This window comes from Lolium perenne, chromosome 4 (genome assembly GCF_019359855.2).
Source record: "Lolium perenne isolate Kyuss_39 chromosome 4, Kyuss_2.0, whole genome shotgun sequence".
Taxonomy (NCBI): Eukaryota; Viridiplantae; Streptophyta; class Magnoliopsida; order Poales; family Poaceae; genus Lolium; species Lolium perenne.
In genome coordinates this window covers 366,810,820-366,882,908 of record NC_067247.2, presented here as the reverse complement: position 1 = coordinate 366,882,908, position 72,089 = coordinate 366,810,820, and the positions used below count along the sequence as shown (strand labels likewise).

The 72,089-nt window shown below is 45.2% G+C and overlaps 3 protein-coding genes across 3 annotated transcripts; all 3 read left to right on the top strand.

The window, feature by feature from the left end:
* Positions 1-23,464: 23,464 nt before the first annotated feature.
* Positions 23,465-25,208, top strand: LOC139830715 (xyloglucan galactosyltransferase KATAMARI1 homolog). Its single transcript, XM_071819480.1, has one exon. The coding sequence runs from the start codon at positions 23,808-23,810 to the stop codon at positions 25,191-25,193; it is 1,386 nt and encodes a 461-aa protein (XP_071675581.1). The 5' UTR covers positions 23,465-23,807; the 3' UTR covers positions 25,194-25,208.
* Positions 25,209-35,430: 10,222 nt separating this feature from the next.
* Positions 35,431-37,136, top strand: LOC127296674 (xyloglucan galactosyltransferase KATAMARI1 homolog). Its single transcript, XM_051326855.2, has one exon. It carries the CDS (start codon positions 35,745-35,747, stop codon positions 37,119-37,121), a length of 1,377 nt encoding a protein of 458 aa, XP_051182815.2. The 5' UTR covers positions 35,431-35,744; the 3' UTR covers positions 37,122-37,136.
* Positions 37,137-47,373: 10,237 nt separating this feature from the next.
* LOC127296673 (xyloglucan galactosyltransferase KATAMARI1 homolog) lies at positions 47,374-49,783 on the top strand. Its single transcript, XM_051326854.2, has one exon. The coding sequence runs from the start codon at positions 47,673-47,675 to the stop codon at positions 49,434-49,436; it is 1,764 nt and encodes a 587-aa protein (XP_051182814.1). The 5' UTR covers positions 47,374-47,672; the 3' UTR covers positions 49,437-49,783.
* Positions 49,784-72,089: the final 22,306 nt, after the last annotated feature.

The following is a 72,089-nucleotide window of genomic DNA, read 5'->3' as shown; positions in this document are numbered from 1 at the left end:
AAATTTTGTTGCAATGTAAAAAAATATAATTTCTCAAAATAAATTATAAGATCGAAGGGAAAGAAATAGATAAAAAGGAAAGAAAACAAAATGTACTAGAAAATAAAAACTGATAAAAGAAAAATCCTAAAGAAAAAATCCGCTTAATGGACCAGAAAATTAGCCGCACCGCTGCGGGCGAGGCATATGATTTGGGGAGAAAGTTGGGTGCGTCCCTATAGATCGCTCGTGTGCGTACAAGTAGGGGTGTAAACGGATATGTCGAAGTCATCCCCGGATCTATTTTAAAGCATCCATATCTGATTTTAAAGTTTCCGATGGATATGGATATCCGACTCCAAAGTGGTGCTCGGCATACAGTACACGATATGGTATAGCAAATATCATGCGGATATGAATTATCCGTAATTAAATTAGGATAATCCAAAAAAAACAATAAACCAGATAATCTGATTTTTGAGTCAAAAGCCAACCCCTATCTCACAAGATTAATAGTTATAGATTCACCAAATTCATTTGACGAGAATGTTATCGGTGGTTGAGTTTTAGCGTATTGTCTCTTTTCTGTTAACTATATAACACTAAATGTTTAAATTTCTCTCAAGATTTGCAGGAACTATATCTACCGATGAGAGCATATATCTGACTATTTTTGTTTTCGTTCCGAGTCCGCCACATTTCCGATTTGAATCTGCACTCCGGTATATCCGCATTCGAATCCTACACCGGTCAATCTCCGCTCCGATCTGAATCCGAGAAAAATATATGATACGATAGGAGAAAAATCCGATCCTATCTGATCCCTTTACATCAATACATACGAGAGTAGTGCACACACAGAGGCCTCCCTCTGCCCCGCAGCAGCTTTCCTGGTGGGACGGCCAATGTGAGGTTTCCCCTCCCAGTTTTTCTCCATATTTAATATTTTGGTTTTTTTTATTTGAAAACTTCAAACATTTAAGAAAAAAATTGTTTAGATCGAGAAATGCTCAGATTTGGTAAATGTTCAAAACTGAAAATTTGCTAAAACTTTAAAATGTTCAATACTAAGAAATGTTCCATAAAATAATTTAGGAAAAAGTTCAAAAAATTATTCAAACTTAATTTTTTACAAATTAGAAAAAATACAAACTAAAAAATGTTTAAAAATATTCATGTAGCCATTCTTTTCTAAAATTTTCAATCAAAAGAGTAAAGAAAAGAGACAGGAAAAGGAAAAGGAAAAACAAAAAAAATGCCGAAGAACCAGCAAATAACAGAAGAAAACTAACAAAAACACGAGAACCATGTTAAATGGGCCGCAGGTTAAATGGCCACGCCGTACGCCTGGGCGTGGGGCGTATTGCCGAATGTATGCGGGCCTGGCGGCCGGCTCGGGTGCTTGAGACCTGGGATTCAACCGAAATCCTAAACTTGCCGGGCCTACTAATGGGGAGTGCTGTACACCGACCTGGTCGGTGTGTACGGGCCACCGCACACCCCACCGACCATGCCGGTTGGTTGGGCCGCGGCCCATTAGTAGTAGGTACGTTTTTTTTATTTTTTTTTGCTGTTTCTTTTTTGTTAATATTTTCTTTTTCAATATCTAATTTTTTTTAAAAAATATTTTGGAGAATAAAATTTCAAAATATGTTCAGATTCGAAATTTTGGAAATTAAAAATGTTCAGATTTTGATTTTTTTTCGAAATTTGAACATTTTCGGATATGTATATAATTTAAATTTGAAAATTTAAAAAAGTTTGTAAAATTTATTTTTTTCCAAAAATTAACATTCTTAGTTATGAGCATTTTTTCGAGTTTGAACACTTTCCCAAATTTGAACGCTTTATATATTTGAACGGATTTCAAATTTGAACGCTTTTATAATTTGAACATTTTTCAAATTTGAACGGATTTCAAAATTGAACATTTTTTGTATTTGAACATTTTTAAAATTTGAACGGATTTCAAATTTGAACATTTTTGTATTTAAACGGTTTTAAAATTTGAACATTTTTTAAATTTTGAACAGTTTTGAATTTTGAAATTTTTCTGAATTTGAAATATTTTCAAATTTGAACAAAAATAAAAATAAACAAAAAAGAAACAAAACAAAAAAAAGAAACAAAAAGGAACAGAAAATAAAAAAGGAAAAGAAAAGAAAAGAAAAGAAAAAAAGAAAAGAAAGAAAGAGAAACAGAGGCGACTGGGCCGACCAGGCCGGCCCATACCGCGCGCGGGGGTGTGCGGCGCGCGGTAGCAGCCGACCTGTAGGATTTGCCCCTACTAATGGCCTTGAACGTGCTGTCTAGCGATTTTACATGGATCAAAGAGACAAGGCCCACGGACATATTGAGCCTGTTGGGTAGATGGACGATGCTGCCACCTTACCATTCCTGAAGCATTTCTTTTCTCCTGTATATACTGCCCTATTGGCGTACAAAACGTGGTGGTGCCGCAGCGTACAGATGCGTGTGTACCACAAGTAATGCACGTATGCTTCGCCAAAAATTAACAAAGAAAAGTGCATCAGGTCTTTTTTTTTTTTTTGAACAGGGTAAGGGGTCTCGAAGGACCCCGAAAGCTGCATTAAATCAACAACAGTGGGTACAAATTACATACAGGACCTGAAAAGATGAAAAATACAGTACAATCCCGGAAAATAACATATAGGACCCTAGAACAAAAGATAAAAACGCAATCAAGTCCATAGTCCTCTCCACCGAGACTGTGACTCCATCGCCAGCCATCTTGACTCCGTCGGGGACAAACCACTTGACGACGAAAAGATGTATGCCTCCGGCGAGAATCACCAGCAAGGGCCTCCAGAACGGAGGTTGAACAGCCATTATCTTGTGGTTGGGGACGGTCGCCCTTCGGCCTGAATAAGCAGAGGCAAGATGGCTCCAGCCGTCGCGAGTCCACTGCTAAGGATCTCCAGAGAAAAGCTGCAGCTAGATAACTCAGCAACGCAGATCGAAGAGGAGCAGAGAAGTCTTCTTCCTGGCATCCACCATGACCTCCATGAGCGCACCAAGAATACAAGCATCCCCAAATCCTCAGATCTGAGCCACCACCGAGCTTATTTGTAGGGGCAGCAGAGGAGCCACCAAAGTCCACCACTGGCTCCACCCGCTGGAGCGCCATGGTCAGCAGGAGCACCACCACGAGCCACCGGCGACCGCTCGCAAGTGCCGGCGACCAAACCCCTATCGTCATGACGCCAGACGCCACACGGGACAAACCTAGACCAAACCTACAACTAAACCTACCACTAGGAGGCCGGCATCCTAACCCATCTCCACTGCCTCCAGCGAGGAAGCCGGCGGCGAGATGGATTGGACCCGGGCGGCTGTGGCCGACTAAGGTGTGGAGACTTCGAGAGGGGATGAGGTTCCGTAGTGCTTTCTACCCTACTACCATATCACTGTTAGATACCGTGCATCAGGTCACGGTGTTAATAATCGGAGGCAATCCTTCAGAATCAGAAAGGTAAGATGAAGTGTCGTTTCGGCGGCATCGATCGATCCCAACTCTCGATCTCGATCCTTCTATCCGTGGCAGGAGAAGGCGATCTGATCGATATATAGCGCGAGGATATTGTCAGTATCTGAGTGAACTAGCAGCAGTAGCATCGACGTGGCGACAAGCAGCTAGCTAGCATGGGAATATCGAGTCTCGATCAGCAGCGCTTGGGGCGGCGATATGCGTGGCGGTGATCGGTCGTGGACCCAAGCAACAGACGTCGTCGCACATGTAGCTTAGAGCCTGGATCTTGCATGTGATGCCAATTATTTCTCTGTACACCTCCTTTCATCTTCATCTCCCCAGTTGATGGGGTCGACGTGTGGCGGCTCGTCGTGCATCCGAGACTAGTTTCGTCATATACGCAGTACGTGAGACCCACTCATGAAGACGACGACGTCGAGGGCGCCACGTACGTGCTACCATCCGAGGAAATGATGGTGATCACTGGTGGAAAAACAGGCTTCGGGTGAGCCCCATAAGTCGCGATGCTGCAGGATCCGCGACAAATGGTACCTTTAGTCGCGGTTCGGGAGGAGAACCGCGACCAAAGGCCTGGGCCCAGGGCGCTCGGTGGCCAGCCGGTGCACGTGGGGGGTCTTTAGTCGCGGTTGGCCAGGCCAACCCCGAATAAAGGTGCCCGAAGGCCTTTAGTCGCGGTTGGCCAGGCCAACCGGGACTAAAGCCCCTCCCCTATATATACCCATCCAGCAGCCAACACTTAGCCATTTGGTGCCATTCTCTTCACAAGCTCACAAGTGGGTGTTAGGTTTGCTTTTGGTTCCTCTTATGCACATAAGGTGTTTGATGAAATGCCCCAAGAGCATGAAACAAACATGATATGAAGTGTTGGAGCCACACTTGAGCTTTCTCATTTATTTTTTCCTCCTCGATCGCGGTTAGCAACTTGAACCTTTGATGTGTCGTTGATAAAATGTGCATGTGTGTGTAGTTCATTGTTTAATTTATATTGTTTGTAGCTAGTTAGTTTAACAAATGCATGATGGTTAATTATATATTTTATATTATAATAATGCAGATGAATCGACAATGGATGTACGGTAACCGACTCTCCGGCGAGTTCAGTGCGGGTTTGAAAGATTTCCTCGTAGTGGCTAATGCGAACAAGCAGGAGGGTTTTGTTATCTGTCCATGTGTTAAATGTAAGAATCAGAAGGGTTACTCTTCCTCAAGAGATGTTCACATGCACCTGCTTCGGCACGGTTTCATGCCAAGCTATAATTGTTGGACCAAGCATGGAGAAAGAGGGGTTATAATGGAAGAAGATGAAGAAGGGGATGATTTCATCGATGAAAGCTATCTTGCTCATTTCGGTGATACTTTCATGGAGGATGCCGAAGGTGAAGGGGAAGGTGAAGGGGAAGGTGAAGAAGAGGCACGTGATGATCCCGTTGATGATCTTGGTCGGACCATTGCTGATGCACGGAGACGCTGCGAAACTGAAAAAGAGAGGGAGAATTTGGATCGCATGTTAGAGGATCACAGAAGGCGCTGTACCCCGGATGCGATGATGGTCCGAAAAAGCTGGCTGCACACTGGATTTGCTGAGATGGAAGGCACAGCAGGTGTAGCTGACTCGGCATTTGAAAACTTGCTGAAAATGTTGAAGAATATGTTTCCAAAGAATAACGAGTTGCCCGCCACTACGTACGAAGCAAAGAAGGTTGTCTGCCCTCTAGGTTTAGAGGTTCGAAGATACATGCATGCATCAACGACCGCATCCTCTACCGCGGTGAATACGAGAATTTGAATGAATGCCCAGTATGCACCGCATTGCGTTATAAGATCGAGGCGATGACCCTGGTGACGATGTTGAGGGCCGAAACCCGTGAAGAGGGTTCCCGCCAAGGTGATGTGGTATGCTCCTATAATACCACGGTTGAAACGTCTGCTCAGAACAAAGAGCATGCCAAGTTGTTGCGATGGCACAAAGAGGACCGTAAGTCGGACGGGGAGTTGAGACACCCCGCAGATGGAACGCAATGGAGAAAGATCGACAGAGAGTTCAAAGATTTTGCAGCCGACGCAAGGAACATAAGATTTGGTCTAAGTACGGATGGCATGAATCCTTTTGGCGAGCGAGCTCCAGCCATAGTACCTGCCCGTGACTCTATGCATCTACAACCTTCCTCCTTGGTTGTGCATGAAGCGGAAGTTCATTATGATGCCGTTGCTCATCCAAGGTCCGAAGCAACCCGGCAACGACATCGATGTGTACCTAAGGCCATTAGTTGATGAACTTTTACAGCTGTGGGGCAGACCTGGTGTCCGTGTGTGGGATGAGCACAAAGAAGAGGAATTTGACCTACGAGCGTTGCTTTTCGTAACCATCAACGATTGGCCTGCTCTTAGTAACCTTTCGGGACTGTCAAATAAGGGATACAATGCATGCACGCACTGCTTACATGAGACTGAAAGTGTACATTTGCCAAATTGTAAGAAGAACGTGTACCTTGGGCATCGTCGATTTCTTCCGAAAGGTCATCCAAAGAAGAAAGAAAGGCAAGCATTACAACGGCAAGGCAGATCACGGCCGAAGCCTGCGAACACACCGGTGCTGAGGTATTTGATATGGTCAAGGGTTTGAAAGTCATCTTTGGAAAGGGTCCTGGCGGACAATCGATTCGAAGGGAGCCGACGGGCACGTAGCCATGTGGAAGAAGAAATCTATATTCGGGAGCTAGAATATTGGAAAGTCCTAGAAGTCCGCTCTGCAATCGACGTGATGCACGTTACGAAGAATATTTGCGTGAACATCCTAAGCTTCTTGGGCGTGTATGGGAAGTCAAATGATACAAAGGAAGCACGGCAGACCAGCAAAGTTTGAAAGACCACGATGACCGGCATCCGGAACGGTTTCAAGGTCGTGCCGCCTACGCTACGACCAAAGAAGAGAAGGTCATCTTTTTTGAATGCCCGAGCGTATGAAGGTCCCGTCAGATTCTCGTCCAATATAAAGGGAATAATAAACATGGCGGAGAAAAAGTTCCAAAACCTGAAGTCTCACGATCGCCACGTGATTATGACGCAATTGCTTCCGATTGCTTTGAGGGGGCTCTGCCGGAAAATGTTCGATCGCCCATTGTGAAGCTATGTGCATTCCTCAATGCAATCTCTCGAGAAGGTAATCAATCCGTAAGTTCTACCACGATTCTGAACGATGTGATCCAATGTCTTGTCGAGTTTCGAGTTGGTGTTCCCGCCATCCTTCTTCAATATTATGACGCACCTCCTGGTTCACCTAGTCGATGAGATTTCCATTCTCGGTCCCGTATTTCTACACAATATGTTCCCCTTCGAGAGGTTCATGGGAGTATTAAAGAAATATGTTCGTAACCGTGCTAGGCCGTAAGGAAGCATCGCCAAGGGCTATGGAAATGAGGAGGTAATTGAGTTTTGTGTTGACTTTGTTCCCGACCTTAAGCCGATTGGTCTTCCTCAATCGCGGCACGAGGGGAGACTAAGTGGAAAAGGCACGATCGGAAGGAAATCAATGATATGTATGGACGGCCATTCTCTCGATCAAGCACACCACACGCTTCGACCAATTCCAGCTTGGTTGCTCCGTACTTTGAGAAACACAAGAATATTTTACGCTCGGACAACCCTGGGAAGCCCGAATCCTGGATTAGGAAGGCCCACATGGAGACTTTCGGCGGTTGGTTGAGAAAACATTTAATGAGTGACAATAAGGTTGTAGATCAGCTGTACATGTTGGCCAAGACACCATCTTCGACTATAACGACTTTCCAAGGGTACGAGATAAATGGGAATACATTTTACACGATCGCCCAAGATAAAAAGAGCACCAACCAAAACAGTGGTGTCCGCTTTGATGCAGCAACCGAGAATGGGCAAAAGGTCACATATTATGGTTACATAGAGGAGATATGGGAACTTGACTATGGACCCTCCTTTAGGGTCCCTTTGTTCCTGTGCAAATGGTTCAAGCTAACAGGAGGTGGGGTAAAGGTGGACCAGCAATACGGAATGACAATGGTGGATTTCAACAATCTTGGTTATCTTGACGAACCATTCGTCCTAGCGAAAGATGTCGCTCAGGTTTTCTATGTGAAGGACATGAGTAGCAAATCGAGGAAACGGAAAGATAAGAAAACGATCAGTAGTTCATGCGATGTTTCAAAGCGACAAATTGTTCTTTCAGGGAAAAGATACATCGTGGGAGTGGATGACAAGACAGACATGTTATAAGTTTATAATATGTTTGCTGAAATTCCGCCCTTCAAAGTGAACACCGACCCAAGCATTAAGTTAAATGATGAGGATGCTCCATGGATACGGCACAATCGTAAGCAAGCAGTGGACACAAGGGAAGAAATGATGTGTAATAATTTATTGTACCAAACTTTGTTGAATGAATCATGTGAATTATATTACCCGTGATGTGTTTGGTGTCCATTTTCGAATGATTCAATTGACTCGAGATAGCACCGATGATACATGAAATTTGGAGTGACTAAGTCATACTCCTGCATGCATACATGAAATTTGGAGTGACTAAGTCATACTCCTTCATACAGGAAATTTGGAGTGACTAAGTCATACTCCCGCATACATGAAATTTGGAGTGATTTAGTCATACTCCTGCCTAGGCGTATAATATGCATACTCGTAGTCTTCATAGCCGCCGCCGTTGTACCGGTAGTCGTCGCCTTCTAAGTTGCCGCATCGTCGTCGCTTGTCGTCGGCTGCGTCGGGCGGCGCTCGTGGCTCGAATCGAGGGTAGCGCAGCGGGGATATCGCCGGCCATGATGTAGTCCATGACGCTCTGCAGAGTCCGGCCGTACCACCATAGCCGACGGCCGGCCTCGTGGAAGTTTCCGGGAGGCGCACCGTCCTCCTCATACTCGGCGAGCGCCCTCTCACGCCGATTGATGAAGAAGGCGTCCCAAGTATGCTGGTTATCGGGATGCCAGCGGGGATTCATCCGCTGCTCCGGCGTGAGGTCGAGGTAGTAGTGGTTCGTGATGGCCTCCAGGCGCGCAGTACCCTGAGGGACGGGAGGGAACGGCACGCCGCCGGCGCTTAGGCTCCCGGCCAGGACGCGGTAGCCACGAGGGCAAGGGTAGTTCGAGGCGCAAAGCTCCTCCACCCGCCGGTAGGTTAGAGTGGGTGCGGTGGAAGCCATGAGAGAGTGATGAGAGATTGTAGAGATGTGATAATGCGGCCAAGCCGGGCTACCTATATGTAGTGACAAATGGCGGGAAAAATGGGAGCGGGAAGACAGAGGCGGGAAGAAAGAGGCGGGGAGAAAGTGGCGGGAAGAAATTGGCGGGAAAAAATTGGCGGGAAGAAAGAGGCCGAAAGAAATTGGCGGGAAACAATTGGCGGGAAGAAAGAGGCGGGAAGACAGGGAAGAAATGGCGGGAAGACGAGGAGGGAAGAGGGGGTCGGCGGAAAGAGGCGGGAAGAGGGGGCCAACGAACTTTTGAATTGAATTAGTTTTATTTTTATGAATTTTTGATAATTTGTATTTTTAAAATTTTGAATTGAATTAGTTTTCTTTTTATGAATTTTTTGATATATTATATGTATTTTAAACATTTTGAAATGAATTAGTTTTATTTTTCTGATTTTTTTGATACATTATTTGTATTTTTGAGATTTTGAAATGAATTAGTTTTATTTTTCTGAATTTTTTGATATATTATTTGTATTTTTAAGATTTAGAAATGAATTAGTTTTATTTTTCTGAATTTTTTGATATATTATTTGTATTTTTCAGATTTTGAAATGAATTAGTTTTATTTTTCTGAATTTTTTGATATATTATTTGTATTTTTAAGATTTTGAAATGAATTAGTTTTATTTTTCTGAATTTTTTGATATATTATTTGTATTTTTAAGATTTTGAAATGAATTAATTTTATTTTTCTGAATTTTTTGATATATTATTTGTATTTTTAAGATTTTGAAATGAATTAGTTTTATTTTTCTGAATTTTTTTATATATTATTTGTATTTTTTAGATTTTGAAATGAATTAGTTTTATTTTTCTCAATTTTTTGATATATTATTTGTATTTTTAAGATTTTGAAATGAAAAGAATTTTGAAAAAGGCCTTTAGTCGCGGTTGGGGTCACCAACCGCGACTAAAGGTCATTTTCGCGGAACCACAAAAGGGCGAAAAAAGGCTTTAGTCGCGGTTGGGGTCACCAACCGCGACTAAAGGCCACCCTTTAGTCGCGGTTGGTGACCCCAACCGCGACTAAAGCCCTCTCGCTATAAATATCGCGCGGCCCGAACGGCCGCGCCGGTTCTTCTTCCTCCGCCATTACGTGACGTCTGCCGCGCCTCGGACGACGCCGACGCCTCCTCGACGCTGACGCCCCGCACGCGCCGCCGCCTCCCGCGAAGACCACGCCGCCCCGCCCCGTATGTCGTCGACGTCTCTCCGCGCCGGCCGCGCGCGCGACCTCCGTCTCCCGCCGCCGCGGCTGCCTAGCTCACCTGCGCCGCCGCACACCAGACGCCGCCACACACCACACGCGCGCGCCACCGCACACCTCCGCCGCCGCGCGCCCACACCCTTCCGCCGGCGCCGCCCACGTCCCCTAACCGCGCCGCCACACCCGTACAAGGCGCATGAGCGAGCGAGAGAGAGCGGGGCGCGCCACGGGCGCCCTGCCTCTCTTGTTTTTTTGTTTTTTTGTTTTTGTTAATAAAAATTGTAAACTATAATTGACTTAAAAAGATTGTGTAAAAAATTAAAATGTGACTTAAAAAAGATTGTGTAAAAAAACTAAAATGTGACTTAAAAAAGATTGTGTTAAAAAACTAAAATTTGACTTTAAAAAACTAAAATATGACTTAAAAATTATGTCTCAAAAAAAGTAAAACTTGATGTGAGCTAACACCACCGCCACCGCCACCGCCCCCCTATCTTGACGGAATCGAAAAAAAAATCGGAAACCCCGGAAACGAATATGGAAACGAAAATTTTGACAACACCACCGCCACCGCCCCCCTTTCGCCACCGCCCTTTCGCCACCGACCCCGCGTGTATACGGAGGGGGCGGCGAGGCCTCGTCGCCCCCTCCGTATACGCGCGCGGGGTATTTTTGTCACCGCCACCGCCCTTTCGCCACCGCCACCGCCACCGCTAATACGCGTCCCCCTCTCGCCTCCCTCGTCGCCCTCTCTCTTTATATGTAGAAGAGATGTGATAATGCTGGCATATACACAATTAATTTGTTTTGACTACATGTTTTCGGGATCGACATATGGCGGACGATAGAGCTGACCCGATTACGGACAACTATGATCCGGACGCTCGAAGACCATATGTTCGGCATCATAAAAGGCGATATTCCATTTGTGCCGACCTGAGAAGAAGAAGATGATATCTCTTCTTATCCTAACCTTGAGGGTGAAGATGAAGGGCATGGTCAAGAAGATGGTGCCGAAGGAACGTCGATAAACGACGATCTTCAATTGGAAGTAGCAACCACCTCCGGCGCCGAGGTATATATATATACATATTGAGCGTACGGTGATACAACTAACTGATTTGAATAAATGTGTGTGTACTAACGCGCGCGACTCTCTTTCTTATTTTAGCCCTCGGCCGGATCGTCGAAAAATCGAGTACGTCGTCAAAGCGTGGCGCAACCAAGACGATGAAAGCAGGAGAAACATGCACCATCGATGTTGTCGACGAAGAAACCGGCAAGCAGCCGGAGCCCAGAAGAACGCCACCAAGTTTGTCGGCCAATGCGGAGCCGTTGTTAGAGACAACGTCTCGATCACCCGCCAGAGTGGAATGAGCCAAAGAAGGCACGTGTTGGTTTCACTTTTGTCGATAAGAGAGAAAAAAGATTGCTTCAACAAGCTTATGGAACATTTCGTTCTACCTCCGGAATACCGCAAATACGATGAGGAGGGTAACAAGATTGCGGAAAACAAGGAGAGGCGCAAGCTAGTCAAACGATTCGCTCTTTCTAGGATGCCCAACGCATTCCGGAAATACAAGCAAAATCTAGCCCATGACTTTGTCAACCAGGGCAAGACTCCGGATTTCATAGGACAATATGAGAAACTGCAACATGATTGGCCAGAATTTGTGAAGCAAAAGAAATCGGAGCAGTTCCTTGAACTATCGAAAAAAATAAGGAAAATGCGGCCAAGAAGGAGTACAATCATAAAATGGGGCCAGGAGGGTATCGCTTTTGGCAGCCTAAGTGGGAGAAGATGGAGAACGAGCCGAGGGCGCGAGGAATCCGTCCAGTACGGAGGGATGGGACCCAAGGGCCAAAAGCTGGTGGTACGGGCATGGGGGATCGCTGAACCCGGAGACAGGGAGTGTGTTTATCGGGGCAAAATAATTACACCCACCCAAAAGCTTATTGAGGCAATGAGGGAGGCTCAAGAGGGGAGGATCAGGTTCAACGGAGAGAACGACGCCCGACAAAAGCCCTCGGGAATCCCGAACACGGAGGACGTATACGAGGCATGGGGCCCATTCCGTGGAAAATAGGGTTCCCGGAACGATGACCCGTACGGTTACGTGAAGCCGTAAGAGAAAGATGGATCGGGATGCGGATGTTGTGGCGAAGTTGGTAACGGAAATGGATGTGATGAAGAAAACCGTGAGTGTACTAGTCGCCGAAAGAGATGCAGCTCGGGCGCAGATGTCAAGATCATCCAATGGATCTCGGAAGCCAGCGAGAGAAGAAGCAGCGTGGCTTCCACGGAGGCCTCACCGGCTGGTGCACCGACGATAGAAATTAGCACCGAGCCTCCGGTGGTCGAAATTACTGCACCGGAGCCTCCTCGCTACCCCGTGGACGATATAAAGGAGATGAAAGCATGTCATCTGTATTATCCTATCGGGAACATGTCCATGAAGGTAGCCATCGGCAGTGCTTTACCACTGGAGCACTCCACCACAACAACCCCATTCAAGATGGCTATGCTCGTGTGACGGTGGAGGAGATAGTCCAAGGGTTTGAGAACCTGGACATTGACATTGCTACACCTGAAGGGGTGAAAAGACTTGGAGATGTCAAGCGCCGAGTTCATTCTATGGCGGAAGAAATTTATCAAGTTTCCGGGCGAGGCGCCAACAAGTCCACCCCGTACGGTGGTGGTGGTGGCGGTGGCGGTGACGGTGGCGGTGGCGGTGGCGGTGACGGTGGCGGTGGCGGTGACGGTGGCGGTGGTGCTTCACCTAATACACCTCATTCACGTCAGCCCACGCCGCCGCCCCCGGTCCTCGTCCGGCGGGTGATCGGACACCGGTACCGCCCCAATCCACCTCCGGCGAAGAAGCGTATAGTCCTGGGTTATTAACCCGGACCCTTACGTACCTAAGAAAACAAAGGTACCGGAGGTATCATCGAAGCCTCTCCCCACGAGGCCTTGGGAAAGTAGTGCCGAGGAAGTCGAGGCGGGCGCGGCTGCTGATTTAGAGAAATGGAAGGCGAGCGTCAAGAGGAAAATAGAGGGCGAGCCCAAGCCGGTATATTCGACAAGGAAAAGCAGTGGGCTAAGTCATTTTTGAACACACCGTCCCAAGCCGCGAAGAATCGCACGACGACTATTTACGTGAACTTCGTAGGCAAGCACTCGCGTTCAAGAACAGAAAGAGTTGGCGGAGAAGAAAGCCGTGAAGGACGAGGCCGAGTCAAAATTAGAAAGGGGGAAAGAAGTTGCCCAGCTCGGGGAACAAAGTAAACAATCGATCGCCCCGCTCATAGTGCAAGCCGCCGATCCGGATGCCCCCGATATCATAGCAGCTGCGGCAGACATGGATTGACCGTAACGAGTGCCGGAGAACAAGCGGCCGAGTTAGGTATCACTCTTCGTGCAATCGCTAGGCCTTGATGAGGCGCCAATGAAGGACGTAGTATTTACATATGTGAAGAATGGCCCTCTCGTCGAGCCTGCGCAGAAGGGGATCTACCTCGACAAATGCTAGGTCTGCTAAATTGGTACAAGGGTTACATAAAACATAAAAACGCCAAAGACTATATCTATGCGGAAGTTAGATATGAGCATCACTTCAAACATTACCGGGTACAAATTCCTCTGAGTGAATTGTTCCAGCTGTTCAATCTGCGCGACCTCGACAAATCTATCATCGGTTGCTACGTTACGTAAGTGATTTATTAATTTCTACCCCATCTCGTTCATTGCCTCGCCTTGTCCTAACTATCTTGTTGTGTACGCTATTATGCGAGAATGAAGAAGCGGGAAATGCGAATAAGGAACATCCATGATGTTGGGTTCATTGACCCACACATCGTTAATTCACATGTGTTAGAACACCACCCCGCCGACGTGGAGGATGACCTGTGGCGGTTTATTAGAAAACAGCAACGAGAAAAGTGATATTCTATTTCCTTACCATTTTGGGTGAGTGTTTCTGTCTTGAGCACATTCTCTTTTGTTTACTCCATGCATGGTATGTGGCTAATCGATGAGTTATGCATGATCGTGCATGTATCGTGTCCGCAGGTTCCACTGGATTCTTATGGTAATTAAAGTTCGGACCTCCTCGGTTCTCGTCCACGACTCTCTGAATATGGATCCGGCGCTTTGGGGCGACATGAGAAAAATGTTGCAAAAGTAATTATTTTCATTCATTTGCGCTCTATATCGATCGGCCTATTTCGTTCATCATTTCCTAATATCAAGTAACTAATTAATAACTCTCTTGCTTATTTAATTTTCTTTGCCTCGTAGGGTTTGGAGACGGTTCGTAGATACCAAGGTCGGTGAATTCAAAAAAGAGCTATCTTTTAAAATGGCGAGTGCGGACGGCGGGGATACTCAGCCACCGGGGACCAATCTATGTGGATACTATGTTTGTGAGAGGATCCGGAGATACTGCAATGAGCGGGACCAGACGTGTGAGAACAACATCCTGAGGAATAACCTCCGGAAGACGCTTAGTCCAGAAGCTCGCTTCCGACCACTTCAAGAGGAACTAGCTGGATGGTTGGCGAGGGAAGTCATCGATCCTAGAGGAGAACACTATTACGATGACGTAGAACTTTATATGCACCAGAATTTGTAACTAACTTGTTCAAAATTGTATATGGTCATCCGATATTGAATATATATTGTATATGGTGATCCGATATTGAATATATATTGTATATTCCTCTTGAATTCTTTTTGGTTCTAATTTCAAATTTGTTTGAAATTGTACATTCATATGCATGTATGTATACGATCGTAGAATATGTGAAACTCCTTCAAAATTAAAACCCAAAAGAAATAAAACAATACAAATTAAAAAGAAACCAGATTTAGGGGAGGGGGCTAAAACCCTAAACCTCATGCGGAGGCCTTTAGTCGCGGTTGGCCAGAAGAACCGCGACTAAAGGTCCTCCGCCCTGGCGCTCGCCTGCGGCCCACGTGGACGGGCCTTTAGTCGCGGTTCGTAAGGAACCGCGACTAAAGGGGGGGGCCTTTAGTCGCGCTGCTTTGGTCGCGGTTGGGCCACCGCGACTAATGGCAGTTGCCAACCGCGACCAAAGCCCTTTTTTCCACCAGTGGATGTTGCTTCGGGGTGAGAGGGGAACCGGCTGGGGGGTGGGAGATGATGATGGGTGGATTAATAGGACCCGTCGACACAGACGGGCAACTTGGCATCAAACAAGCACGTACGTCCTAATCATTTGGACCTTTCTTTGCTTAAATCGCATCCTTCCCCAAATAAGTATGGAGAACTTAATCTTGATACAGATACAGATGTATCCACGCACTTATTTTCTACGCACTTATTTTGAGACAGGTAGAATACTCTTCCCTCCGACTTTTAATACTTGTCGTAGGTTTAATGAGCTTAGACACATTTTGGCATGTATTTTAACTAAATCTGCGATAAGTATTATTGGCCTAAATAAGTAGTAGTATTTTGCTTTTTATGTCTCCTGCTGAGTCTTTGGTTAATCAGTTTCACCATCTAGCTTGTTTCTGTATACTACAACTTCTTTCTGGTTCTAAGAGCATTTTCGACCCGTGTGTTCAAAATAGGCGCAAGCAGCAAGTCGGCACAACATTTTTCGAGGTGCCGGCACAACCCTCCTTAATATAGGGTGGGGTTCCACACACCGACGATCCTAATAGCCTAACCCCAACTGAAATTCTAGCCCAAAATAAATCAAAACTCACAAAGCGGGATAAAAATTCTTAGTCCACTTTTTAGAAAAAAAATTCAAAGTCTAGCTCGCCAATCACCGATGGTTCCTCAGTCATCGGTGGCTCCTCCATCAGTGGTGGTGTTGCCACCGCCATGGCCGTCGATGCTTGGGCAAAAATCACCTCCTTGCCGATGCATTCACGATACATCTTGTGCCATGCCCTCGCCAATGGATCCATGGCCGACAAGTTCACCATCAAGATCTTTGATTCTTGCCTCATCTTTGACAATACAATGTGTGATGCTTATTTCATGGCCTTTCATCATGTCGGCTTGGGCTTCCATCATGTTCTCGTCATTCCAATCCTCCTTATTCATGGTCACTGGCTTCTCCTTTAACGAAGCCTCGCGCGGCTTCGTTCGTGTCATCGTCTTCTTTTCTGGAGGCATGTCGAAAGCGGCGGCGAGGGGGAAGGGGGGAGGGGACGTGCTCTGTGCAAGAACTGGAGAGGCGGGCGTGAACTGGACTGCCAGATGGGAAGGGATACATTTGGGGAATAGTTGTAGGGTTTGGACCATATAGCAGCCAGTCGGATCCCACCGGCGAAATCCGATGCAGCGTAGAGCGTTGGCACCCCTGCTCCATGTTGTCTGTAGGGGGCGGCACGGAAGTGTCGACTATTCTACTGGGCTCTAAAAGCAGTTGTTGCTTTTGAGCCGCGCCAGTGTAAGCTGAAAAACGGCGCCAAACTCAATCTATGGGGTCACTATTGCTTATTGGGATATGGTGTTTTGACTCATAGGTCCAAATGCACCTATTAAGAAAAGTGCAATTTAAATATATTTCAATATGTCAAAAAAATTGGAAATAAATCCTGGGTATACATCGAGACATACTATATTCGCACGCAAAAATTTGTTGGGAAAAGACATTTTTTCTATGTGAGAGTCTCATTTCCCCGTTGGTCAACGGTTTTATTATATACTCCATCCGTCCACAAATAAGTATACTTCTAGCTTTTGTATTAAGTTAAACATTTTATGTTTTGACCAACCGTGAAAAAAAAGTAGAAACATATATAATGAGATTTCGGTATAATTTGATACTACATTTCAAAACGAATCTCGGGATACTAAATTAGTGTCATAAATTCTACTACTTTTCCCTATATATTTGGTCAAAGTTTAAAGAGTTTAACTAAACACAAAATCTAGATATACACTTATTCGTGGACGGAGGAAGTACACTGTTCACTCACCTAGGTTGCATATGACACGAGACCAATGGGGCTGGGATATGCGCAAGATTGTTTACCCGAGCTCCGAGACCCTTGTCCTTGTCCGTCATCGACCGCTCTTTTTTTCCTATACTACATTTTTTTTGCTTCGGGTGTGAGGCCGGTCCAGCACCACATGAGCGTGACCGGTGCGGCAGCCGGCTGCACGTCACCGCCGCCTGCACACTGGCTTTGACCGGCTAAACCACGATGTCGTTGGAACGCGCATGTTTGGCCGCATGGCCGCATAGTTTGTAAATTCCCGCCACCCGGGGATTGCCCTCCGTGTTTCAAACGAGGAAAAAGGTTCAAATTTTGATATGCTTATCTTCTCTACTGGATGTGGGAGAGAAGCAACACATGTAGAGTTCTGACTAAGCAATTCCGGGGATTGCCCTCCGTGTTTCAAACAAGGAAAAATGTTCAAATTTTGATATGCTCGTCTCCTCTAGTGGATGTGGGAGAGAAGCAGCACATGTAGAGTTCTGGCTAAGCAATTCCATTGGATTCAACTTTTGTAGTAGTACTCAAAAAGTCATGAATAAATGAATAATGCGTCCATCTCATTTATTTGATTGACTTTGAAAAATCTATTTTAATCCACGTACGACCTAAAAGGCCAAGTACAGTTATACACCCGGTCATGATAGTACGCACAAGACATAATTTATACTCGCGTTAACACGGGTCATGACATATGTAAAATCTTCACAATTCCTACTAATAAGCCTTCACCAAAGTTTCCCCCACCCCCTCCCCCCATCAAACCATTGATATTTTTCTTCTGCGGCATGTCTCTGAGTCCCATCTTGATTCCACCATTGTTGCACCCCACCGAGGATGTATCAGCGTTGATGCAACAGGGTCTGACGAAGCCTAAAACTATGAATCAGGTATGTGTTGGTGGAGTGGTGCTCTGTCTATTGTCCCACCATGGCGACATGGAGAAGGGTAGCGGGAAGCCACCACATACCTGCCCAAGTGCTATGCGCGGGACGAGCCACCTCACATTCTTGATCCTCGATTCTAGGCTTTTATAGTAGTGTGATTAAGGGTCCTATCTAAGGCATTACTACCTCCGTCCCAAGGAATAAGGCGCACGCGTATTCCATGACAAACTTTGACCATAAAAATTAAACAACAATTTTTTTGTTATATTATATGTAATTAGTATCGTTGGATTCGTATTGAAAATCACTTTCTAATGATGTTAATTTCATACGAACAATCATTATATATTCGAAGTAATTTCTAGTCAAACGAAAAGCACGTAAAACAAGGACACCTTATTCCTTGAATCGGAGGTAGTATTCACGATTGACTAAAGTTAACATACTCTAGGGCTTAAGAGTATGATAACATACTCGACATGAAAATATACGTGATGTCATTTTACACCATTTGTTTCATATTATTCCGTACTCAAAGTCAAACTTCACGGTGTTTGAGCAAGTATGTAGAAAACACCAACAACTGAGGGTTTAGAGTAACAAAATATACTTTATCTTTGGTATTGTAAATATTGATTTTTTTACCTATAAATCTAGTCGACCATTAAAAGTTGACGTTAGCCAGACCTAATATATGTGGAGTAATTTTTTTTTGCAGGGATATATGTGGAGTAATATGAAAGGCCGGATTAGTACTTGGCGTTCGGGTCACGACAACTTAACTTGGGACTATGTGAGACGCATAATAGGAGAAAAAATCATTTTTGTGAGCCATGAGACAGACGGGACAGGGGCGCCTGGAGCGGCTATATGCACGCCGGTGATCGTGGACCCAACAAACGTCACTTGCATATCGCCCAGTGTGCATGCCAATTAATATCTTTTCGTTCCTTAACCTCTCCGTTTGGAGCTATGTTTAGGCGGTTGACATGTGGCGGCTCGTCGTGCGCCCGGCGACTTTTCTTTGACGCATGCACGTAGGAGTACCTCCAAGACAACATAGCGCTCGTGAGGCCCACTAACTGCTCATGACGACGAAGCAACGTACGTACGGTCCTGGAAATGATGATGCTTTGCTCTTGAGTAGAGAGGGACGTACCGATTTAGGAGTGCAGAAGTGAAGAGTAATACGTAGTAGAAAATGTGGTACCACACGATGTACTACTAATCATTAGGGACTTAATTTCGTCAAATTGCACTCGTGTATCACCTTAGTCTCTAATTATCTCCAATTATAAAATGGCATGTCTTGGTGGCCAAATATAAGTCCTTCAAAACGTCTTATAATATGGAGTAGGTTACTAATTTTTTAATGGGCGTGACTAATTTTTTAGTCTATTGAGAACTAGCATAATTTGTAGTTAGATAACGTTATTAAAAGTCAATTTCAACCTTCACCATTGCACGAATTACGAAGCAAATCCAACGGTTTAGAAAGATTTTTTTATAGCCGCAACGTTAGTTGCAATTGAAAAACTTCAGTCGTAACCGAACTTGCTACTCAAATACATGAATCACAATATAAATATAATAATATAGAATTTGACCGAGAACTAAAATATGTAGCTAACCCAAATTTTAATTGTTGTTGGTATGGCGGCGAGTCTTTGGTTACTTCGTTTTACCTCACCATGGAGGCATGGAGATCCCTCGTATTTTCTACTGTGCTGCCAAAGGATATTATAACCAAATCATGGGAGCACGCATGTCACATCGACGTTCTGCCCATCAGCAGAAACCGATGATTATTCTATCGCTAGGCTGCCAGGACCAACGTGATATGCGCAAGATTTTCCGAGCTCCAAGACTCCGACCCTTGTCGATCGACCGCTCTAGCTGCCGCGGCAGCAGATTCGGCGAAAACCGGTGTCGGCAGCAACATGAGACCTTCGTTTCGGATCTGAGCCAGACACGGCGCCGCGGCCAGCGTGAGCTTGACGGGCGCACAACAGCTGGCCGGCACACCGCCTGCACAATGGCTTTGACCGCATGCCGACGATCATAGTTAGTTTATGCATGCAGTTTGCGCTGCCAAGCTACTCTATTTCTAGCATTTGGCAGGCAGATCTTAAAAGCAGTTTAACCTCACTTAGAGCTTCAATGCAATAAGGGGTTTTAGCAGGGGAAAAATTAAAATCCTGGACCCATTTGGGGTTGCCTCCAAATTTGCCAATGCATGTGTCTCTTCTCACACTCTAATGTCTAATGGCCAAGACGTGGCCATCACTTCGGTGGATGCACGTCTAACTTGAGTATCCTCTATTAGATGCAGGGGAAAAAAAAAACATCACCAACCAAGCCAATCTAGAGCCTTCGATTTTTTTTTTAAGAATTCCTTTGATTCTTTGCTATGTTGACATCCAACCAATCGAAAATATATAGGTAGCACTACAACCAAGATGGTTGAGCATAATATTTGACTTTGCAGCTTTTTGTATTGCCTATTTCCTTTGACTTACTTGATGTCACGATCAAGGCAATTTTGAAAAGTCTATACTTGGTGATAGATAAACCACTCATTCTTCTTTTCTTTTTTGCTTGCTCAGCAGATATTTCATAAATTTCTAGGCTATATGGATAATTACAAGTGATCAATTCTCAAATGAATTGCTAAGGTTCATGTAAGTCCAACGTTGGTTCCTTTAGATGTGTTAATTGTGACTCGGGTGTATATCCTGACTCTGAAAACCTTCCCATCAACCCTCCAAGACCTAGAGGACTCACTTTTCACTCATGGGGGTGTCAATCAACTTTTTGTCAATAACTAACCACCTGTCAACATATCGTCTATTAGGTGCCGGGAAAAAACACCATTAACCACCTGCCAATCTAGAGCTATCGATTTTACTTTTCTTTTTAAACTTTTCTTTGATTCTTTGCTACGTTGACATTCAACCAATCGAAAATATATAGGTAGCTCTACAATCAGGATGGTTAAGCATAGCATTTGACTTTATTGCTTTTAGTATTACTTATTTCCTTTGACTTTCTTGATGTCAGGATCAACACAATGTAGTCCATTTTGAAGAAAAAAAAACCTTTTCTTGATGATAGATAAACCGCCCGTCTCCTTCTTTTTTTTTGCTTGCACAATAGATAGTGCATAAATCTCTAGTCTATTTGAATGGTCAGAAGTGATCAATTCTCGCATAATTCCTAAGGGTTCCTATAGTTCATTGGTTCCTTCGGAAGTGTTAATTGTGACTCAAACGTATATCCCCGCTCTAAAAATCTCCTCATCAACCCTTCAATTCCTAAAGGACTTACCTTTCACCCATGGACTACTTGTGTCAATCGCCTTTGTTGTCAATAACTCAAGATATCAATTATATGGCAAAAAGGTATCGTAAGTAGTTATTAATAAATTGAACTCAGAGTTACCAAAGTTTGGCGAGTCAGGTGTCGGTGCATGGATACTTTTGAATAATTTTAAAAAATGCATCTTGTAAATGACCAAGAGCTAGTCCAAATTTCTCATGTTATAGATTGAACAAATTTGTCTATTTCCCAAGTGGTTCGTATCATCATACTCACACTAGTGACCGACTAATGTGAATATTTTTTACAGAGATACGAAGATATGCACAATTAGCGCGTTTCATTTGAGGTCAATGTATATTTAGAGTCCTCTCATTATCCACTACATTTAGTGGAAATAAAGCCTCGTCTCATTTCATACCAACTTACATAAAGCTAGGCAATGATACACTTTTGCATGAAAAACATAATTGAAAACTACCCTGATTGTTTTGTAGCTTTATCTTTCTCATTTCCATCAACACACGTGTGTATCATTTCTTTGAACCAAATAGATGAATACATCACTATTGTTATTCCTATTTCCATGTTTTCCTCCACTTTTTATAGGACATTTATGCAATTTAGGATGACAAACAAAATTCAAAGTTAATGAAATATGATGAAGGCCCTGTGTTTGTCTTTCTTTATTATTATTTTCCCTTGGTTCATTGTCACATTTACATACAACCAATGGAACATAGTTAACACTACAAACAAGATGGTTGAGCATAGTATTTGACTTTGCATTTTGTATGACTAAATTTCTTTAACTTACTTGATGTCGTGATCAACATGCAACAAATCCATTCGGAAAAATATCTACTTGGTGATAGATAAACTGCATGTATGTTTTTATTCTCAATAGATTATCATGAGAGTGTTCATTTCTCTCATAAACTGCTAAGGATGCCGTAAGCCCATCATTGTTTCCATCAATCTTGTCAATGGGACACATTAATACTTTCATAGTGAGCAACTTCGGAACCTAAGAAACTCACTTTTCGCCAGTTAACAATTTGTGCCAACAGATTTGTATGGTCAATAACTAACTTGAGATAACAATTATGTAAAAAGGCCTCGTAAGTAGTTAGTAATAAAATAAAAGTTAAAGTTAGAGTTACCAATGTTTGGGGAGTCAGTGTTGACACGTGAATACTCCACGCATCGTTTTTTTTATCATGTCGCAAACAACCAAGCGATGGGCCGAACTTATCTTGTAACATGTCTACAACCGGACGAATAAGTTTATTTTCCAAGTGGTCATATCATCATTTCGTACTCACATCAATGGCTGACTCGTGTGCAAATAGTTTTACACATCTCTGAAAATCTACACGATTAGTGCTTGTCATTGTCATTTTGCGCGCATGTATATTTTGTGGTGTCCTCTTATTATACATAAGATTTACCGGATATGTATCCTTTCAGTAAAGCCTAGTGGCGAAGGACAAAAAACCAAGGTAGGGCAAACTTAATAGAATGATTCAATTAAATAACAGTCCTAAAACATTGATGCTATATATTGTTCTAACACTACCACTCAGTAAAATAGAAATAGAAACATATTTGAATATAATTAGAACCTAAAATGGTACCAATAATTAACCTTTAATGACGTATAGAAGTCCTAGACGATAACAAAGCTCTAGGTTTTTTTTGTTTTGGAAATCTTCAATAATTTTATCAGTTAATACTTTTGAATATCACGTGCTTGATGCAATACATCATCAACTCGTCAAGAAGGCATTATAGATGTAACTCGGTCTTGATAATCTTTGCCACTGCGAAAGTCCTTTCAATTATTGTTGCCACCACTGCTCGCCCCTGTCTCGTTCCAACCCCCCGAAAGGAATTGATACACTTTTAAAAGAAAAACTAAAAACGACCCCGTTCATTCTTGTAGCATCATGTTTCTCCTTCCCACCGACAAGCCCCTACACCAAATCATGTACCACTTCTGTCTGTAAAAGGATATCAAAAGCTTGTCTAAACATCGAATTTTGACAAATCTTCGATACCTTTTATTTTTGACCAATGACATCCTTTTTAGATCATTTTTTGAACCAAATGGATTGACATTCCGCTATTTTTTTCTCCCTACTTATATATATATATATAAATATATAAATATCCTTAATTCGCCTTACCACAACAATTCGATTGATCATGAAAAACAAAATTTGATGTCCAAAAACGCCCTCAGATTATTCCTAGCTTCCCCCTTTCGTCCTCCCTACCGACACACTCCTTCCCATGATCCCATGTCTGCCCATTCCGCCAAAAAATAAGACGCACCCACAAATCGAAGAAAATCCCACACCGGCCGGCCGCGACCAAAATCTTGGCGACGATTCCCAATAATAAGCCTCTCCCTCCTTCCTCCACTCCCCCAAAATCAAAATCAAAATCAAAACCAAAACCAAAACCTCCACTCCACCCGTCCGCACGGCCCGCCGATCCGTTTCTTCCGCGCCGTGCTCCGCTCCGGATTCCCATCTCCGCGCGCCGCTGGAGGTGTTCCCGGCGCTGATGCGGCGGGGCCCTGACCGCTGACGGCGCTGGCCTGCGATTGCGGATCGGGTGTCGGTACGGCGGCGGCTGCTGGGTCGGCGGCCGCGCGAGCGCGAGGGCGGGCATCTAAAATGAGGCGGCGCTCCGTGCTGCCGTCCCACCACGACGACGCGGACAAGGGCGGCGGGAAGGCGCCGCAGTCGCGCCTCTGCTTCCTCGCCACGCTCTGCGTCATCTTCTGGGTCCTCATCTTCTACTTCCACTTCTCCGTCCTCGCCACCGACCCCGACGGCCCGCCCGTCGCCGTCGCCACCCAGGCCCGCATTGCGCGCCGCCACGACCTCCCGGACCACCGCGTCCCCAACCCCGCCGCTCTCGCCTCGGACCCACCCCCTGCCACTGCCACCCTCCCCAAGGAGCAGGAGCAGGAGCAGGAGCCCTCGGCCGTCGTCCAGGCCCCCCCGAAGGAGTACCCGTTCCAGCGCGCGCTCAGGACGGCGGAGAACGCGAGCGACCCGTGCGGGGGCCGGTACATCTACGTGCACGAGCTGCCGCCGCGCTTCAACGACGACATGCTGCGCGAGTGCCAGCGCCTCAGCCTCTGGACCAACATGTGCAAGTTCATGAGCAACGACGGGCTCGGCCCGCCGCTCGACAACCAAGACGGGGTCTTCTCCAACACCGGCTGGCACGCCACCAACCAGTTCGCCGTCGACGTCATCTTCGGCAACCGCATGAAGCAGTACCAGTGCCTCACCAACGACTCCTCCCGAGCCGCCGCCGTCTTCGTGCCCTTCTACGCCGGCTTCGACGTCGCCAGGTACCTCTGGGGGTACAACATCTCCATGAGGGACGCCGCGTCGCACGATCTGGTGGACTGGCTGAGGAAGAGGCCCGAGTGGGATGTCATGGGTGGGCGCGACCATTTCCTGGTTGGGGGAAGGATTGCATGGGATTTCAGGCGGTTGACCGACCAAGAGTCTGATTGGGGCAACAAGCTGCTCTTCATGCCGGCCGCCAAGAACATGTCCATGCTGGTTGTGGAGTCAAGCCCATGGAGTGCAAATGACTTTGCGGTGCCGTATCCGACATACTTCCACCCTGCCAAAGACGCCGATGTCTTCGCTTGGCAAGATAGAATGAGGAGCCTGGAGAGGCCCTGGTTGTTCTCGTTCGCGGGGGCTCCTCGTCCTGGTGATCCAATGTCCATTCGAGGGAAGCTCATCGAGCAGTGCAGGACATCGAATTTCTGTAAATTGCTGGAGTGTGACCTTGGAGAGAGCAAGTGCCATTCGCCAAGCGCAATCATGAAGATGTTCCAGAGCTCTTTGTTCTGCTTGCAGCCCCAGGGCGATTCCTTCACTAGGAGATCTGCCTTCGACTCCATGTTGGCTGGCTGCATACCCGTTTTCTTCCATCCTGGTTCAGCGTATGTCCAGTATACATGGCACCTTCCGAAAAACTACACGAGGTACTCTGTCTTCATTCCAGAAGCTGGCGTTCGTAACGGAAAATAACATATAGGACCCTAGAACAAAAGATAAAAACGCAATCAAGTCCATAGTCCTCTCCACCGAGACTGTGACTCCATCGCCAGCCATCTTGACTCCGTCGGGGACAAACCACTTGACGACGAAAAGATGTATGCCTCCGGCGAGAATCACCAGCAAGGGCCTCCAGAACGGAGGTTGAACAGCCATTATCTTGTGGTTGGGGACGGTCGCCCTTCGGCCTGAATAAGCAGAGGCAAGATGGCTCCAGCCGTCGCGAGTCCACTGCTAAGGATCTCCAGAGAAAAGCTGCAGCTAGATAACTCAGCAACGCAGATCGAAGAGGAGCAGAGAAGTCTTCTTCCTGGCATCCACCATGACCTCCATGAGCGCACCAAGAATACAAGCATCCCCAAATCCTCAGATCTGAGCCACCACCGAGCTTATTTGTAGGGGCAGCAGAGGAGCCACCAAAGTCCACCACTGGCTCCACCCGCTGGAGCGCCATGGTCAGCAGGAGCACCACCACGAGCCACCGGCGACCGCTCGCAAGTGCCGGCGACCAAACCCCTATCGGCATGACGCCAGACGCCACACGGGACAAACCTAGACCAAACCTACAACTAAACCTACCACTAGGAGGCCGGCATCCTAACCCATCTCCACTGCCTCCAGCGAGGAAGCCGGCGGCGAGATGGATTGGACCCGGGCGGCTGTGGCCGACTAAGGGGGTGTTTGTTTGGGCTTTTGGTGGCTTTCCAGTTTAAAAAGCTACCTAAACTAACCAAACGGATGTGCTGCGCTGTGGGCTTCGCCGAAGCCAGGGAAGGGAATAGGCATACAAGCAAAAGCACCTACGGAGGTGCTTCGTGCGGCTTCCCGCAACTTTGTCACTGAAAGCTGAACCGGTATAACCCTTTGCCCTTGTTAGTTTGCTTATTTACTGAAACTGCCATCGAGACATCCCAGCTCGGGTCGTACTCGCGTACGTGCGCCGCGCTGACCGGCCCACCTCCAACGCTCCAGTCGCGCACATCCACAAGCAGCAACCAAACTGTTGTTGCGTGCTATTGCTACTAGTATTCTGCTGCCATGTGCGATGGAATATTTTTCTTCTCACTTGTGTTTCTTTTGAGCAAAAGATTCTTAGAGAGATAAAAATTGATACATGGATTTTTTTGACCTTAAATACTTATTGCGGATTTTAGTAAAATATTATTTATAACATATAAATCGATAATTATACATGTTTTTGGAACTCTGGGGTATTTCAGACAATTCACCTGTTCACAGCTAGACAGCCAGCTAAGTTGCCAAACAGTGAAAGTTGGAGCAATGACTTTTTATGCAAAGCGACTTTGGTAGACGAAATTTTCCTCTACAAACCATGACCCAAACAAACAGGCCCTAAGGTGTGGAGACTTCGAGAGGGGATGAGGTTCCGTAGTGCTTTCTACCCTACTACCATATCACTGTTAGATACCGTGCATCAGGTCACGGTGTTAATAATCGGAGGCAATCCTTCAGAATCAGAAAGGTAAGATGAAGTGTCGTTTCGGCGGCATCGATCGATCCCAACTCTCGATCTCGATCCTTCTATCCGTGGCAGGAGAAGGCGATCTGATCGATATATAGCGCGAGGATATTGTCAGTATCTGAGTGAACTAGCAGCAGTAGCATCGACGTGGCGACAAGCAGCTAGCTAGCATGGGAATATCGAGTCTCGATCAGCAGCGCTTGGGGCGGCGATATGCGTGGCGGTGATCGGTCGTGGACCCAAGCAACAGACGTCGTCGCACATGTAGCTTAGAGCCTGGATCTTGCATGTGATGCCAATTATTTCTCTGTACACCTCCTTTCATCTTCATCTCCCCAGTTGATGGGGTCGACGTGTGGCGGCTCGTCGTGCATCCGAGACTAGTTTCGTCATATACGCAGTACGTGAGACCCACTCATGAAGACGACGACGTCGAGGGCGCCACGTACGTGCTACCGTCCGAGGAAATGATGGTGATGTTGCTTCGGGGTGAGAGGGGAACCGGCTGGGGGGTGGGAGATGATGATGGGTGGATTAATAGGACCCGTCGACACAGACGGGCAACTTGGCATCAAACAAGCACGTACGTCCTAATCATTTGGACCTTTCTTTGCTTAAATCGCATCCTTCCCCAAATAAGTATGGAGAACTTAATCTTGATACAGATACAGATGTATCCACGCACTTATTTTCTACGCACTTATTTTGAGACAGGTAGAATACTCTTCCCTCCGACTTTTAATACTTGTCGTAGGTTTAATGAGCTTAGACACATTTTGGCATGTATTTTAACTAAATCTGCGATAAGTATTATTGGCCTAAATAAGTAGTAGTATTTTGCTTTTTATGTCTCCTGCTGAGTCTTTGGTTAATCAGTTTCACCATCTAGCTTGTTTCTGTATACTACAACTTCTTTCTGGTTCTAAGAGCATTTTCGACCCGTGTGTTCAAAATAGGCGCAAGCAGCAAGTCGGCACAACATTTTTCGAGGTGCCGGCACAACCCTCCTTAATATAGGGTGGGGTTCCACACACCGACGATCCTAATAGCCTAACCCCAACTGAAATTCTAGCCCAAAATAAATCAAAACTCACAAAGCGGGATAAAAATTCTTAGTCCACTTTTTAGAAAAAAAATTCAAAGTCTAGCTCGCCAATCACCGATGGTTCCTCAGTCATCGGTGGCTCCTCCATCAGTGGTGGTGTTGCCACCGCCATGGCCGTCGATGCTTGGGCAAAAATCACCTCCTTGCCGATGCATTCACGATACATCTTGTGCCATGCCCTCGCCAATGGATCCATGGCCGACAAGTTCACCATCAAGATCTTTGATTCTTGCCTCATCTTTGACAATACAATGTGTGATGCTTATTTCATGGCCTTTCATCATGTCGGCTTGGGCTTCCATCATGTTCTCGTCATTCCAATCCTCCTTATTCATGGTCACTGGCTTCTCCTTTAACGAAGCCTCGCGCGGCTTCGTTCGTGTCATCGTCTTCTTTTCTGGAGGCATGTCGAAAGCGGCGGCGAGGGGGAAGGGGGGAGGGGACGTGCTCTGTGCAAGAACTGGAGAGGCGGGCGTGAACTGGACTGCCAGATGGGAAGGGATACATTTGGGGAATAGTTGTAGGGTTTGGACCATATAGCAGCCAGTCGGATCCCACCGGCGAAATCCGATGCAGCGTAGAGCGTTGGCACCCCTGCTCCATGTTGTCTGTAGGGGGCGGCACGGAAGTGTCGACTATTCTATTGGGCTCTAAAAGCAGTTGTTGCTTTTGAGCCGCGCCAGTGTAAGCTGAAAAACGGCGCCAAACTCAATCTATGGGGTCACTATTGCTTATTGGGATATGGTGTTTTGACTCATAGGTCCAAATGCACCTATTAAGAAAAGTGCAATTTAAATATATTTCAATATGTCAAAAAAATTGGAAATAAATCCTGGGTATACATCGAGACATACTATATTCGCACGCAAAAATTTGTTGGGAAAAGACATTTTTTCTATGTGAGAGTCTCATTTCCCCGTTGGTCAACGGTTTTATTATATACTCCATCCGTCCACAAATAAGTATACTTCTAGCTTTTGTATTAAGTTAAACATTTTATGTTTTGACCAACCGTGAAAAAAAATAGAAACATATATAATGAGATTTCGGTATAATTTGATACTACATTTCAAAACGAATCTCGGGATACTAAATTAGTGTCATAAATTCTACTACTTTTCCCTATATATTTGGTCAAAGTTTAAAGAGTTTAACTAAACACAAAATCTAGATATACACTTATTCGTGGACGGAGGAAGTACACTGTTCACTCACCTAGGTTGCATATGACACGAGACCAATGGGGCTGGGATATGCGCAAGATTGTTTACCCGAGCTCCGAGACCCTTGTCCTTGTCCGTCATCGACCGCTCTTTTTTTCCTATACTACATTTTTTTTGCTTCGGGTGTGAGGCCGGTCCAGCACCACATGAGCGTGACCGGTGCGGCAGCCGGCTGCACGTCACCGCCGCCTGCACACTGGCTTTGACCGGCTAAACCACGATGTCGTTGGAACGCGCATGTTTGGCCGCATGGCCGCATAGTTTGTAAATTCCCGCCACCCGGGGATTGCCCTCCGTGTTTCAAACAAGGAAAAAGGTTCAAATTTTGATATGCTTATCTTCTCTACTGGATGTGGGAGAGAAGCAACACATGTAGAGTTCTGGCTAAGCAATTCCGGGGATTGCCCTCCGTGTTTCAAACAAGGAAAAATGTTCAAATTTTGATATGCTCGTCTCCTCTAGTGGATGTGGGAGAGAAGCAGCACATGTAGAGTTCTGGCTAAGCAATTCCATTGGATTCAACTTTTGTAGTAGTACTCAAAAAGTCATGAATAAATGAATAATGCGTCCATCTCATTTATTTGATTGACTTTGAAAAATCTATTTTAATCCACGTACGACCTAAAAGGCCAAGTACAGTTATACACCCGGTCATGATAGTACGCACAAGACATAATTTATACTCGCGTTAACACGGGTCATGACATATGTAAAATCTTCACAATTCCTACTAATAAGCCTTCACCAAAGTTTCCCCCACCCCCTCCCCCCCATCAAACCATTGATATTTTTCTTCTGCGGCATGTCTCTGAGTCCCATCTTGATTCCACCATTGTTGCACCCACCGAGGATGTATCAGCGTTGATGCAACAGGGTCTGACGAAGCCTAAAACTATGAATCAGGTATGTGTTGGTGGAGTGGTGCTCTGTCTATTGTCCCACCATGGCGACATGGAGAAGGGTAGCGGGAAGCCACCACATACCTGCCCAAGTGCTATGCGCGGGACGAGCCACCTCACATTCTTGATCCACGATTCTAGGCTTTTATAGTAGTGTGATTAAGGGTCCTATCTAAGGCATTACTACCTCCGTCCCAAGGAATAAGGCGCACGCGTATTCCATGACAAACTTTGACCATAAAATTAAACAACAAATTTTTTGTTATATTATATGTAATTAGTATCGTTGGATTCGTATTGAAAATCACTTTCTAATGATGTTAATTTCATACGAACAATCTTTATATATTCGAAGTAATTCTTAGTCAAACGAAAAGCACGTAAAACAAGGACACATTATTCCTTGAATTGGAGGTAGTATTCACGATTGACTAAAGTTAACATACTCTAGGGCTTAAGAGTATGATAACATACTCGACATGAAAATATACGTGATGTCATTTTACACCATTTGTTTCATATTATTCCGTACTCAAAGTCAAACTTCACGGTGTTTGAGCAAGTATGTAGAAAACACCGACAACTGAGGGTTTAGGGTAACTAAATATACTTTATCTTTGGTATTGTAAATATTGATTTTTTAACCTATAAATCTAGTCGACCATTAAAAGTTGACTTTAGCCAGACCTAATATATGTGGAGTAATTTTTTTTTGCAGGGATATATGTGGAGTAATATGAAAGGCCGGATTAGTACTTGGCGTTCGGGTCACGACAACTTAACTTGGGACTATGTGAGACGCATAATAGGAGAAAAAATCATTTTTGTGAGCCATGAGACAGACGGGACAGGGGCGCCTGGAGCGGCTATATGCACGCCGGTGATCGTGGACCCAACAAACGTCACTTGCATATCGCCCAGTGTGCATGCCAATTAATATCTTTTCGTTCCTTAACCTCTCCGTTTGGAGCTATGTTTAGGCGGTTGACATGTGGCGGCTCGTCGTGCGCCCGGCGACTTTTCTTTGACGCATGCACGTAGGAGTACCTCCAAGACAACATAGCGCTCGTGAGGCCCACTAACTGCTCATGACGACGAAGCAACGTACGTACGGTCCTGGAAATGATGATGCTTTGCTCTTGAGTAGAGAGGGACGTACCGATTTAGGAGTGCAGAAGTGAAGAGTAATACGTAGTAGAAAATGTGGTACCACACGATGTACTACTAATCATTAGGGACTTAATTTCGTCAAATTGCACTCGTGTATCACCTTAGTCTCTAATTATCTCCAATTATAAAATGGCATGTCTTGGTGGCCAAATATAAGTCCTTCAAAACGTCTTATAATATGGAGTAGGTTACTAATTTTTTAATGGGCGTGACTAATTTTTTAGTCTATTGAGAACTAGCATAATTTGTAGTTAGATAACGTTATTAAAAGTCAATTTCAACCTTCACCATTGCACGAATTACGAAGCAAATCCAACGGTTTAGAAAGATTTTTTTATAGCCGCAACGTTAGTTGCAATTGAAAAACTTCAGTCGTAACCGAACTTGCTACTCAAATACATGAATCACAATATAAATATAATAATATAGAATTTGACCGAGAACTAAAATATGTAGCTAACCCAAATTTTAATTGTTGTTGGTATGGCGGCGAGTCTTTGGTTACTTCGTTTTACCTCACCATGGAGGCATGGAGATCCCTCGTATTTTCTACTGTGCTGCCAAAGGATATTATAACCAAATCATGGGAGCACGCATGTCACATCGACGTTCTGCCCATCAGCAGAAACCGATGATTATTCTATCGCTAGGCTGCCAGGACCAACGTGATATGCGCAAGATTTTCCGAGCTCCAAGACTCCGACCCTTGTCGATCGACCGCTCTAGCTGCCGCGGCAGCAGATTCGGCGAAAACCGGTGTCGGCAGCAACATGAGACCTTCGTTTCGGATCTGAGCCAGACACGGCGCCGCGGCCAGCGTGAGCTTGACGGGCGCACAACAGCTGGCCGGCACAGCGCCTGCACAATGGCTTTGACCGCATGCCGACGATTTCATAGTTAGTTTATGCATGCAGTTTGCGCTGCCAAGCTCCTCTATTTCTAGCATTTGGCAGGCAGATCTTAAAAGCAGTTTAACCTCACTTAGAGCTTCAATGCAGTTTAAAATCCTGGACCCATTTGGGTTTGCCTCCAAATTTGCCAATGCATGTGTCTCTTCTCACACTCTAATGTCTAATGGCCAAGACGTGGCCATCACTTCGGTGGATGCACGTCTAACTTGAGTATCCTCTATTAGATGCAGGGAAAAACATCACCAACCACCTGCCAATTTAGAGCCTTCGATTTCTTTTTACAATAATTCCTTTGATTCTTTGATACAATGATACGTTGACATCCAACCAATCGAAAATATATAGGCCGCACTACAATCAGGATGGTTGAGCATAGTAGTTGACTTTCCTGCCTTTTGTATTACTACTTATTTCCTCTGACTTACTTGATGTCACGATCAAGGCAATGTAGTCCATTTCCAAAAATCTATACTTGGTGATAGAAAAACTACTCATTCTCCTTTTCTTTTTTTGCTTGCTCAGCAGATATGTCATAAATTTCTAGGCTATTTGGATCATTACAAGTGATCAATTCTCAAATGAATTGCTAAGGTTAATGTAAGTCCAACATTGGTTCCTTGAGATGTGTTAATTGCGACTCAGGTGTATATCCCGGCTCTGAAAACCTTCCCATCAACCCTCCAAGACCTAAAGGACTCACCTTTCACTTATGGGGTGTCAATCGACCTTTTTGTCAACAACTAACCTCCTGTCAACATATCTTCTATTAGATGCCCAGGCAAAACATCACTAACCACCTGCCAATCTAGAGCTATCGATTTTACTTTTTTTTTAAAAAAATCTTTGATTATTTGCTACGTTGACATCCAACCATAGGCAGCTCTACAATCGGGATGGTTGAGCATGATATTTGACTTTATTGCTTTTAGTATTACTTATTTCCTTTGACTTGCTTGATGTCACGATCAATGCAATGTAGTCCATTTTGAAGAAAAAAAAAACCTATTCTTGGTGATAGATAAACAACCCGTTTCCTTTTTTTTTGCTTGCACAATAGATATTCCATAAATATATAGTCTATGTGAATAGTCAGAAGTGATCAATTCTCCCATAAATTCCTAAGGTTCCTATAGTTCATTGGTTCCTTTAGATGTATTAATTGTGACTCATACGTATATCCCCGCTCTAAAAATCTCCTCATCAACCCTTCAAGACCTAAAGGACTTACCTTTCCCCCATGGACTATTTGTGTCAATAGTCTTTTGTTGTCAATAACTTAGGATATCAACTATATGGCAAAAAGGTATGGTAAGTAGTTATTAATAAATTAATAAATTGAACTCAGAGTTACCAAAGTTTGACGAGTCAGGTGTCGGTGCATGGATACTTTTGAATAGTTTTAAAAAATGCATCTTGTAAACGACCAAGAGCTAGTCCAAATTTCTCTTGTTATAGATTGAACAAATTTGTCTATTTCCCAAGTGGTTCGTATCATCATACTCACACTAGTGACCGACTCATGTGAATATTTTTTTGTAGAGATACGAGGATATGCACAACTAGCGTGTTTCATTTGAGGTCAATGTATATTTAGAGTCCTCTCATTATCCACTACATTTAGCGGATTTAAAGCCTCGTCTCATTTCATACCAACTTACATAAAGCTAGGCAATGATACACTTTTACATGAAAAACAAAAATTGAAAAGGACCCTGATTGTTTTGTAGCTTTCTCTTTCTCCTTTCCATCAAGACACGTGTGTATCATTTCGTTGAACCAAACATATGAATACATCACTATTTTTATTCCTATTTCCATGTTTTCCTCCACTTTTTCTAGCACATTTATGCGATTTAGGATGACAAACAAAATTCAAAGTTAACGAAATATTATGAAGGCCCTGTGTTTGTCTTTCTTTATTATTATTTTCCCTTGGTTCATTGTCACATTTACATACAACCAATGGAACATAGTCAACACTACAAGCAAGATGGTTGAGCATAGTATTTGACTTTACAATTTGTATGGCTAATTTTCTTTAACTTACTTGATGTCGCGATCAACATGCAACAAATCCATTCTGAAAAATATCTACTTGGTGATAGATAAACTGCATGTATGTTTTTTATTGTCAATAGATTATCATGAGAGTGTTCATTTCTCTCATGAATTGCTAAGGATGCAGTAAGCCCATCATTGGTTCCACCAATCTTGTCAATGGGACAAATTAATACTTTCACAGAGCAACTTCGGAACCTAAGAAACTCACTTTTCGCCCGTTAACAATTTCTGCCAATGGATTTGTATGATCAATAACTTCAGATAACAGTTATGTGAAAAGGCCTCGTAAGTAGTTACTAATAAAATAAAGTTAAAGTTAGAGTTACCAATGTTTGGGGAGTCAGTGTTGACACGTGAATACTCCACACATAGTTTTTTTTATCATGTCGCAAACAACCAAGCGCTAGGCCGAACTTATCTTGTAACATGTCTACAACCGGACGAATAAGTTTATTTTCCAAGTGGTCATATCATCATTTCGTACTCACATCAATGGCTGACTCGTGTGCAAATAGTTTTACACATCTCTAAAAATCTACACGATTAGTGCTTGTCATTGTCATTTTGAGCGCATGTATATTTTGTGGTGTCCTCTTATTATACACAAGATTTACCGGATATGTATCCTTTGAGTAACGCCTAGTGGCAAAGGACAAAAAACCGAGGTAGGGCAAACTTAATAGAATGATTCAATTAAAAAATAGTCCTAAAACATTAATGCTATATATGATTTTAGCACTACCACTCAGTAAATAGAAATAGAAACATATTTGAATATAATTAGAACCTAAAATGGTACCAATAATTAACCTTTAATGATGTATAGAAGTCCTAGACGAAAGGAATTCCAACCCCCCGAAAGGAATTGATACACTTTTAAAAGAAAAACAAAAAACGACCCCGTTCATTCTTGTAGCATCATGTTTCTCTTTCCCACCGACAAGCCCCTACATCAAATCATGTACCACTTCTGTCTGTAAAAGGATATCAAAAGCTTGTCTAAACATCGAATTTTGACAAATCTTCGATATCTTTTATTTTTGACCAATGGCATCCTTTTTTAGATCATTTTTTGAACCAAATGGATTGACATTCCACTATTTTTTCTACCTTACCACAACAATTCGATTGATCATGAAAAACAAAATTTGATGTCCAAAAACGCCCTCAGATTATTCCTAGCTTCCCCCTTTCGTCCTCCCTACCGACACACTCCTTCCCATGATGCCATGCCCCCCGCATCAGAGGACGGCCTCGTTGCCGGGCGCCACGTCTCCCCACATTTATTCCTCCCATGTCTGCCCATTCCGCCAAAAAATAAGACGCACCCACAAATCGAAGAAAATCCCACACCGGCCGGCCGCGACCAAAATCTTGTTGGCGACGATTCCCAATAATAAGCCTCTCCCTCCTTCCTCCACTCCCCCAAAATCAAAACCAAAACCAAAACCAAAACCTCCACTCCACCCGTCCGCACGGCCCGCCGATCCGTTTCTTCCGCGCCGTGCTCCGCTCCGGATTCCCATCTCCGCGCGCCGCTGGAGGTGTTCCCGGCGCTGATGCGGCGGGGCCCTGACCGGTGACGGCGCTGGCCTGCGATTGCGGATCGGGTGTCGGTGCGGCGGCGGCTGCTGGGTCGGCGGCGGCACGAGCGCGAGGGCGGGCATCTAAAATGAGGCGGCGCTCCGTGCTGCCGTCCCACCACGACGACGCGGACAAGGGCGGCGGGAAGGCGCCGCAGTCGCGCCTCTGCTTCCTCGCCACGCTCTGCGTCGTCTTCTGGGTCCTCATCTTCTACTTCCACTTCTCCGTCCTCGCCACCGACCCCGACGGCCCGCCCGTCGCCGTCGCCACCCAGGCACGCATTGCGCGCCACCACGACCTCCCGGACCACCGCGTCTCCAACCCCGCACCCTCCGTCGCCTCGGACCCACCCCCTGCCACTGCCACCCTCCCCAAGGACGAGCAGCCCTCGGCCGTCGTCCAGGCCCCCCCGAAGGAGTACCCGTTCCAGCGCGCGCTCAGGACGGCGGAGAACGCGAGCGACCCGTGCGGGGGCCGGTACATCTACGTGCACGAGCTGCCGCCGCGCTTCAACGACGACATGCTGCGCGAGTGCCAGCGCCTCAGCCTCTGGACCAACATGTGCAAGTTCATGAGCAACGACGGGCTCGGCCCGCCGCTCGACAACCAAGACGGGGTCTTCTCCAACACCGGCTGGCACGCCACCAACCAGTTCGCCGTCGACGTCATCTTCGGCAACCGCATGAAGCAGTACCAGTGCCTCACCAACGACTCCTCCCGAGCCGCCGCCGTCTTCGTGCCCTTCTACGCCGGCTTCGACGTCGCCAGGTACCTCTGGGGGTACAACATCTCCATGAGGGACGCCGCGTCGCACGATCTGGTGGACTGGCTGAGGAAGAGGCCCGAGTGGGATGTCATGGGTGGGCGCGACCATTTCCTGGTTGGGGGAAGGATTGCATGGGATTTCAGGCGGTTGACCGACCAAGAGTCTGATTGGGGCAACAAGCTGCTCTTCATGCCGGCCGCCAAGAACATGTCCATGCTGGTTGTGGAGTCAAGCCCATGGAGTGCAAATGACTTTGCGGTGCCGTATCCGACATACTTCCACCCTGCCAAAGACGCCGATGTCTTCGCTTGGCAAGATAGAATGAGGAGCCTGGAGAGGCCCTGGTTGTTCTCGTTCGCGGGGGCTCCTCGTCCTGGTGATCCAATGTCCATTCGAGGGAAGCTCATCGAGCAGTGCAGGACATCGAATTTCTGTAAATTGCTGGAGTGTGACCTTGGAGAGAGCAAGTGCCATTCGCCAAGCGCAATCATGAAGATGTTCCAGAGCTCTTTGTTCTGCTTGCAGCCCCAGGGCGATTCCTTCACTAGGAGATCTGCCTTCGACTCCATGTTGGCTGGCTGCATACCCGTTTTCTTCCATCCTGGTTCAGCGTATGTCCAGTATACATGGCACCTTCCGAAAAACTACACGAGGTACTCTGTCTTCATTCCAGAAGCTGGCGTTCGTAACGGAAAATAACATATAGGACCCTAGAACAAAAGATAAAAACGCAATCAAGTCCATAGTCCTCTCCACCGAGACTGTGACTCCATCGCCAGCCATCTTGACTCCGTCGGGGACAAACCACTTGACGACGAAAAGATGTATGCCTCCGGCGAGAATCACCAGCAAGGGCCTCGTAACGGAGGTTGAACAGCCATTATCTTGTGGTTGGGGACGGTCGCCCTTCGGCCTGAATAAGCAGAGGCAAGATGGCTCCAGCCGTCGCGAGTCCACTGCTAAGGATCTCCAGAGAAAAGCTGCAGCTAGATAACTCAGCAACGCAGATCGAAGAGGAGCAGAGAAGTCTTCTTCTGGCATCCACCATGACCTCCATGAGCGCACCAAGAATACAAGCATCCCCAAATCCTCGAGATCCGAGCCACCACCGAGCTTATTTGTAGGGGCAGCGGAGGAGCCACCAAAGTCCACCACCGGCTCCACCCGGCCGGAGCGCCATGGTCAGCAGGAGCACCACCACGAGCCACCGGCGACCGCTCGCAAGTGCCGGCGACCAAACCCCTATCGTCATGACGCCAGACGCCACACGGGACAAACCTAGACCAAACCTACAACTAAACCTACCACTAGGAGGCCGGCATCCTAACCCATCTCCACTGCCTCCAGCGAGGAAGCCGGCGGCGAGATGGATTGGACCCGGGCGGCTGTGGCCGACTAAGGGGGTGTTTGTTTGGGCTTTTGGTGGCTTTCCAGTTTAAAAAGCTACCTAAACTAACCAAACGGATGTGCTGCGCTGTGGGCTTCGCCGAAGCCAGGGAAGGGAATAGGCATACAAGCAAAAGCACCTACGGAGGTGCTTCGTGCGGCTTCCCGCAACTTTGTCACTGAAAGCTGAACCGGTATAACCCTTTGCCCTTGTTAGTTTGCTTATTTACTGAAACTGCCATCGAGACATCCCAGCTCGGGTCGTACTCGCGTACGTGCGCCGCGCTGACCGGCCCACCTCCAACGCTCCAGTCGCGCACATCCACAAGCAGCAACCAAACTGTTGTTGCGTGCTATTGCTACTAGTATTCTGCTGCCATGTGCGATGGAATATTTTTCTTCTCACTTGTGTTTCTTTTGAGCAAAAGATTCTTAGAGAGATAAAAATTGATACATGGATTTTTTTGACCTTAAATACTTATTGCGGATTTTAGTAAAATATTATTTATAACATATAAATCGATAATTATACATGTTTTTGGAACTCTGGGGTATTTCAGACAATTCACCTGTTCACAGCTAGACAGCCAGCTAAGTTGCCAAACAGTGAAAGTTGGAACAGCAGCTTTTTATGCACAGCAGCTTTGACTGGACAGCAGCTTTCCCTACACAGCCAGCCAGCCACAGCCCAAACAAACAGGCCCTAAGGTGTGGAGACTTCGAGAGGGGATGAGGTTCCGTAGTGCTTTCTACCCTACTACCATATCACTGTTAGATACCGTGCATCAGGTCACGGTGTTAATAATCGGAGGCAATCCTTCAGAATCAGAAAGGTAAGATGAAGTGTCGTTTCGGCGGCATCGATCGATCCCAACTCTCGATCTCGATCCTTCTATCCGTGGCAGGAGAAGGCGATCTGATCGATATATAGCGCGAGGATATTGTCGATTCGAGTGAACTAGCGACGATAGCATCGACGTGGCGACAAGCAGCTAGCTAGCATGGGAATATCGAGTCTCGATCAGCAGCGCTTGGGGCGGCGATATGCGTGGCGGTGATCGGTCGTGGACCCAAGCAACAGACGTCGTCGCACATGTAGCTTAGAGCCTGGATCTTGCATGTGATGCCAATTATTTCTCTGTACACCTCCTTTCATCTTCATCTCCCCAGTTGATGGGGTCGACGTGTGGCGGCTCGTCGTGCATCCGAGACTAGTTTCGTCATATACGCAGTACGTGAGACCCACTCATGAAGACGACGACGTCGAGGGCGCCACGTACGTGCTACCGTCCGAGGAAATGATGGTGATGTTGCTTCGGGGTGAGAGGGGAACCGGCTGGGGGGTGGGAGATGATGATGGGTGGATTAATAGGACCCGTCGACACAGACGGGCAACTTGGCATCAAACAAGCACGTACGTCCTAATCATTTGGACCTTTCTTTGCTTAAATCGCATCCTTCCCCAAATAAGTATGGAGAACTTAATCTTGATACAGATACAGATGTATCCACGCACTTATTTTCTACGCACTTATTTTGAGACAGGTAGAATACTCTTCCCTCCGACTTTTAATACTTGTCGTAGGTTTAATGAGCTTAGACACATTTTGGCATGTATTTTAACTAAATCTGCGATAAGTATTATTGGCCTAAATAAGTAGTAGTATTTTGCTTTTTATGTCTCCTGCTGAGTCTTTGGTTAATCAGTTTCACCATCTAGCTTGTTTCTGTATACTACAACTTCTTTCTGGTTCTAAGAGCATTTTCGACCCGTGTGTTCAAAATAGGCGCAAGCAGCAAGTCGGCACAACATTTTTCGAGGTGCCGGCACAACCCTCCTTAATATAGGGTGGGGTTCCACACACCGACGATCCTAATAGCCTAACCCCAACTGAAATTCTAGCCCAAAATAAATCAAAACTCACAAAGCGGGATAAAAATTCTTAGTCCACTTTTTAGAAAAAAAATTCAAAGTCTAGCTCGCCAATCACCGATGGTTCCTCAGTCATCGGTGGCTCCTCCATCAGTGGTGGTGTTGCCACCGCCATGGCCGTCGATGCTTGGGCAAAAATCACCTCCTTGCCGATGCATTCACGATACATCTTGTGCCATGCCCTCGCCAATGGATCCATGGCCGACAAGTTCACCATCAAGATCTTTGATTCTTGCCTCATCTTTGACAATACAATGTGTGATGCTTATTTCATGGCCTTTCATCATGTCGGCTTGGGCTTCCATCATGTTCTCGTCATTCCAATCCTCCTTATTCATGGTCACTGGCTTCTCCTTTAACGAAGCCTCGCGCGGCTTCGTTCGTGTCATCGTCTTCTTTTCTGGAGGCATGTCGAAAGCGGCGGCGAGGGGGAAGGGGGGAGGGGACGTGCTCTGTGCAAGAACTGGAGAGGCGGGCGTGAACTGGACTGCCAGATGGGAAGGGATACATTTGGGGAATAGTTGTAGGGTTTGGACCATATAGCAGCCAGTCGGATCCCACCGGCGAAATCCGATGCAGCGTAGAGCGTTGGCACCCCTGCTCCATGTTGTCTGTAGGGGGCGGCACGGAAGTGTCGACTATTCTATTGGGCTCTAAAAGCAGTTGTTGCTTTTGAGCCGCGCCAGTGTAAGCTGAAAAACGGCGCCAAACTCAATCTATGGGGTCACTATTGCTTATTGGGATATGGTGTTTTGACTCATAGGTCCAAATGCACCTATTAAGAAAAGTGCAATTTAAATATATTTCAATATGTCAAAAAAATTGGAAATAAATCCTGGGTATACATCGAGACATACTATATTCGCACGCAAAAATTTGTTGGGAAAAGACATTTTTTCTATGTGAGAGTCTCATTTCCCCGTTGGTCAACGGTTTTATTATATACTCCATCCGTCCACAAATAAGTATACTTCTAGCTTTTGTATTAAGTTAAACATTTTATGTTTTGACCAACCGTGAAAAAAATAGAAACATATATAATGAGATTTCGGTATAATTTGATACTACATTTCAAAACGAATCTCGGGATACTAAATTAGTGTCATAAATTCTACTACTTTTCCCTATATATTTGGTCAAAGTTTAAAGAGTTTAACTAAACACAAAATCTAGATATACACTTATTCGTGGACGGAGGAAGTACACTGTTCACTCACCTAGGTTGCATATGACACGAGACCAATGGGGCTGGGATATGCGCAAGATTGTTTACCCGAGCTCCGAGACCCTTGTCCTTGTCCGTCATCGACCGCTCTTTTTTCCTATACTACATTTTTTTTTGCTTCGGGTGTGAGGCCGGTCCAGCACCACATGAGCGTGACCGGTGCGGCAGCCGGCTGCACGTCACCGCCGCCTGCACACTGGCTTTGACCGGCTAAACCACGATGTCGTTGGAACGCGCATGTTTGGCCGCATGGCCGCATAGTTTGTAAATTCCCGCCACCCGGGGATTGCCCTCCGTGTTTCAAACAAGGAAAAAGGTTCAAATTTTGATATGCTTATCTTCTCTACTGGATGTGGGAGAGAAGCAACACATGTAGAGTTCTGACTAAGCAATTCCGGGGATTGCCCTCCGTGTTTCAAACAAGGAAAAATGTTCAAATTTTGATATGCTCGTCTCCTCTAGTGGATGTGGGAGAGAAGCAGCACATGTAGAGTTCTGGCTAAGCAATTCCATTGGATTCAACTTTTGTAGTAGTACTCAAAAAGTCATGAATAAATGAATAATGCGTCCATCTCATTTATTTGATTGACTTTGAAAAATCTATTTTAATCCACGTACGACCTAAAAGGCCAAGTACAGTTATACACCCGGTCATGATAGTACGCACAAGACATAATTTATACTCGCGTTAACACGGGTCATGACATATGTAAAATCTTCACAATTCCTACTAATAAGCCTTCACCAAAGTTTCCCCACCCCCTCCCCCCATCAAACCATTGATATTTTTCTTCTGCGGCATGTCTCTGAGTCCCATCTTGATTCCACCATTGTTGCACCCACCGAGGATGTATCAGCGTTGATGCAACAGGGTGCAGACGAAGCCTAAAACTATGAATCAGGTATGTGTTGGTGGAGTGGTGCTCTGTCTATTGTCCCACCATGGCGACATGGAGAAGGGTAGCGGGAAGCCACCACATACCTGCCCAAGTGCTATGCGCGGGACGAGCCACCTCACATTCTTGATCCACGATTCTAGGCTTTTATAGTAGTGTGATTAAGGGTCCTATCTAAGGCATTACTACCTCCGTCCCAAGGAATAAGGCGCACGCGTATTCCATGACAAACTTTGACCATAAAATTAAACAACAAATTTTTTGTTATATTATATGTAATTAGTATCGTTGGATTCGTATTGAAAATCACTTTCTAATGATGTTAATTTCATACGAACAATCTTTATATATTCGAAGTAATTCTTAGTCAAACGAAAAGCACGTAAAACAAGGACACATTATTCCTTGAATTGGAGGTAGTATTCACGATTGACTAAAGTTAACATACTCTAGGGCTTAAGAGTATGATAACATACTCGACATGAAAATATACGTGATGTCATTTTACACCATTTGTTTCATATTATTCCGTACTCAAAGTCAAACTTCACGGTGTTTGAGCAAGTATGTAGAAAACACCGACAACTGAGGGTTTAGGGTAACTAAATATACTTTATCTTTGGTATTGTAAATATTGATTTTTTAACCTATAAATCTAGTCGACCATTAAAAGTTGACTTTAGCCAGACCTAATATATGTGGAGTAATTTTTTTTTGCAGGGATATATGTGGAGTAATATGAAAGGCCGGATTAGTACTTGGCGTTCGGGTCACGACAACTTAACTTGGGACTATGTGAGACGCATAATAGGAGAAAAAATCATTTTTGTGAGCCATGAGACAGACGGGACAGGGGCGCCTGGAGCGGCTATATGCACGCCGGTGATCGTGGACCCAACAAACGTCACTTGCATATCGCCCAGTGTGCATGCCAATTAATATCTTTTCGTTCCTTAACCTCTCCGTTTGGAGCTATGTTTAGGCGGTTGACATGTGGCGGCTCGTCGTGCGCCCGGCGACTTTTCTTTGACGCATGCACGTAGGAGTACCTCCAAGACAACATAGCGCTCGTGAGGCCCACTAACTGCTCATGACGACGAAGCAACGTACGTACGGTCCTGGAAATGATGATGCTTTGCTCTTGAGTAGAGAGGGACGTACCGATTTAGGAGTGCAGAAGTGAAGAGTAATACGTAGTAGAAAATGTGGTACCACACGATGTACTACTAATCATTAGGGACTTAATTTCGTCAAATTGCACTCGTGTATCACCTTAGTCTCTAATTATCTCCAATTATAAAATGGCATGTCTTGGTGGCCAAATATAAGTCCTTCAAAACGTCTTATAATATGGAGTAGGTTACTAATTTTTTAATGGGCGTGACTAATTTTTTAGTCTATTGAGAACTAGCATAATTTGTAGTTAGATAACGTTATTAAAAGTCAATTTCAACCTTCACCATTGCACGAATTACGAAGCAAATCCAACGGTTTAGAAAGATTTTTTTATAGCCGCAACGTTAGTTGCAATTGAAAAACTTCAGTCGTAACCGAACTTGCTACTCAAATACATGAATCACAATATAAATATAATAATATAGAATTTGACCGAGAACTAAAATATGTAGCTAACCCAAATTTTAATTGTTGTTGGTATGGCGGCGAGTCTTTGGTTACTTCGTTTTACCTCACCATGGAGGCATGGAGATCCCTCGTATTTTCTACTGTGCTGCCAAAGGATATTATAACCAAATCATGGGAGCACGCATGTCACATCGACGTTCTGCCCATCAGCGAAACCGATGATTATTCTATCGCTAGGCTGCCAGGACCAACGTGATATGCGCAAGATTTTCCGAGCTCCAAGACTCCGACCCTTGTCGATCGACCGCTCTAGCTGCCGCGGCAGCAGATTCGGCGAAAACCGGTGTCGGCAGCAACATGAGACCTTCGTTTCGGATCTGAGCCAGACACGGCGCCGCGGCCAGCGTGAGCTTGACGGGCGCACAACAGCTGGCCGGCACAGCGCCTGCACAATGGCTTTGACCGCATGCCGACGATTTCATAGTTAGTTTATGCATGCAGTTTGCGCTGCCAAGCTCCTCTATTTCTAGCATTTGGCAGGCAGATCTTAAAAGCAGTTTAACCTCACTTAGAGCTTCAATGCAGTTTAAAATCCTGGACCCATTTGGGTTTGCCTCCAAATTTGCCAATGCATGTGTCTCTTCTCACACTCTAATGTCTAATGGCCAAGACGTGGCCATCACTTCGGTGGATGCACGTCTAACTTGAGTATCCTCTATTAGATGCAGGGAAAAACATCACCAACCACCTGCCAATTTAGAGCCTTCGATTTCTTTTTACAATAATTCCTTTGATTCTTTGATACAATGATACGTTGACATCCAACCAATCGAAAATATATAGGCCGCACTACAATCAGGATGGTTGAGCATAGTAGTTGACTTTCCTGCCTTTTGTATTACTACTTATTTCCTCTGACTTACTTGATGTCACGATCAAGGCAATGTAGTCCATTTCCAAAAATCTATACTTGGTGATAGAAAAACTACTCATTCTCCTTTTCTTTTTTTGCTTGCTCAGCAGATATGTCATAAATTTCTAGGCTATTTGGATCATTACAAGTGATCAATTCTCAAATGAATTGCTAAGGTTAATGTAAGTCCAACATTGGTTCCTTGAGATGTGTTAATTGCGACTCAGGTGTATATCCCGGCTCTGAAAACCTTCCCATCAACCCTCCAAGACCTAAAGGACTCACCTTTCACTTATGGGGTGTCAATCGACCTTTTTGTCAACAACTAACCTCCTGTCAACATATCTTCTATTAGATGCCCAGGCAAAACATCACTAACCACCTGCCAATCTAGAGCTATCGATTTTACTTTTTTTTTAAAAAAATCTTTGATTATTTGCTACGTTGACATCCAACCATAGGCAGCTCTACAATCGGGATGGTTGAGCATGATATTTGACTTTATTGCTTTTAGTATTACTTATTTCCTTTGACTTGCTTGATGTCACGATCAATGCAATGTAGTCCATTTTGAAGAAAAAAAAAACCTATTCTTGGTGATAGATAAACAACCCGTTTCCTTTTTTTTTGCTTGCACAATAGATATTCCATAAATATATAGTCTATGTGAATAGTCAGAAGTGATCAATTCTCCCATAAATTCCTAAGGTTCCTATAGTTCATTGGTTCCTTTAGATGTATTAATTGTGACTCATACGTATATCCCCGCTCTAAAAATCTCCTCATCAACCCTTCAAGACCTAAAGGACTTACCTTTCCCCCATGGACTATTTGTGTCAATAGTCTTTTGTTGTCAATAACTTAGGATATCAACTATATGGCAAAAAGGTATGGTAAGTAGTTATTAATAAATTAATAAATTGAACTCAGAGTTACCAAAGTTTGACGAGTCAGGTGTCGGTGCATGGATACTTTTGAATAGTTTTAAAAAATGCATCTTGTAAACGACCAAGAGCTAGTCCAAATTTCTCTTGTTATAGATTGAACAAATTTGTCTATTTCCCAAGTGGTTCGTATCATCATACTCACACTAGTGACCGACTCATGTGAATATTTTTTTGTAGAGATACGAGGATATGCACAACTAGCGTGTTTCATTTGAGGTCAATGTATATTTAGAGTCCTCTCATTATCCACTACATTTAGCGGATTTAAAGCCTCGTCTCATTTCATACCAACTTACATAAAGCTAGGCAATGATACACTTTTACATGAAAAACAAAAATTGAAAAGGACCCTGATTGTTTTGTAGCTTTCTCTTTCTCCTTTCCATCAAGACACGTGTGTATCATTTCGTTGAACCAAACATATGAATACATCACTATTTTTATTCCTATTTCCATGTTTTCCTCCACTTTTTCTAGCACATTTATGCGATTTAGGATGACAAACAAAATTCAAAGTTAACGAAATATTATGAAGGCCCTGTGTTTGTCTTTCTTTATTATTATTTTCCCTTGGTTCATTGTCACATTTACATACAACCAATGGAACATAGTCAACACTACAAGCAAGATGGTTGAGCATAGTATTTGACTTTACAATTTGTATGGCTAATTTTCTTTAACTTACTTGATGTCGCGATCAACATGCAACAAATCCATTCTGAAAAATATCTACTTGGTGATAGATAAACTGCATGTATGTTTTTTATTGTCAATAGATTATCATGAGAGTGTTCATTTCTCTCATGAATTGCTAAGGATGCAGTAAGCCCATCATTGGTTCCACCAATCTTGTCAATGGGACAAATTAATACTTTCACGAGCAACTTGAACCTAAGAAACTCACTTTTCGCCCGTTAACAATTTCTGCCAATGGATTTGTATGATCAATAACTTCAGATAACAGTTATGTGAAAAGGCCTCGTAAGTAGTTACTAATAAAATAAAGTTAAAGTTAGAGTTACCAATGTTTGGGGAGTCGGTGTTGACACGTGAATACTCCACACATAGTTTTTTATCATGTCGCAAACAACCAAGCGCTAGGCCGAACTTATCTTGTAACATGTCTACAACCGGACGAATAAGTTTATTTTCCAAGTGGTCATATCATCATTTCGTACTCACATCAATGGCTGACTCGTGTGCAAATAGTTTTACACATCTCTAAAAATCTACACGATTAGTGCTTGTCATTGTCATTTTGAGCGCATGTATATTTTGTGGTGTCCTCTTATTATACACAAGATTTACCGGATATGTATCCTTTGAGTAACGCCTAGTGGCAAAGGACAAAAAACCGAGGTAGGGCAAACTTAATAGAATGATTCAATTAAAAAATAGTCCTAAAACATTAATGCTATATATGATTTTAGCACTACCACTCAGTAAATAGAAATAGAAACATATTTGAATATAATTAGAACCTAAAATGGTACCAATAATTAACCTTTAATGATGTATAGAAGTCCTAGACGAAAGGAATTCCAACCCCCCGAAAGGAATTGATACACTTTTAAAAGAAAAACAAAAAACGACCCCGTTCATTCTTGTAGCATCATGTTTCTCTTTCCCACCGACAAGCCCCTACATCAAATCATGTACCACTTCTGTCTGTAAAAGGATATCAAAAGCTTGTCTAAACATCGAATTTTGACAAATCTTCGATATCTTTTATTTTTGACCAATGGCATCCTTTTTTAGATCATTTTTTGAACCAAATGGATTGACATTCCACTATTTTTTCTACCTTACCACAACAATTCGATTGATCATGAAAAACAAAATTTGATGTCCAAAAACGCCCTCAGATTATTCCTAGCTTCCCCCTTTCGTCCTCCCTACCGACACACTCCTTCCCATGATGCCATGCCCCCCGCATCAGAGGACGGCCTCGTTGCCGGGCGCCACGTCTCCCCACATTTATTCCTCCCATGTCTGCCCATTCCGCCAAAAAATAAGACGCACCCACAAATCGAAGAAAATCCCACACCGGCCGGCCGCGACCAAAATCTTGTTGGCGACGATTCCCAATAATAAGCCTCTCCCTCCTTCCTCCACTCCCCCAAAATCAAAACCAAAACCAAAACCAAAACCTCCACTCCACCCGTCCGCACGGCCCGCCGATCCGTTTCTTCCGCGCCGTGCTCCGCTCCGGATTCCCATCTCCGCGCGCCGCTGGAGGTGTTCCCGGCGCTGATGCGGCGGGGCCCTGACCGGTGACGGCGCTGGCCTGCGATTGCGGATCGGGTGTCGGTGCGGCGGCGGCTGCTGGGTCGGCGGCGGCACGAGCGCGAGGGCGGGCATCTAAAATGAGGCGGCGCTCCGTGCTGCCGTCCCACCACGACGACGCGGACAAGGGCGGCGGGAAGGCGCCGCAGTCGCGCCTCTGCTTCCTCGCCACGCTCTGCGTCGTCTTCTGGGTCCTCATCTTCTACTTCCACTTCTCCGTCCTCGCCACCGACCCCGACGGCCCGCCCGTCGCCGTCGCCACCCAGGCACGCATTGCGCGCCACCACGACCTCCCGGACCACCGCGTCTCCAACCCCGCACCCTCCGTCGCCTCGGACCCACCCCCTGCCACTGCCACCCTCCCCAAGGACGAGCAGCCCTCGGCCGTCGTCCAGGCCCCCCCGAAGGAGTACCCGTTCCAGCGCGCGCTCAGGACGGCGGAGAACGCGAGCGACCCGTGCGGGGGCCGGTACATCTACGTGCACGAGCTGCCGCCGCGCTTCAACGACGACATGCTGCGCGAGTGCCAGCGCCTCAGCCTCTGGACCAACATGTGCAAGTTCATGAGCAACGACGGGCTCGGCCCGCCGCTCGACAACCAAGACGGGGTCTTCTCCAACACCGGCTGGCACGCCACCAACCAGTTCGCCGTCGACGTCATCTTCGGCAACCGCATGAAGCAGTACCAGTGCCTCACCAACGACTCCTCCCGAGCCGCCGCCGTCTTCGTGCCCTTCTACGCCGGCTTCGACGTCGCCAGGTACCTCTGGGGGTACAACATCTCCATGAGGGACGCCGCGTCGCACGACCTGGTCGACTGGTTGAGGAAGAGGCCCGAGTGGGATGTCATGGGCGGGCGCGACCATTTCCTGGTTGGGGGAAGGATTGCATGGGATTTCAGGCGGTTGACCGACGAAGAGTCTGATTGGGGCAACAAGCTGCTCTTCATGCCGGCCGCCAAGAACATGTCCATGCTGGTTGTGGAGTCAAGCCCATGGAGTGCAAATGACTTTGCGGTGCCGTATCCGACATACTTCCACCCTGCCAAAGACGCCGATGTCTTCGCTTGGCAAGATAGAATGAGGAGCCTGGAGAGGCCCTGGTTGTTCTCGTTCGCGGGGGCTCCTCGTCCTGGTGATCCAATGTCCATTCGAGGGAAGCTCATCGAGCAGTGCAGGACATCGAATTTCTGTAAATTGCTGGAGTGTGACCTTGGAGAGAGCAAGTGCCATTCGCCAAGCGCAATCATGAAGATGTTCCAGAGCTCTTTGTTCTGCTTGCAGCCCCAGGGCGATTCCTTCACTAGGAGATCTGCCTTCGACTCCATGTTGGCTGGCTGCATACCCGTTTTCTTCCATCCTGGTTCAGCGTATGTCCAGTATACATGGCACCTTCCGAAAAACTACACGAGGTACTCTGTCTTCATTCCAGAAGCTGGCGTTCGTAACGGAAATGTCAGCATTGAGGAGATACTAAAAAGTATCCATCAAGACGTTGTCAGGCAGATGAGGGAAGAGGTTATCAATCTCATACCGAGGGTTATATACGCTGATCCAAGGTCGAAGCTGGAAACCCTCAAGGATGCATTTGATGTTTCGGTAGGGGCGATCATTAACAAAGTGACGCAGATGAGAAGAGATATCATCTCCAACAGCGAAGATAAAGATTTTGTTGAAGAGAACAGCTGGAAGTATGCTCTGTTAGAAGAAGGGCAGCGAACAATCGGAGCTCATGAATGGGATCCATTCTTCTCCAAGCCCAAGGACAAAGGTGCGGATTCTAGCGATTCATCTGCTGAAGCAGCCAAGAATTCTTGGAAAATCGAACGAGGAGGTCAGAGTTAGACCGTACAACTAGCTGCTCTTAGAGATGAGATGAGATGTGATGAAGGGAGCAAAAGAGCTGTCCTCGCTGAGGGTTCTCTGATGCAAATACGTTGTTAAAAGTTCCCTAGACGCTGTAGTTTTGGTGATCGTGTATGTTCTTGATGATCCAGCCCCTACAGTTGTAAGAATCGGTGCCACCAAAAGTGCCTTTGAGAGAAAAAAAAATGACACATAGCCGTTGCTTTGTCTCTATAGATATACTTCTCATACTAGAATTTTTGTTTGTTTTGTTGGCCCAATAATGCTCTGTAAATCCTTGCAAGATTTAGAGGTATATCAGTTTTGTTGCTCTGGTATTTTCTGTATTTGGTTTGTTTGACTCTAGCTGCATGACTTGGAATTCATGTGGGCTATCTTTTGATATGATCAATTAGCTAATACTCAAGCTGTGACCTGTAGGGATGCCTGTTTCTTCATGCAAGATATTGCTATTTCCTGATTGCCATGTTAAATGGACAAACAGTATAGTTGACTGGTAACTGGTTCAGGAGCACTGAGGTAAGATGCTGTTGTGTGAATTAACTATTCGTTAATGTTGCTTTTGCTTGGAAGGGAAACACAGAACCTTGTTCCATCACTTGTGAATGAGTCTGTGTTCATGGTGATGTGGCCTGTCTGCCTGAACCATGTGAGAAGTTAATATGGCCATGTGGGGATACCTTTCAGCAGTTCACAGAATGCTGATACACTCTCCTGTTTCCTCACATTGTGGTTTCATCGATCAGGTAGCGGAATCAAGGCCGTGAGACAATTGTAATAAAGGCTGCGAGTTAATTCCACCAAGACAATATTTCAGAGGAGTAGTATACTTTGTTCATGGCAGTGTCTTCCTGAAACAGGTTGAGCACATCAAGGTCTTTCTGAAGTCTGAAGAATGGAGAGGGAGATGATTTCGAGCCCCGAATCCCAGGTACGTGCTCTCTGAAGCTAGCTCCTCTTTACTAAAAAGCTTACATTTGGGGAATGCAGCAAAGCGCTTTTGAATGCAGTATTCGCTCTTCGTTTCTTAAAGCTGTGGTGGATCCACCCCTTGTCTGTTCACCTGATTTCTGCATATGTATTTTGTCCCTGTGAGCAGACAATGCTCCTTGCTGACATAAATCTGACAGGAGGTTAGTATCGTAGTGCTATTAAGTTAATCATACCTTGTAGTACCACCGCCAGGAAATTCGGGTGTTCTTCTATTTGGAGAGGAAATTAAGGTCTATTGTCGAAACACCATGTTGCTGTCGAGTCAAGAAAGGGCAGCCAAGTCGCATCGCCAACAGCAATGGAATGCAAACAGTAGTAATGCATCGCACGTCGCCGGTGAACTTGGCAAATTGACAGGAAAAGGCGTGGCACCGTCCCGGCCTTTGGGATCTCGAATTCGGGCCCTTGTCCATGCAATGCAAGCAAGGCATGGTGTCGCCTCCAAGCATGGGATCCAATCATCGGTGCGTGGTGAGGTTAGGCGTGGGGTTATTATATTGGACGTGCCTATGTCTCAGTTTTGTTAAGTCTCAGTCAACTCAGAAAAGTGCAACTATAGTTCAAAGAAAAGTGCAACTGGTTCAGTTGCAAAAGTGCAACTCAAAGCATATTTTTGTAAGTGACTTAGACTTAAGAAAATCTTAGTTGACTGAGACATAGCAAAACCGTGTTATATTGGATTGGATGGCGATGCTTTTGAGCCGCATCTCCCGTTTTAATCTTTGTTTTGTCGTTGTACTTGGAGTCTGAGATGCTTATGACAGAACAGATGCCTGATTGTCATTGAGTGATGTCGTGGTTTGTGAACAATAATTTTTTCCTGAATGGTGGTGAGAAGTCTTGTGAATTGTGATCGTGGGTTTACCACCATAGCCTTTACCATATATATTATTCGGAATTTGGATGGAAGCGGATATTGATCGATTTCAGATTCGAATGCGGATATTTCAGAGTGCGAATTCGAATCGGAAATGGAGCGTACTTGTATCAGAACCAAAAATAGTCGGATTTATGATCCCATCGTTAGATAGTTATAGTTCTTGCAAATCTTCGAGAGAAATTTAAACTTTCCGTCCTGTGTAGTTAAGAAAAAAGAGACATAATGCGTTAAAACTTAAGCATTGATAGAAACTTAGAGCTAAACATACTCACCAAATGAATTTGATATTTCAGTAACTACTAACCTTCCAAGATTGACCTTGACATTTGACTAAAAATCAGATTATTCGGTTTAATACCTTTGAATTATTCTAATTAAATTTCTGATAATTCATATACGTATGATATTTGCTATACCATATCCTACACTGTATCTGGAGCATCACTTCGAAATCAGATATTCTTATCCGCCGGATTCTTTAAAAGCAGACATGAATATCTTAAAATGGATTGGACGCCGGACTCAGTGCAGAAATTATCCTATCCTTTTACACCCCTAAAATCGATGGTGAGGGTGGCGTGGCAGTTGGCATTGCATCACTGAAAAAGACTGGCCTTCATCTTTTGAGAGTGGGCTTCATCTTTCCAGATTTCAGACCCAAACGGGATACTGCTGAAAGGCCTTGCAGTCTGTAGAAGTTCCAAGCCATCATTTCCTAACAAGATGGGAATAGGCCGGCCCGGACATTGTTTTTGACCTAGCCCTGTGGCCTCAGCGAAACCTATTCATCGCTGCAGTGCGGGAGAGGTACGAGTAGGCGAAGGCCGACCTTCCCAAAGCGAAGGATCGTGCCGGAGCAACACGGACGTGACGACGCGTGGCAGCAAAACCGAATCGTGCCAGTTACGTGCATGAGGAAGTACGGCCTGGCCAAGCGAGCCACGATGCGTGAAGTCAAGCGGTTCCGGCGGAAGTACATCGCACAGATTCCTTTTCTAAACTTTGAGCGATGCACGTGAAAGTACACCACTTCTACATGCTACGTATAATCCGACTACCCGAAATATGAGTACAGTTACAGCACATGAGTACAATTACGTACAACACACGAGTACAGTTGTGTCAACACACGAGTATAGCTGTGTATAACACACTAGTATAGTTGAACACACGGGTGAGTACAAGTACAGTCACGCACACGAGCAGGTAAAGTTACGCACACGAGCAGGTACAGCCGCGCACAAGAGTAAGTACAGCCACGTACACGAGCGAGTACATGTACAATCACGCAGACGAGACAGGTACAGTCACGCACACGAGTAAATACAGTCGCGTATACGAGCGAGTGCAGGCACAGTCGTGCACACGAGGAAGTACTAGTACAAAAGCACTAGCACACACGAGTAAGTTACTGATACGTCTCCAACGTATCGATAATTTCTTATGTTCCATGCCACATTATTGATGTTATCTACATGTTTTATGCACACTTTATGTCATATTCGTGCATTTTCTGGAACTAACCTATTAACAAGATGCCGAAGTGCCAGTTGTTGTTTTCTGCTGTTTTTGGTTTCAGAAATACTAGTAACGAAATATTCTCGGAATTGGACGAAATCAACGCCCAGTGTCCATTTTGCCACGAAGCTTCCAGAAGTCCGAAGAGGAGACGAAGAGGGGCCACGAGGGGGCCACACCCTAGGGCGGCGCGGCCCCCCCTTGGCCGCGCGGCCCTGTGGTGTGGGGCCCTCGTGCCGCCTCTTGACCTGCCCTTCCGCCTACAAATAGCCTCCGTTGCGAAACCCCCGGTCTGAGAGCCACGATACGGAAAACCTTCCGGAGACGCCGCCGCCGCCGATCCCATCTCGGGATCCAGAGATCGCCTCGGCACCACTGCCGGAGAGGGGAATCATCTCCGGAGGACTCTACGCCGCCATGGTCGCCTCCGGAGTGATGTGTGAGTAGTCTACCCCTGGACTATGGGTCCATAGCAGTAGCTAGATGGTTGTCTTCTCCCCATTGTGCTATCATTGTCGGATCTTGTGAGCTGCCTAACATGATCAAGATCATCTATCTGTAATTCTATATGTTGCGTTTGTTGGGATCCGATGAATAGAGAATACTTGTTATGTTGATTATCAAAGTTATATTTATGTGTTGTTTATGATCTTGCATGCTCTCCGTTACTAGTAGATGCTCTGGCCAAGTAGATGCTTGTAACTCCAAGAGGGGGTATTTATGCTCGATAGTGGGTTCATGCCTGCATTGACACAGGACGATGTGAAAGTTCTAAGGTTGTGTTGTGTTGTTGCCACTAGGGATAAAACATTGATGCTATGTCTAAGGATGTAGTTGTTGATTACATTACGCACCATACTTAATGCAATTGTCTGTTGCTTTGCAACTTAATACTGGAGGGGGTTCGGATGATAACCTGAAGGTGGACTTTTTAGGCATAGATGCAGTTGGATGGCGGTCTATGTACTTTGTCGTAATGCCCAATTAAATCTCACTATACTCATCATGATATGTATGTGCATGTGTTGTCGTCAGAAACCCACCGGCGGGCAGCGACGGGCAACACCGTAGAGCCGGGAACAACCTAGAGCTGCGGCTGGCTGAGGTCCCTCCGAGCGACGGCCCGCAAAGCGTTCTGGTCACACGTCCGATGCTGATGCAAGGGCGTGCCACCTGACCTATACCTGGTCAGGAAGGTGATGGAGATGCCTCGCTTAGTTTCCTGCATGGCATACACGTAAACATTAAATACGAGCCTCGATCGGCTCTCAGGTTATCCTGTGAATCGGCTCAGGGAGCCGATCCACCCATGATTCGTACGAGGTGCACGAATATATGGTGGTCCTGCTTGATCAAGATAAAGCTAATGAGATCTACGACGATTTAGGGTTTTCACCGCATAATCGGATCATCCTACTCACGGTTGGGCCTCGCGGCCACGCACGGTGATCGTAAGCCGATCCTAAACAAGGCCTAAAAACCAACACAAGGTTGATCCCCGGAACATCCTGTTTAGGGCCAGCGAACGACACCCTACGTGCCGCTGGATCCTCCACCCCTTTGTAAGGCCTAACTATTGCAGATATTAAACTAATCCTTGTAGAACAAGGAGCAATCGTAACGGATCAGATCTACTAAATAATGATCAAGCGGGGTGCCGCCCCCACACCTAAGATAGGTGTGAGGGCGGCTAGACATGCAAGGGTTGCACTACGATAGCATGTTACGCGAAGAACTATGCTAACCCTAACACATCTATGATAACTACGCTGCTCGCCATCAACAAGGCTTCGATGCTGAGCAACGCATGAACAACGTGGAGCTTGTGCTGCCTAGATCGCAAGATGCGATCTAGGCAGCATGTTGCTTACCGGTAGAAACCCTCGAGACGAAGGAGTTGGCGATGCGCCGAGATTGATTTGTTGGTTGAACGTTGGTTGTTGTTTATTCCATAAACCCTAGATACATATTTATAGTCCAGCGGACTTTCTAATTTAGGCGTGCACCTAACCGTGCACGGGTACAACTCTATCTAAGATACGATCTATTATATTACAGATATATGGGCAATCTAGCCCAACTTTGCATATAAGGCCGATCTACGTATTTTCTCCGTATATAATCTTCAAGCCCATCTTGATCGTGGCCCACCTCTGACTTGGTCAAATTCTGGTGATAACACATGCCCCCCTGGTTTTGGAATTATCAATTCCAAAATCACTCCGTTTTTCTTCGTCGGGTCATGTCATGGCAGAACCGTTGCAGTATCCTTTATCATGATGCCTTGTCTCATCAACTTCTTGCAAAACTTGATACCTTCAGCACCACTTCCTTGGAAACCGCAATGGCTTTAACTCCTCATTAGGCTCCTCCTTATTAAACTGTGCCGATTGACTAGCCTCCTTCATCCCCTTCCTCTGCTCTAGCTATCGGCACTAAAAACCCTCTTTCCCTGTAGCAATGTCTTCTTCTTCCTCCGTCTCCTCCGGCCTCTCTTTCCAATCTTCTTCCCAAAACGAGCCAATGTCGGAGCCCGAGTGGAACTTCGATCTCATGTCAGATGGCGACATGCCCCTGACCGATGAGGAGGGCGACCTCCACCTCCTCGTTGAAGGGGAACTGGAGAGCGAAAACGAGGATGACCTCCCCTCATGGAGGAAGCCCACTTCCTCTGATAAGGAAGAGGAAGACGAGGATGCGGAGGAAGAAGAGGAGGAAGCTGATTCCTCCTCCTCCGCTGGGTACCCGCCGGCGAAGCGCCTCCGTGCTTGGGCAGATAGTGAAGATGACGATGATGACGCAGAGGAAGAAGCTCCGGTCGAAGGCTGGGGCAGCAGTGACGAGGAGTTCTCCGGAAATAGCGCCGGTGACAGCTACGATGCCGACGACGAGGGCAGCGAGGATTAGTGACATAGCATTAGTAGTACGCGAGCAATCGGCTCTTCTTTTGTTCCTCTTTGAGCAATCGGCTCTTCATTGTAAAAAACCCTCCTTTGTTAATGAAGAAGTATTTCCAGTCAACTGTTTTGCCGATAGTCAAAGTCACAAAATCTCCAAAAAGAGCCGATGGCATCGCACCGGTCTCTTCTCATAAAAACACGAGTAAAGTCGACCTAGCCGTCCTTCCAAACGGTAACCTGCGACCTCCATCTGAAAAGGCAAACTCAGATCCCCAAATAGCCGCCCGAGCAGTTCCAATCCCAAAACCACCTACACAGATCTCGACCGCGCCGCCCCCAGCTCCTTCAACGCATCCCATGGCGGAATCATCCAATACTGACGCCACGGTTTCCGGACTGAAGGTAATCCTCAACCTTCTCTCGCCGTTTGACTTGATATGGGATTAATGGCAAACACCTGAATTAATGTTTCGCTCCGCCACTAATTTAGGTTTCAGACATCCTTCTGCCACATCCTTCTCTCGCAAATTCGATGTGCCTCGGTCCTCGTTCTTCCGAGAGTCCCGCCCTGTTAATTTGTGCGAAGCTAACAGAATCCCCTTCGTGAGCCAGAACCTAGATCTGACTTCCTGGGCCGACTGCTTGCGAGCCTGGCCTAATCCACCTGAGGGTTGGGTGGCTGATACGTCCAATTTGCATCACTATTTTATATCATAATTTGCTGTTATTCATTGATATATTTCATATTGGGACACATTACTTATGTTATTTCATCTATTTTGCATGTTTCATCGTTATTGGAGGATCGAACACCGGAGCCAGGATTCTGCTGGAAAAAGCACCGTCAGAACGCAATATTTTGGAAGATCAACTCTGGAAGGAAATTATACCAAAAATCCTATTTTTCAAGATGACGAAGGAAGCCAGAAGGAGGAGCCAGGAGCAGCCAGGGTGGGCCCACACCCTAGGGCGGCGCGGCCCAGGCCCTGGCCGCGCCGGCCTGTGGTGTGGAGGGCCCACGACCCCTTTCGCCTCCTTTTCTTCGCCAAACCCTTCGTCCCGAAGACCTAAGCCAGAGAGGGTACCTCGCGAAGAGTTACAGCCGCCTCTGCGGGGCGGAGAACACCAGAGAGAAAAGAGCTCTCCGGCGGGCAGGAATCCGCCAGGGAAATTCCCTCCGGGAGGGGGAAATCGACGCCATCGTCACCGTCATCGAGCTGGACATCATCGCCATCACCATCATCATCATCTCCACCATCATCACCGCCGTCATCACCGCTGGACACCGTCACCGCCATAGCAATTTGGGTTTGATCTTGATTGTTTGATAGGGGAAACTCTCCCGGTATCGATTTCTACTTGTTGTTGATGCTATTGAGTGAAACCATTGAACCAAGTTTATGTTCAGATTGTTATTCATCATCATATCACCTCTGATCATGTTCCGTATGATGTCTCGTGAGTAGTTCGTTTAGTTCTTGAGGACATGGGTGAAGTCTAAATGTTAGTAGTGAACTATGGATGAGTAATATTCAATGGTGTGATATTTAAGTTGTGGTGTTATTCTTCTAGTGGTGTCATGTGAACGTCGACTACATGACACTTCACCATTTATGGGCCTAGGGGAATGCATCTTGTATTCGTTTGCCAATTGCGGGGTTGCCGGAGTGACAGAAACCTAAACCCCCGTTGGTATATCGATGCAGGAGGGATCGCAGGATCTCAGAGTTTAAGGCTGTGGTTAGATTTATTTCTTAATTACTTTCTTGTAGTTGCGGATGCTTGCAAGGGGTATAATCACAAGTATGTATTAGTCCTAGGAAGGGCGGTACATTAGCATAGGTTCACCCACACAACACTTATCACAACAATGAAGATTATTTAGCCGTATGTAGCGAAAGCACTAGACTAAAATCCCGTGTGTCCTCGAGAACGTTTGGTCATTATAAGTAAACAAACCGGCTTGTCCTTTGTGCTAAAAAGGATTGGGCCACTCGCTGCAATTGTTACTCTCGCACTTTACATACTCGTACTTTATTCAACTGTTACATCAAACCCCCCTGAATACTTGTCTGTGAGCATTTACAGTGAATCCTTCATCGGAACTGCTTATCAACACCTTCTGCTCCTCGTTGGGATCGACATTCTTACTTATCGAAGATACTACGATACACCCCCTATACTTGTGGGTCATCAAGAATATTTTCTGGCGCCGTTGCCGGGGAGTGAAGCGCTATTGGTAAGTGGAATTGGTAAGGAAAACCTTTACTGTTGTGCTGATTTTATTTCTGCTGCTATAAGTCATTATGGAGAGATCTTCTCTTCAATTTCTATTTGGGAAATCTACTACTACTGCAACGGTAGTGGATGAAGCGCCAGGTGAGGAAGTAATACCATATAAAATACCTATGAAAATTATTGAACGTGTTATGGATAACCGCTATGAAGGGGATGGAACTGTCCACCCTGGAGATCATTTATTGTTCTTACATGAATTATGCGGTTTATTCAAGTGTGCAGGTATTGCTATGGATGAAGTGAGGAAGAAACTATTCTCTTTATCGCTGTCTGGTAAAGCGGCGCATTTGTATAAATTATTGGATAATGGGGATTCTCTTGAATGGAATGATATTGTGCCCCGGTTTTATTCTAAGTTCTATCCTCCAAGTGAAATTCATAAGGATCGGAATCGCATATATAATTTTTGGCCTCATGATGGAGAGAGTATTGCCCAAGCTTGGGGGAGATTGAAGTCTTTAATGCTCAAATGCCCCATTCATGAGCTTCCTGGTAATGTTATTATTGATAATTTCTATGCAAGACTTTCTTTTCAAGACAAGACCTTGCGGGATACTTCATGGTCTGGATCATGTACACGCAACAAAGAAGAGTTTAAAAGGGACCTTCTTGATCGAATCCAAGAAAATCTTGAAGGATGGGAGAACGACAAAGATCGAGAATCAGGTATAATTTATGATTATAAATGCATTGAAGCTTTTATGGATACTGATAAATTTCGTAATATGAGTGCTACATATGGTCTTGATTCTCAAGTTGCTGCAAATCTTTATAAAGCTTTTGCTTCTCATTATGAATTGCCAAAGAAGAATTTTGATAAGTATCATGAACCGTATAAAGATAAAATTGATTCATCTATTAATAAATGTGTTGTAGTTGAAAGTGCTGATCATGTTATTCCTGAAGCTTATATTGAAAAAACTCCTTTCCCTGCTAAAATGAAGGAGTACTCTGTTATAAATAGTGCGGTTCATAAAAGTGAAAAGAAACCTGTAGAACACGAAGAACAAATAAAAGTTGAACTCTTTGTTGCAATAGTTAAAGATCTTGTGATTTGAAAATGTGGAGGATGGTCATATTATTTTCTGTGAAGATGCTTCTCATATTGTTTCACATCCTAATAAACCCAAACAAGCTAGTGTTCCTATGCTATCTGTTAGAATTGGTGATCATTGCTATTATGGATTATGTGATATTGGTGCAAGTGTTAGTGCTATTCCGTATGAGCTTTACACGGAGATTATGCACGAAATTGATTCTTGTGAACTTGAATATATTGATGTGGTTATTCAGCTGGCTAATAGAGAAACTATTTCTCCAATTGGTATTGTTCGAGATGTGGAAGTTTTATGCGGTAAGATTAAATATCCTGCTGACTTTTTGGTACTTGGTTCTGCTGCTAGTGATTATTGTCCTATTATCTTTGGTAGACCTTTTCTAAATACTTGTGGAGCTATTATAGATTGCAAGAAAGAGAAAATTTTGACTAAATTTGCTGGTGAATCTTATGAGTTTAACTTCTCTAAATTTACTAAAACTCCTTATAAAGCTGATTTGCCTAGTAATGATATTAAAATGGAGCAATGTGCATCTATTGTTCTTGTTCCTAATAATCCTTTGCAGCAACATTTGGAGGATAGCGAGAGCGAAATTTTTAGGAAAGAAAGAGATGAGCTTGAGGAAATTTTTCTTCGTCAACCTATTCTCAAGCATGATTTACCGGTGGAAGATTTGGGTACAACACCGCCACCAAAGGAAGATCCTGTTTTTGATTTAAAGCCTTTACGATAATCTTAAATATGCTCATATTGATGATAAGAAAATATATCCTGTTATTATTAGTTCTAAGCTTTCGGAGATTGAGGAAGAAAGGTTATTGGAAATATTGAAGAAGCATCGAGGCGCTATTGGCTACACTCTTGATGATTTGAAAGGGATTTCTCCTTCTATTTGCCAACATGCTATTAATATGGAAGATGATGCAAAGCACATTGTTGAACCTCGGCGTCGTCTAATTCCAAAGATGAAAGAAGTGGTAAGGAATGAGGTACTACGACTCCTTGAAGCTGGTATTATATATCCTATTGCTTGATAGTAGATGGGTTAGTCACGTGCACTGTGTTCCCAAGAAAGGAGGTATGGCTGTTGTGCCTAATGATAATGATGAGCTCATTCCTCAAAGAGTAGTTGTAGGGTATAGAATGTGCATTGATTTTCGAAAAGTTAATAAAGTTACTAAAAAAGATCATTACCCTTTACCCTTTATTGATCAAATGCTAGAAAGATTATCTAAAAATACTCATTTTTGCTTTCTTGATGGTTATTCTGGGTTTTCACAAATTCTTTGTTAAAGCTAAAGATCAAGAGAAAACCACTTTTACCTGTCCCTATGGAACTTATGCTTATAGACGCATGCCTTTTGGTTTATGTAATGCTCCTGCTACTTTTCAAAGATGCATGTCTGCTATTTTTCATGGTTTTTGTGAAAGTATTGTAGAGGTATTCATGGATGATTTTTCCGTCTATGGGAATTCTTTTGATAGCTGCTTGCGAAACCTTGATAAAGTTTTGCAGAGATGTGAAGAAACTAACCTTGTTCTTAATTGGGAGAAATGCCACTTTATGGTTAATGAAGGAATTGTATTGGGACATAAAATTTCTGAGAGAGGTATTGAAGTTGATAGAGCTAAAGTTGAAGCAATCGAGAAGATGCCTTATCCGAGGGATGTTAAAGGTATTCGTAGTGTTCTTGGTCATCTTTGGGTTTTATAGGAGATTTATTAAAGATTTCTCTAAGATTTCAAAGCCTCTTACTAATCTTCTTCAAAAAGATGTACCATTTGTTTTTGATGATGATTGTAAGGAAGCGTTTGAAACTCTTAAGAAAGCCTTAACAACTGCTCCTATAGTTGAACCCCCTGATTGGAATTTACCCTTTGAAATTATGTGTGATGCTAGTGATTTTGCTGTAGGCGCTGTCCTTGGACAGCGAGTAGATAAAAAACTGAATGTTATTCATTATGCTAGTAAAACTCTTGATGCTGCTCAAAGAAATTATGCTACAACTGAAAAGGAATTATTAGCTGTAGTTTTTGCTTGTGATAAATTTAGATCTTATATTGTTGATTCAAAAGTTACTATTCATACTGATCATGCTGCAATTAGATACCTAATGACAAAGAAAGATGCTAAGCCAAGGCTTATTAGATGGGTACTTCTTTTGCAAGAATTTGATTTACATATTGTAGATAGGAAATTAAGGTGCTGATAATCCTGTTGCTGATAATTTGTCTAGATTGGAAAATATTGCTTATGATCCTGTTCCTGTTAATGATAGTTTTCCAAATGAACAATTGGCTGTAATAAAGGTGAGCTCGCGAGACAGTCCTTGGTATGCTGATTATGCTAACTTTATTGTTTCCAAGTACTTGCCTCCAACCTTTTCAGTTCAGCAAAGGAGGAAATTCTTTTATGATTTGAGGCATTATTTCTGGGATGACCCACACTTATATAAAGAAGGAGTGGATGGTATTATGCGAAGATGTGTTCCCGAATATGAACAACAGGAGATATTGAGTAAATGTCATGGTAGTGCTTATGGAGGACATCACGCCGGAGAAAGAACCGCGCAAAAGGTTCTACAATCAGGTTTTTATTGGCCAACTCTCTTCAAAGATGCGAGAAAGTTTATTTTATCTTGTGATGAATGCCAAAGGGTTGGTAATATCTCCAGACGCAATGAAATGCCTATGAATTATACTCTTGTTATTGAACCGTTTGATTGTTGGGGATTTGACTTCATGGGACCTTTTCCGTCTTCAGAAGGTAACACTCATATACTTGTTGCTGTTGATTATGTTACTAAATGGGTGGAGGCTATACCTACAAAAAGTGCTGATGGTGAGACCTCTTTAAGAATGCTCTTAGATATTATTTTTCCTAGATTTGGAGTACCTAGATATATTATGACTGATGGAGGTTCTCATTTTATTCATGGAGGTATTAGAAAAACACTTGCTAGGTATGGTATTAAACATAGAATTGCTTCTGCTTAGCATCCTCCAACTAGCGGTCAAGGCCAATTATCCACTAGAGAGATTAAATCTATCTTGCAAAAGACATTAATAAAACTAGAAAGAATTGGGCTAGTAAATTGAAGGATGCACTTTGGGCTTATAGAACTGCTTATAAAAATCTCATGGGAATGTCACCTTATAAAATGGTTTATGGGAAAGCTTGTCATTTACCTTTAGAACTAGAGCACAAAGCTTATTGGGCTGTTAGAGAATTAAATAAAGATCCTAAACTTCTAGGTGATAAGAGATTGTTGCAATTGAGTTCCCTAGATGAATGGAGAAGTGAAGCTTATGAAAATGCTAAACTCTTTAAAGAGAAAGTTAAAAAATGGCATGATAGGAGGATTATCAAAAGAGAATTTAATATTGGGGATAAAGTCCTATTGTATCGGTCTCGTCTCGAGATTCTTTGCGGGGAAATTACTCTCGAAATGGGAAGGACCATATGTTGTCGAGGAGGTGTATCGTTCAGAGCAATCAAAATTAGCTCTCTCCAAGGCAATGCTACGCAAGTGGTGAATGGACAAAGACTCAAGCATTATATCTCAGGTGATTCCTATAATGTTGATGTTGATATTATTCAAGTGGAAACACCGGAGGATTTCATCAAAGGGCAAATTGACAGTCCGCCAGAACTCGACTTTGAATAGGTAACGATCTTGGTAATGAAAAGTACGCAATTTACTTTCCGAACAATATTTTTGCTGTTTTTGGAAAATATGCGAAATTACGAGTTCGAAACGGAGTGGAAAGGACGCACGAGGGGTGCCACCATAGGCGGCGCGGCTGACACAGGCCCGCGCGCCGGCCTATGGTTTGGCCGCCCCGTCGCCCCTTTCCGACTCTGGTTCGATCTGGTACTTTCCGTTTGTCGTGAAAATTTTTGCTATATAATCCCCCGGACCCCTGGAGGTCCGTATATCGTGTTTTCGACGTGTTTTGTTTCGAGCTGTTTCTGCCAGGATCTGTTTTCGGTTTAGAAGCACCATGGTTTCCAAGAACAAGGGCAAGGAGTTTCCGGATGAAGATGATCGAGATCTTGGGTGGAAAGAGGAAGTCAAGGACGTCAAGGAAGAAGATGAAGAAGAGGTGGAGGAAGACTCGCGCGCAAGCCCGCGTGCTACCATCGCAAGCATCAAGGTGATGGACAACCCTTTTAGTGCAAACAAGAGCGCAAGAATTCGCCTTTGGAGGAGCGGTTCCACGTCATTACCTAGCTCCGAGAACATCTCCATCGTGCACTCATCACCCCTTCCACAATCTAATTTTCAATAATCAAATTGAAGGGACTCCCAAGGCAGCATTGCCTAGCCAGTGGGATATAGATCGCTCTAACACTGCAGGAGAGAAGGAGCCTGAAGCTGAAGAGTGGGGAAATAACTCCAAGAGCTGGGACTCGCCATCAGACAGACTCTTTAACCGCGTCGAGCACAACTCAGAGATGATTCGCAATCTCATACACAGGATTGACGAGCTTCAGGAGCTTATTGAGAAGCTTGTCAGGAATTCATCACCACCATCGCCGAAGGAGTAATTCATCATCGGTTTTGGCATCCCCTTGGTTTGTTCCAAGCTTGGGGGAGTGCCGCGGTATCACATTATCACTACCTTTTACTTTTATTGTCAAGTAGTGTCATATCATGAGTAGGGAAGTTATCATATAAGATGGGTTGCGTTTGGAAGTATCTCTCCTTTAGTTGGTTGTCTATGTATCCCTTGGTGTGAGTTATCGTTATGGAATATTAATGAGAAGACTTATCATTTACATATTGCACATCTTATTTTAGTTTGCAATCTTTACTATATGATTCACCTTGTTGTTAGTATTGGTATCACTTTGGGAGCATTGAATAAATCTATTTGGTTTTGGCAAACTTAGCATTGGTCAATAGCAACAACACTTTAAGGTTTAAATAGAAAAGAGAAATACATGTAGATGTTTCATTGTCTTTCTTGTTAGCTCATAGCTTATTATTCTGAAGTTAAAATTGTTTGTGCTTACAAGGAAGATGCATGATTGTTTCTATCACATGTATATTAGTTTGTTTCCCTCGACTCTTATGCTTGCTAATTAACCTTGCTAGCCAAAGACCTGTACTGAGAGGGAATACTTCTCGTGCATCCAAACCTTAACCCAAACCTATGCCATTTGTGTCCACCATACCTACCTACTACATGGTATTTTCTGCCATTCCAAGTAAATACTTCATGTGCTACCTTTAAACAATTCAAAACTTAGTATCTCTTATTTGTGTTAATGTTTCATAGCTCATGAGGAAGTATGTGGTGTTTTATCTTTCAATCTTGTTGGGCAACTTTCACCAATGGACTAGTGGCTACATCCGCTTATCCAATAATTCTGCAAAAAGAGTGGCAATGGGATTCCCAGTCCCAAATTAATTAAATTAAATAGACACTCCTCCATGGTATGTGATTGATGGACGGCACCCGAAGGATTCGGTTAGCCATGGCTTGTGTAAGCAAAGGTTGGGGGAGTGTCATCATCATAATAAAACTAAAATAAAAAGGCACTCCTTCATGGTATGAGATTGTTGGCGAGGCACCCGAGGATTCGGTTAGCCATGGTTTGTGAAAGAAAGGTTGGAAGGAGTGCCACACAAAATGAAAATAATATGGGAGCCGCTCTTAGGAGGTTGTCCGGCAAGGGGTTAGAGTACCCGCTACCGATGCGTTGACAACAACAAACACTTCTCAAAATGTTACTTTTATTCTCTTTATATGATTGCAAAACTGAAAAAGCTCTAGCACATGATTTAATCCCTGCTTCCCTCTGCGAAGGGCCTGTCTTTTACTTTATGTTGAGTCAGTAAACCTATTTCCCTCCATCTCAAGCAAGCATTTGAGTAGTTGTGATCAAACCATAATATTGTGATTTGCTACATCATGTCTTTTATTCTTCCTTGTTTAGTACAAGTTTTATCTGAATGAATATAGCTTTGCAAGTTATCAATGACCATGAGAAGACCATTATGATTGAGTATGCAAGTTGTGCCTTATAAATGAGAGCGCTGCTCAATAAGATAAATATAATCATTAGTTGTTCTCGACCAAGAACGAAGTTTGCCATCACCAATCATGATTTCTCATGCACCTTTACTTGTGATTACCCTATACTTGTTTCAATATGAGTTATAAGAGGTTGTCTACTATAATGTCCTGTGTGAATGAATATGATGCTTCTTGTCCGTATTTTATTTATCGACTCTTCACTCCATAAACATGTGGTCATGTCTATCAAGCTCGATTTCGCTTGGGGACAAGCGAAGTCTAAGCTTGGGGGAGTTGATACGTCCAATTTGCATCACTATTTTATATCATAATTTGCTGTTATTCATTGATATATTTCATATTGGGACACATTACTTATGTTATTTCATCTATTTTGCATGTTTCATCGTTATTGGAGGATCGAACACCGGAGCCAGGATTCTGCTGGAAAAAGCACCGCCAGAACGCAATATTTTGGAAGATCAACTCTGGAAGGAAATTATACCAAAAATCCTATTTTTCAAGATGACGAAGGAAGCCAGAAGGAGGAGCCAGGAGCAGCCAGGGTGGGCCCACACCCTAGGGCGGCGCGGCCCAGGCCCTGGCCGCGCCGGCCTGTGGTGTGGAGGGCCCACGACCCCTTTCGCCTCCTTTTCTTCGCCAAACCCTTCGTCCCGAAGACCTAAGCGAGAGGGTACCTCGCGAAGAGTTACAGCCGCCTCTGCGGGGCGGAGAACACCAGAGAGAAAGAGCTCTCCGGCGGGCAGGAATCCGCTGGGAAATTCCCTCCGGGAGGGGAAATCGACGCCATCGTCACCGTCATCGAGCTGGACATCATCGCCATCACCATCATCATCATCTCCACCATCATCACCGCCGTCATCACCGCTGGACACCGTCACCGCCATAGCAATTTGGGTTTGATCTTGATTGTTTGATAGGGGAAACTCTCCCGGTATCGATTTCTACTTGTTGTTGATGCTATTGAGTGAAACCATTGAACCAAGTTTATGTTCAGATTGTTATTCATCATCATATCACCTCTGATCATGTTCCGTATGATGTCTCGTGAGTAGTTCATTTAGTTCTTGAGGACATGGGTGAAGTCTAAATGTTAGTAGTGAACTATGGATGAGTAATATTCAATGGTGTGATATTTAAGTTGTGGTGTTATTCTTCTAGTGGTGTCATGTGAACGTCGACTACATGACACTTCACCATTTATGGGCCTAGGGGAATGCATCTTGTATTCGTTTGCCAATTGCGGGGTTGCCGGAGTGACAGAAACCTAAACCCCCGTTGGTATATCGATGCAGGAGGGATCGCAGGATCTCAGAGTTTAAGGCTGTGGTTAGATTTATTTCTTAATTACTTTCTTGTAGTTGCGGATGCTTGCAAGGGGTATAATCACAAGTATGTATTAGTCCTAGGAAGGGCGGTACATTAGCATAGGTTCACCCACACAACACTTATCACAACAATGAAGATTATTTAGCCGTATGTAGCGAAAGCACTAGACTAAAATCCCGTGTGTCCTCGAGAACGTTTGGTCATTATAAGTAAACAAACCGGCTTGTCCTTTGTGCTAAAAAGGATTGGGCCACTCGCTGCAATTGTTACTCTCGCACTTTACATACTCGTACTTTATTCAACTGTTACATCAAACCCCCCTGAATACTTGTCTGTGAGCATTTACAGTGAATCCTTCATCGAAACTGCTTATCAACACCTTCTGCTCCTCGTTGGGATCGACATTCTTACTTATCGAAGATACTACGATACACCCCCTATACTTGTGGGTCATCAGTGGCATGGTACAATAGAGTATCAAAAACCCATTATGCCACTTGGGAAACCATAGGGATAGCCGATGCCCTGTCATTATCATTATCTCCTCTTGAGAAGAATGAGAACATCCTGAAAACCATCGGCTACTTCTGGTCTGATGCACTGAACTGCTTCATGTTTGGTCATGGCCCTATGACACCGACCCTGCTGGATGTAGCCATGATCACAGGCCTAGACATTGCATCCCCCAGTCCTTCTGCATTCAAACTGCCAAAAGTCCCTTTCACTCTATCCTCTAAAAAAGAGTGTACCAGCTGGGGTGCCTATCTCAATCGTTATATGAAAAACAAAGGTCCCGTGACAGAGAGGGAACACACAGCCTTCCTGAATTTCTGGCTGGAGCACTTCATCTTCTGTGGCCCATCACTTGCTCCTACCAAGAATTACCTCTCCCTGGCCTATGAACTTGCTAAAGGCACCCAACTCGGCCTAGGCAAACTGTTTCTTGGAGAGGTCTACCGATCCCTTCAACTGATGTCTGTCAAACTGTTCTCTCAAAAGACAGTTAAAACTGGCGGCCCCTGGTGGTTCATTCAGTTGTGGGCCCAACTATACTTCCAAAACCAAATCCCAGACTTCCCACCGCTGACCACCTGCACCTTTCCAGATGCAAATGGAAAGGAAATTCGATGCACCAGCTATGGCCAAGCCCTGTATGGTCTCCCAGGCAGCAGGCTGATCCCCAAGGAAGCAGCAGGGTGGTTTAAGATTTTCTTCCAAGGTTTGGACAACCCCATGTTCCACCCTTATACTGAATCGGCAAATTTTGAAAACCCAGTCTCTTTCCGATTGGATGACTTTGCCGATGACGCCAGCACACAGCATTTGTACTCCCTCATGATTCGTCCTTGCTTCCTCCCTGTTGGCATGAGTACCTCGAACCGGATCATCAAGCCCGGTTATGAGTGTTATCAACCAGTAGTAGCAGCCCGGCAGCTTGGTCTCGGACAGGTGCCTCCACACTTCTTCTTACACCACCTGACAGCAAGTAGAGCTGAACTGCCTGACATCCTTACTGCCCAAAGGTGTTATACCTTCTTTGATGCTTTGGCCATCCCAATTCCCCACAACCTCCGTTTCTCCTTCACTACCGATGGTTTTGAAACTTGGTGGTCTATGTGGAAGACCCACGTCTTCAGGAGGGCTCTAGGACCGCTGCTGAGAGAGCTTGACGCCGAATATGACATCCCTGCAGACCAGGTACCATCACTTAAGCATTTCTTGTAACCGCACCATGGTGATCGTCTGTGACCTGACTTTTTCTCCTGGCAGCAACAAGATGGTCCGGCTCCCGCACAAGCCGACGGTTCCCCTTTCGTATTCCTTCCTCCGGCACCAGTGGTTCTCTTCTGCCAGAGTTCGCCACCCCTGAAGAAAGTCATAATGCAGAGTCAGCCGATTTCACCGAAATCGGCTCCCAAGAGTAAAGCATCTTCGGGGCCAGTTGCCCCCCGAGCCTCGATTCAGGCGAGGACGGCAGTGAGGAAGGTGGCTGCCAGGAAAACCCTGAAGCGTAAGGCTCCTGCCCCAGAAAGCCCACGTGTAAGTTGGCTCAGACCCCGTCCATATTTATCCACCTTCAAAGACTTTTTACAATACGCTCGTATTCCTTTTCTACAGACTTCCACCGAAGAAACCTCCAGCAGGGTCGAAGATTCCAGTCAGGGGGACTCGAGCTCGGGCAATTCTGAGAGGTCCACCACCCAGAGCCAGACGGCTTCACCAGCGCCGGCTTCTAAGAAAAGGTCGATCACTGAACCTCCTGCTCCCCAAGCCCCGACCAGATCGGGGTCACGCACGAAGCGCCGCTGCGTCAAAAGGGCTCGTAAGAATCCACGAGCCTCTCCATCAAGCCAGGAGGTCTCAAACGTAATTATCTCCCCGGTCATACTTCATGCTTTCCCGTCGTCATGGGTGGATCGACTAATCACTTCCTCTTGCAGGCCGAAGAAACTTCTAGCGGAGACGCTGAGGAGATACCGATGCCGTCCGCCACCCTGGACCTAGCCACCTCGGCGATCGCGGCTGCCCAAGTGGCTGACCCATCTCAGTCCATAGAAAAGCCGATCGTCACGACATCGGCTGTTCCTCCTACAATGGGAGAGGTATGCCCCTCCTCCTTGGCTCCATCAATTTCTTCATTGCATGCTAACTCACTTTGTTTGCTCTATCAGGGTTGTGATCTCTCGAGCTTGCTGACGTTCGATCCAGAATCCATCGAACCCACTCCTCCCAAGGCAAGCGGAGAGCCGAGTCCTAGTACGGTCCATGGTCCGCTCCAGCGTCTCAAAGACTTGCTTTCTGCCTCAACTGAGACTCTGATTGAAAATTCCGAGGAAGCCAAAGGCATCCTCGAGGACATCCAGCCCCATCTCCCTATGATACTGCAAGTGAAGCTCTGGCCCGCTGTTACCCTGTCGGTCTTTAAGTCAAGGGTGCAATCGGCTCGACAAAGGATTACTCTTCGCCGCTCCCAGCTTTCGCTGAGAGCCGATATTGCCGAAAAGTGTCGACGGCTCAATGAGAAAAAGGCTGCTCTGGACGCCAAGACGGACACTTCTGCCAATCGCGCCGAACTCGAGACCCTGCGCAAGGAGCTGGAGAGTCTTGAAGAGAGGGTAAGGGTGACCAAACAGCTCATCGAAGACAAGGAAGCCCTTATTGCCTGTTCTCAAGACGAAGCAAAAGGCCTCACAGCCGATCTGAAGACCGATCTGGCTGAAATTCGTACCCTGAGCAATCAGCTGGTGACGGGTAAGGACGAGGATGACGAGGCTGAGATCGTTGAGGCGGATCGCATCCGTGTTGACGCCCTTCTCGCCCTCGGCGTATTTCTTCGGTAGGGCCTTCAGAGACAGATGATGTTTCGCTGAGATGTACTTGCTACATCTGTACTTGCAAAGTGTGTTTTTTTTTATTGGCCGATTTTCCGTCGGCTCCTGACATTCCTTGCCCATGCGTCTGTCTGCTGATCATGTGCCTCCCCCGAGCCGAATCTGTCAGGTGACTGCAGATATCGGCTCTGTATCACGCCAAGGCACTGTATTTGCACGTCGGCTCCGTTGGGATTCGTGTAGCCGACGTGGCCGCCGTTCATTAGATCATCGTTGAACCCAAGCCGACCGTGTGGTGAGGATAATTTTAGCCGATTCGCTGGATCGAAGCGCTCCCTGAAGGCTTTGTAATATCCTTACATAGATCTTCGGGGGTCAACCCCAATGTTATTACTACACGGCCTTCGTCACGTCGATGCGCTTGTGGTCCCACCGGGCGTGCCAGAATGTGTTGTCGTCAGAAACCCACCGGCGGGCAGCGACGGGCAACACCGTAGAGCCGGGAACAACCTAGAGCTGCGGCTGGCTGAGGTCCCTCCGAGCGACGGCCCGCAAAGCGTTCTGGTCACACGTCCGATGCTGATGCAAGGGCGTGCCACCTGACCTATACCTGGTCAGGAAGGTGATGGAGATGCCTCGCTTAGTTTCCTGCATGGCATACACGTAAACATTAAATACGAGCCTCGATCGGCTCTCAGGTTATCCTGTGAATCGGCTCAGGGAGCCGATCCACCCATGATTCGTACGAGGTGCACGAATATATGGTGGTCCTGCTTGATCAAGATAAAGCTAATGAGATCTACGACGATTTAGGGTTTTCACCGCATAATCGGATCATCCTACTCACGGTTGGGCCTCGCGGCCACGCACGGTGATCGTAAGCCGATCCTAAACAAGGCCTAAAAACCAACACAAGGTTGATCCCCGGAACATCCTGTTTAGGGCCAGCGAACGACACCCTACGTGCCGCTGGATCCTCCACCCCTTTGTAAGGCCTAACTATTGCAGATATTAAACTAATCCTTGTAGAACAAGGAGCAATCGTAACGGATCAGATCTACTAAATAATGATCAAGCGGGGTGCCGCCCCCACACCTAAGATAGGTGTGAGGGCGGCTAGACATGCAAGGGTTGCACTACGATAGCATGTTACGCGAAGAACTATGCTAACCCTAACACATCTATGATAACTACGCTGCTCGCCATCAACAAGGCTTCGATTTGAGCAACGCATGAACAACGTGGAGCTTGTGCTGCCTAGATCGCAAGATGCGATCTAGGCAGCATGTTGCTTACCGGTAGAAACCCTCGAGACGAAGGAGTTGGCGATGCGCCGAGATTGATTTGTTGGTTGAACGTTGGTTGTTGTTTATTCCATAAACCCTAGATACATATTTATAGTCCAGCAGACTTTCTAATTTAGGCGTGCACCTAACCGTGCACGGGTAAAACTCTATCTAAGATACGATCTATTATATTACAGATATATGGGCAATCTAGCCCAACTTTGCATATAAGGCCGATCTACGTATTTTCTCCGTATATAATCTTCAAGCCCATCTTGATCGTGGCCCACCTCTGACTTGGTCAAATTCTGGTGATAACAGCATGGTCATGCCCTCTTTATTTGTCAATTGCCCAACTGTAATTTTTTCACCCAACATGCTCTTTATCTTATGGGAGAGACACCTCTAGTGAACTGTGGACCCCGGTCCAATTCTCTTTACTGAAATACAATCTACTGCAATACTTGTTCTACTGTTTTCTGCAAACAATCATCTTCCACACAATACGGTTAATCCTTTGTTACAGCAAGCCGGTGAGATTGACAACCTCACTGTTTCGTTGGGGCAAAGTACTTTGGTTGTGTTGTGCAGGTTCCACGTTGGCGCCGGAATCCCTGGTGTTGCGCCGCACTACATCCCGCCGCCATCAACCTTCAACGTTCTTCTTGGCTCCTACTGGTTCGATAACCTTGGTTTCATACTGAGGGAAACTTGCCGCTGTGCGCATCACACCTTCCTCTTGGGGTTCCCAACAGACGCGTGTTGAACGCGTATCAAGCAGCTTTTTCTGGCGCCGTTGCCGGGGAGATCAAGACACGCTGCAAGGGGAGTCTCCACTTCTCAATCTCTTTACTTTGTTTTTGTCTTGCTTAGTTTTATTTACTACTTTGTTTGCTGCACTAAATCAAAATACAAAAAAAAATTAGTTGCTAGTTTTACTTTATTTGCTATCTTGTTTGCTATATCAAAAACACAAAAAAATTAGTTTAC

Excerpts from the sequence above, each read along its gene's own strand:
- LOC139830715 (XM_071819480.1), top strand. The coding sequence starts at position 23,808 with ATGAGGCGGCGCTCCGTGCTGCCGTCCCACCACGACGACGCGGACAAG.
- LOC127296674 (XM_051326855.2), top strand. The coding sequence starts at position 35,745 with ATGAGGCGGCGCTCCGTGCTGCCGTCCCACCACGACGACGCGGACAAG.
- LOC127296673 (XM_051326854.2), top strand. The coding sequence starts at position 47,673 with ATGAGGCGGCGCTCCGTGCTGCCGTCCCACCACGACGACGCGGACAAG.